We start from the raw sequence: 72089 nt of genomic DNA, 5'->3' as shown, positions 1-72089 counted from the left end.
TTCCTCTTTTCCAAACGCTCCTCCTCGTTCCTCCCTTCATCTTTCCTCTTCGTGTCCATGCCAGCTCATTGATCTCTGTCAGTATTGAATGTCAGAGACACGTTCAAAGATGCTTTTCGCTCCCCATTAATAATTCACACTGCCTGAATCATCAATAATAATTCTCACAGAGCAATCATCAGCTTTACCACCACCACTCTCTCTCTTTCTCTGTCCCCCATCCCTCTCTTCCTCTCTTTATCCTCTTCCTGCCCTAGGCCATTCTTCCCTTGCACACCTTATTCCCTACTTAAACTCCTTCACCCTGTGATATCTCTTTTTGCTTATTCGGCCCACTTTTCCAGCCCTTTTATGTGTATCATATCTTTATCCTTTTTCCCTTGGCAAGGCACTTTTTGACGAGGTCAATCTGTGCTTTTACATTGATGGATTATCTAAACATGACTGATTCCCACTGTACTCTAATGCAGCAAACAGTTGTGTTGTTTTCCTGTGATATTCCTCATGAAATAAGGCATTAACATTATTACTAGACTCACAGGGCAATCTTACTGCGGTCCTCTTCTTTAATGTGGCTATAACTCAAGCCATGTCAATCACCTGCTCAAAAGTGAATGAGGATGGACTATGTGTCACCACCCAGCCAGTGTATATTTACTTTAATAGATATAGTGGAGAGGAGGAAGAGGTAGAGGAGGATAAATAGAGGCAAAAAGCCTCTCTTAATGTACATGTAAAACTCTCCAGTGGGCCCATGCCAAGTGTAAGTGGTTGAGTGATATTGGCAAAGGGAAAGAGGAGGGGATATAGGGAGAGAAAGTGTCAGATTTAGGCATTTTCCTTAATGCTATAAGAGCTTATTGATATTTTGATTTTCACTGGGGGCCGGCAGGTGCTGAGGCAGCTGCTTTTTGCTCCGTCTCTTTACGGGTGAGAGATGTGGAGTTCATCCCATCCCGCTCACGGAAAACTGTTCGGAAAACTGTCTCCTGGGAATGTCGCCATGATCAGCTAGGGAGAGAGGGGGGTGGGGGGCTGTTTGTTGTTGCAGGCAGCGAAAACATGGGTCATCTGAGGTCCATCGGTTTGACGACTTATGTCATTTAATTCTTCTGATTAGTGGCCCCTCTCACAGAAAGAGATACAGATCTGGGCTTCAAACTGTGATCACCTCATGACATCATAGGGTGAGAGCCAATCAGAATCATTGCCAAACAGAGATGATATTTTATATCACTGTAGTCAGGCCTGAGTCCATTTGTCTGACAAGCTGATCTAAAACTGGTTATCTCAAAAATTATGGTCAGGTTCCTTCAAAATTCTGTATGAATTTTCAGGGGCCTCAGAGGAGGTAATATTTTCACTGACCTTTTCTTTAGTATGGTGTCTACTGGCAACATCTCCATATTTTTTATGTGAACTCCACCAGTGTGGTGTCCTGTTCTTTCCCTTTTTTTAATTTATAAAGCTATGATGTCCCCCTTTCTTGCTTGCGACCCTCTAATATGATGAAGCATGCCTATTATGTTTAACATTTTTAGAGGCATGAAAGGGCAAAAATGATGCAGTATATCACAATAAAAATCAGGGTGATGGAAACATGCAGGAGAATGTGCCCAGGAATTACTTATTTGCTCCACTGGAAAATCTGATCTGAACTGCAATCATGACATTAAGTATCTATTAGCTGCGGATACACTATATTATATTTTATAAATATCTGTTTTATTTTCTGTGCAGCATTAAGTTTAAATATGAATATATACAGTATATTAATATCTCAGGTGGGATCTGGTTGTCATGTACGTGTACATGTAACGTTGGAAACCACCGGGACATACAAGATTAAACTTTTTCTTATCAGAGAATAAAACTTTCTTCACCTTTCAATTTGCTCTCTTGCAAAGTCCAAATGCTAAGTTCTGTGGCATTCAAGGAGACGAGGCCTTTGAAGATGTGTTTTGCTTTTAATTTTGGTTGAGGACCGTCCAGTATCTTGACAGACAGCCAATTGGATCCTCCGGCTCAGTGCTGCTGAAACTAAGTACCTGACTGTAAATGACAATGAATCCAAATTTTTGCACAGATTTGGCCTTTTAAAGGCATGTCATCCTAAACAGCCTGTTTCAGTTTAAGCATTGTTTTCAATAAATTGCATTCTCAAAAAATGCTTTGTCTCACTCCCATTTCTTCTTGCTGCATGTTGAAGCTCTACTTGGAACCTTGTTAAGATCCAGCCATGCAAAACATGATTTTTTTTGGTTGCCATTTTTCAAGTGGTCTTAAACTTTTGATCGGGCCTGTATTATAAAAGAATGCCACAATAACTGGACTGAAAATCAGTGAGTAGCTACAGCCATCTGTGAATGGTGGAAGCTATGTCATGAAACAAAATGCAGCCAGCAACCAACAAAGAGCTTCAAGGATCTTGGAGCATTATTCCAGTGGTCTTTAAGGCTACTTAAAGACCACTGGAATAATGCTCCAAGATCCTTGAAGCTCTTTGTTGGTTGCTGGCTGCAACCAACAAAGATAATTTAGATAATTTACTGGATCTAGTAAATTATTTTGAGCATTTAGCTTTTGAGTATATATAATATCAACAATTCCTTTTCTGACACAATTGTGTCGTGCTTTAGTCGTTCATTGCTGCAAGCAACTCAGTCATGAGAGTGAACAGACTTTAAGACTACTTAAAGACCACTAAACGAATGTACCAGAAACCAAGTGAGTTTAGGCTGTGTTGAAGAATAAAGGGGCCAAATTATTGACCATAATGGACTGCTGGAACTTTGCTGGACAAGTGCAAACTAAAATGAATGTACACAGTATAAAAAGTTTGTCTTAATCTTATTCTTTTAAATTTACAGAAATTCTACACATTTAATATGGACTGGAATGCAATTTAATTTAGAAAAAATATATTAATGTTTTAAAAAATCTGGATCTAGTAAATTATTTTGAGCATTTAGCTTTTGAGTATATATAATATCAACAATTCCTTTTCTGACACAATTGTGTCGTGCTTTAGTCGTTCATTGCTGCAAGCAACTCAGTCATGAGAATGAACAACAATGCATCATCATTGGATGTGAGTTGAATCCAGATGTATTCATCTAAATTCATGAGTGATATATAATTAAGGTATTCCAAATGATTGCAATTTGCTGCTTGACTCATCATTTAGTGTTATAGAAGAAAGCACGAAGAAAATGAAAAATAATCATAAGGATGAATAAAGCTGTACTGAATGTATTAGAGTGGACGGGTTTCTCTGGCTGTGGTCACTAAGTGCTATTCTCTGAACCACTGCTGATTTGCACATTTACAAAGCAGTTATATGACACCACTGAATGGAGGCAAATGGGATGGGGCTGCTTGCTTAATTACACTTTCCCCTCTGTAAACTGTAACTTGATAAATCACGTCCTTTTTTATTAATCAGATACCTCTTTTAACATTTCTTAATAAAAAAAAATGTTATTACTAAATTATGACATTGTTTAATCAAACAATATTTACATGTCTCTAAAATTCAGCACAGATTTATGAAAAAGATATTGTTGAAAACTGAACAACTTGAAAAATATAAAAAGAATATAACTTAGCACAATGTAAGAAACAGTACAACTTCACAAAATACTTAACTGTAGGCAACAACTAGCAGTTTTAGAAGAAAGTAAAGAGGACCTTTAGTGTATTATTTAAAAAGTAGATATAATGATGCTATTTAAAGGTACAGTTATTTTAGTTTATTAAATAGAAAAAAATATCTTTTTACATAAACACCTATTAGTTAGGGGTGCAACAATACACAAAATTCACGGTTCGGTTCGGTTCGATACTTTGGTGTCACGGTTCGATATTTTTTCGATACAAAAAAAATGTTCATGCCTTTTTAATTTGTCATTTATTAAAATTATAAATATATATTTTAACTCAAAAGTACAGTTTTTAAATTTAACCCTAACCCTTGTGCGTGTTTTTTATTTTGACAGCGAATGCGCACCTGCGGACCACTTATGTGCAGCCCTGGTTATTTAGCTCATCATGTTGCAGCCACAGAAATTCTTTTGTCCATGAAACCATAAAGCTGCACTTTCTTTTTGTCTTATAGTCTGATTTGTCATAACTTCTCCGTTTTGTGGTAAGCTTTTCTTTGGCTGTCACTTCTTCACCCTGACCTGTCTTATTTGGCTCAGCAGAACTAAAATATATATCTGTCTGTGAAGGTTCTCAGTCATCCAGGTCATCGTAGTCAAATATAAATCCTGCTGCTTTTACACACGCACTCACATAAGCTCAGCGATTCTCTGCGCGATCAACCTCTCACATGTTTAAGCTGCGGGAGATTTCACTTGTCATGTTTCCATAGTAAGCTAACGATTAATAAGACGATGTCAGAGGAATTGGTGCGCAAATTATCATCACTCACAGATAAGTGCTGTCGCTCTCTATACACAGTTCGCGCGATTGCAAAGTGAAAGCAAAAAAACACAAGCGCAAATACAAACGCGATTTCAATATGTCACATATTGACAGTGGCTCACCGATGCCAATGACATAATTACCCAGCTACATTTCCGAAAGAATGCAAAAGCATTGACATATATTTTTCCTTCCTACAATAGCCCGACGGGCAGGGCAGAGATAGATTTTGGTACCCCGACTGAAAAAATCGCTAGCCCCGGGACGTTGGGCCAGCGATATTGCGAGCCCTGTATCTGATTGAGGAATCACTCATCTTTGGAAAAGAGAGTTTATTACAGAGAAATGCCTCTTTCCAAAATAAAAGCTATACTATCCGCTTCTTCTGGGCTATATTCTCAGCAGCTGTCTAAATGACTCGGCTAAAGTTAGTAGCATGCTTGTTGTTTTTGTCTTTGCACTAGGATGATGTCGGCGTAAATGTGCAGTCATATTCGTTGTGTTCCCACTAGTGCTTTCAGGTTAATCTCGTTGAAATGACCTTAACGCCACAACACGGCAAATCTCCGTTAACGAGCTACCGCCGATCGCCCCGTGCATGGGGCTAGACGGCCAACACGTTAACGAGCTAACTGCGCTAACACACTAGTTCCCACCCATGTAATTGAGCATTGCATGGCACATCCAACATACTGTTTTACTTTAGTCCATGACTGGCTTACCTTCAGGGTCATACGTCACATGAAAACCAAAATAATTCCAAACGCCAGATCTGAATGAGAGTGGGGGAGGTCCATGTTGCAAGGAGAGCTTAACTTCTGTCTCGCTAGCTTGCCCTGCGCTCTTCCTTCTGACTATGCTGTCTGTGTTGAGCACTCAGTGGATCTGCGCTCGACAGTGCAGCCTAGGCGGAGTAGTCGAACACAGATTCACTGAGCGCTCAACACAGACAGCATCGTCAGAAGGAAAGTTGATAAAATAAATTACAAATGTTGTATTGTTCGATACATATGCGTACCGAACCGAAAGCACTGTATCGAACAGTTCAATATCGATACGAATATCGTTGCACCCCTACTATTAGTGTGTAATTATGTCTTCCAACAAACTGATGCATTCACATCAACTTAGAATAATCACATTAAAAATACATCGGAGCAGGCGCTGGTTTGTGGAAGCTTCTATGTTCCATATTACACACTTTTCCTTTGATTAACAGTTTAATTGCACATTGCATGAAAAATCTCTCAGTCCTACAATGTAAGATCAACTTTGAAGAAAGCTTCACTAACTCTAACTAACAGCAGCTGATGCCAGCTAACAGTAGCTAACATCAGGGGTTACTGATAGAGAAGTTCATGCTGTCTTCGACGAGTCAACAGAGTATGGCTGTAAACAGCTGAGGTAAACAGCAGACTGACAGCCTACACTCATTAGACATGAACAGTGGCCAGTTCTGTTTGTCCTACTGCAGCCACCATAACCCGAATTATGCACTTGAATTGGCAAGTTTAGGAGAACTGAATTCAACTGAATGCAATCTGCAATCTATTGACATCTAGCAGTGAGATTTTACAAACTGTAATTTTAATTAATGAATACCCTTGGAGAATTTTAAATGCAAAGAGATACAAATATTGTATATCTAATGAATAGCTCTGTGGTATTTTAGAGACAAAGATAAATAATACTTCCTCTTCACACACTGCAAGAAGGGAAAGCATTGCAGGTTGTGATTATTTCCAAAGTGAGAAGTTTTTGTGTATCATTCACCAGAGACAAGCCTGAAGGCACGCTCACAAGTTCTATGTAGTTCTGGCGTGGCTGGCAGTTGTTCCATTTTCACAGTACTTACCTCACTTCAGGACCATTGTTCTTTGACTTACTAAGTAAAGGTGAAATATTGTCAGTGATGATCAGTTAATAGAAAATCTTTCACACCTGTTTAAAAACAAAACAGTACAAACAGTCAAAAAACAACAAGGACTAAATAAAATAAAATAAAATAAAATAAAATAAAATATAAAAACACCACTGACTTGTGAACTGTTGTCTGACTGATATTTAACACCTGTAGAGATCATAGCAGGCTTCCCTCAGCTGCCTGGACTTCATTTCTGAGAAAAGCCCAGCATGCCATTAGACCTGGGCATGCAGAAATAATCTTCTGCAATAAAGTTTGATAACTACTCACTTTCATAATCTGGGAGAGAATTTGCATTCATGATTAGAGCTCAGAAATTTTGACAGAAATTCTAGAATTAAATTTTTTCTAACATTTAGATCACTAATAAAAGCAGACCCTCACATCTTTAGTCATTAATTGCTATAACTTGTTTATATATACTTTTAACTAACTCCTGATAGTATCATATTTGAGCAAGTAAGAAGCAGACAAATTAATAATAATAATTATTAATTAGATTAGAAAGTACATAATGTAACATGATTTTAATAAATGGTAAAATGGCCTGTATTTATATAGCGCTTTACTAGTCCCTAAGGACCCCAAAGCGCTTTACATATCCTGTCATCCACCCATTCACACACACATTCACACACTGGTGATGGCAAGCTACATTGTAGCCACAGCCACCCTGGGGCGCACTGACAGAGGCGAGGCTGCCGGACACTGGCGCCACCGGGCCCTCTGACCACCACCAGTAGGCAACGGGTGAAGTGTCTTGCCCAAGGACACAACGACCGAGACTGTCCAAGCCGGGGCTCGAACCGGCAACATTCCGATTACAAGGCGAACTCCCAACTCTTGAGCCACGATCGCCAGTAATAAAGTAATAAAGACACTTTAAAACAGAAAATATGTAAGATGCCCTTGTGAATGATCTATTTCTTGGTGTTTGTATCCTGTGTGTTTGTGTTTGTGTGTGTGTGTGTGTGTGTGTGTGTGTGTGTGTGTGTGTGTGTGTGTGTGTGTGTGTGTGTGTGTGTGTGTGTGTGTGTGTGGAGGGGGGGGGCAGAGTGATTGGTGGTAAGGGATATCTAACACCTAAGAGGACAGACTCACCTGAAGCTGGTGCCAGTTTTCACTTCCTGTACTTATCGACACCTGCTTCCTGTTGCAGGAGGAAGTGGCCACGCAGCACGCAGCCTTAGTGAAACTGGAGAGAGTGTTTGCGCTTCTACATTGGGATTGTGTCGGCAAAAAAATCAGCCTCCGGATAAATTATGGATGAGAGTGATGGAAGGGATAAGAAGGAGAAGAGCAGGAGGAGGGGGAGACAGAAGGAGGAGGTCTGATGTTATAGTGTTATCTTCTGTTTTACTGAAACAGCTGGAGAGGCGAGAGGGAGAGAGGTGACACACACCCACACAGTGTCAGGGTTACACAGTGCAACAGCCTGTTATCCCACCTCATCCTGTCACTGTAATGAAGAGCGAACAGGTATTATTACCAGAGAAGAAACTTCATAACTTAAGTTTTGCATTGAGGTAAAAGTTCAAGTTAGAATTTTTGTCCTTTTCATGTTCCTGAGTGAGTTAAAAGAGGGAAAAAGGAATAAAAAGAAAGGTTAAAAAAGGGAAAAAATTAAGGAGACCGGAGAAAACATCAAAAATAAGATGAAAACAGTAGAAAGGAAAGGAGCAATAACTGAAGGGACATAAGAAAAAGAAAATAAGAGGAAAGAAATAAAGGAGGAAAGAAAAGGAGGAAAGGAGGAAAGAAAGAAAAAGAAAAAAGAGAACGTATTCATTAAATGAAGAAGGATGGAAAGAATTAATAGAGGAAGTAAATAAGACACATTTCCCAAGAGACCAAAAGAAGGGGAGGAAAAAATAATATAGAAAAAAATGGAGAGAAAATAAAACAATGGATGCAATTAATAGGTTTAAGAATAGGGTGAAAACATAAGGTGCACTGGATTAAGGATGGAAAACACAAGAATAGTTAGAGATAAAGAAAACAGCATGTAAAACAAAAATAAAAGTGAGAGAAGAGAAAATGGAGGAACTGGTTTAGGGAAAAAGTTAAATATGAAAAAGGTGGTGAAGGTGGACTAAAAAATGAGAAAACCTCAATAAAGACAGAAGTGACAGACACCAAAGACAGACGGTCGTGAAGAAGAGAGCTTGTGTTATTTAGGCTAAATATAGAATTTGAGAACAAACTTAACAGCAAATGTAAAAAAAAACAAGTATTCTTAAAGTGCCCTTTACTAAATACTTGAGTAACTGTAACTAGTTACTTAAGCAGGGTGTCGCTGACCCTGAGTATATTTTCCGGGACCTGGTGATCGCCCTGACTGTGATGATTCCACGCAGGAGGAGACATGCAGGACAGACTGAGTGAAGGGAAACAGCAGTGAGTTAAAGACAAGCCCTCATTTGATCCATAATTGATCGCCTTTATGTGAGATGGCTGGTGAGTGGAGTCTGATCTAGATAACAAGCGCACCTACCTGCGCTGTGACGGCTGTACGTGACCGCAAGTTAGAGAGAGGCGAGCGGGAGAGTGCCTCGCTTCCATCTCCTGATGTTTTTTCCCCCTCTTTTCTCTTTTAATGAGTGTCAGAATGCAGGTTTCTTTTCTGAGGTGGAGGGGGTGGCAGGGGAAGGATTGAGGGAGGGAGAAAAACAAAACAACAAGAAAGCAGAAAAAGACCAAAAGAACAAGCGTTTCTGATAAAGTGCTTACGGAGCGTTTATCGCAAGTTCTGCAGACATGCAGTTGAGCACTGATGTAGGGCACAAGCCCACAAGTCATGAGGGGGTTTATATCAATGATTAGAAGCACACGGCGGGAACAGAGAGCAGGAAACACAGATACGACTGGGCATAAAATGCTAATACAATGATTTTCACTAATGGTATGTTCACTAAAGTGATGGCCACTCTTTAAAAGCCTCCTTTTAATCATTCTTTCACATTTTTGTGATTTTATTGTGCCAGGCCAGACTCCATGTACAGTTTCAAACTGCATGCACCATTCATAACTGGTGACCTGTTGAGACTTCAAAGGGTCACCAATGTCACAATGGAAAGCCAGTTCGCCGTTCATGAGGCGCACTGTTCAGACTGTTACATTCTTCAATCTTTTTGTTTTGGCTTCAAAGACCTTAAAATTGGAAGTCTGTGATTAGAAGGCTGTATATAAAAGACGGCTGTCACTGTGACATCACTCATCCATTTTGAACTGAGCATTTTCACAATTTTAGAAATTTTCAAAAGGCGACATCACAGTGAGGGTATGAATGTTTGCTGAGGTCGTGAATCAAGGAAGCCAAGGGTTGTTTACCCACATAATTGTATCCAAACAAACCAGAGGAGTCGCTCCCTGCTGGATATTTGAAAGAATTTTGGTTTAAGGGACCTCAAAGGGACCAAAATCAGAAGCTATATCCACCAGGCCTGTCCAAAAAATGATATTTAGATATTAATTGATAACAAAATAAAGCACCTTGAGGCAACTGTTGCTGTGATTAGGCTCTATATAAATAAAACTGAATTGAACTAAATAGAATTTAACATAACGACTAGCGGACTATGGGTGGGGATGAAATATTGAGCTGTAACAGAGCAGATTATGGACACACGGTGAACTAAGTTTGTCGCTGGCTGTACAGAGCAGTGGGGTAATGGTAGCTGAACTGAACAGAGAGCCCACAGTGTGAAATAACTAATTAGAGCTAATAAAGAGTGCCTGATTAGTTAGATTTCAGGCCTGGAAAGCACATCTGATGATGTAAAGAGCAGTGTGAATGCTGGATGAGAAAGGCTGCAGCCAGATGTGGACAAGACAAGGAACTTTAAGTCTTCTAATTTCACAATAAATTATTAACACTTATTTTGTCATAGCCAGCATTGTTGTCATTTTTTAAAATCCAGGCTGCGAAATGATCTAAAGAATGTGCAAAATGAATAGTGTGAGCTCAGACACTGATGTTGGATGAGAAGCCCTGGCTCACAGTCTCCCAAAGTGTTCCCACAAAGCTGGGAGCATGAAATTGTCCAAAACGTTTTGATGTTCTGAAGCATTAAGAGTTCTTTTCAGTGGAACAAAGGGTCTGAGTCCAACTCCTGAAGAACAACCCCACATCATAATCCCTATAAATGCTTGTAGAACCTGTCTCCATGCCTAGGTGCTTGATTTTACACACCTGTGTCCGTGGAACACCCGAATTCAATGATTTTTATGGGTGAGCGGATACTTTGGGCAATATAGTGTATGAATTCTTCACCATTACTTCTGCCATGGTGGGATGAGGTCAGATCCTCCCCAGACTATTCAATGTGATCTCAAGGAACAAGTTTGAAATTCTAGTATTGTGGCAACACTAATGTCCACATAGTCTGCAGCTGCAAACCAGAGCTGTGCAGTCTAAAAGATACCGACGTTCACCTGAAGAAAAGAGTGTTGCATTAACAGTTGAGGAATTACAACCAATTTTATACAAAATTGCCCATTTTCAGAAGCTTAAAAATAATTGGACAAATCAAAATAAATTTTAAATATTTAAAGTGGATGAAAATCTTTTGCAGTCGGCGATGGCTGGATAACTAGTATAAATTAATATCAAATGCTGTGTTTCTCTTGAGATGCTCTCCCAGGCCTTTGCTGCGGGTATCTTCAGTTGCTGCTTGATTCTTGTTTTCTTCATGCTCTTGAGTTTAATCACTTTGCTGGGCAGATGTTGTTAAGCAGTTTTACTAAACAAAGTAAGAATCTGCAATCATCCAAGTTTATTGTCTTCTCTGGTCTTTTAGGCCTCTTTGGTGTTGCTTGGTTTTGGCAGTCTATTCTAAAAATGCATCAGCTTGTTGTATCAGCTGGCTATGCCTAATGTTTTTGCTATCTGAACAGGTTACTTTGGTTTTTAAGCCCAATGATGCCCTACTTCACTTGCACTGGCATCTCTTTGGACCTCAATTCTAAGTTAAACAATTGGAGCGAACTTGAGAACTCCAGATTTGTCTGCCTAATTTTCAATAAAATAACAAAGGTATAGGCCCTTCTGGCCATGAAAGTACCTGTCTGTCAATTGTACATATGACAAAAGGGGGGTTGTGTATAAAAAAGGCTTTAATTCTTAAACAGTGAATGTAATACTACTGTTAAACCCCTTGAATTAATGCTGAAAGTCTGCACTTCAGTCACTTATTAATTGTTTCATTTATAATCCAGCACAGTGGTGTGCACATGCAAAATTAGAAACGCTATAATACTGTCCAAATATTTATGGACAGCAGTTGGGAACACCTGAAACAGATAGCTATATAAAAACTATATGTAGCTTGCCATCACCAGTGTGTGAATGTGTGTGTGAATGGGTGGATGACTGAATGTGTAAAGCGCTTTGGGGTCCTTAGAGACTAGTAAAGCACTATACAAATACAGGACATTTACCATTTTATATGTAAAATGTTGGAGTGGCCGGAGCATTGTGGTACTTGAGTTTTATTTACAGTTACCTGTGTAGTACTTGACACATTTCAAATGAAAATTTGGCATTACAGCATTATAGTTATGATGGAAAATAAGTAAAAATCTTCTTCGATAACTGGGAAGTTTTCATCCATCCATTAAACAGCTTCTGTCCCTCACTTCCTCGTCTATGACTACAGGCAGGAGAATTTGTTTACTTCTGCCATCACAAAATGTAGAAAAAGACAAAAGAGACTGGAGACAAAAGGGTAATGGCCCATCCAATAGAAGAGATGTTTGTCTTCTTTAAAGCCATGAGTTTTATTAATAAAACAACAGTGGCTGTCACAGTGTGTGCTTCGTTCTCGACAGGACAGCAGCAGGAAGGCTAATGTGATCACAGCATCGAGCCCCACGAAGCACAAGAGATACAATCGCTTTTCTAAACAAATAGAGTGAATGATGAATACTGCAACAACAAAATGCCAATAAAAAGCGAAAGGGTTTTAATGACTCTGCTCAGTAAGCGAGAGGCCCTCTGTCTCCTTCATCTCCCCACTCTCCCCCACCTGTCCTCTCCTCTTTCCTCTCGTCTCTCTCCCTCTCCTCCACCTGTCTGTTCTCGCAGACTGCCGCTGACTGCCGGAGACGTTGCTGTGCAATCAGCTCTGACTGTGAGCTCGGCTGGTTTGGGACGCTGGGCTGATGTGACAAGCGCTGTCCTGGTCCTGCCTGGCCCCGTCTCCAGTGTGACACAGAGTTTGTGGTGAGTGGCTATCTCCATGGTGACAGGGTTGTCGCAGGATGTCGGGCAAGTAAGAAAATAAGACCACCTGTCTATTACTTAACAGGTGTGGGAAAGAGTTGAGAATATATGCTGCATTAAAGGGAACCTGGGAAGTCGGATAATGGAAAGTTATGACATTATACATAAGTGTACTGTGTTTTTTGCAGTGTTTAAATAGCAGAAGTACTCAAACAATAAATGCACAAGACCATCACAGTTTAGATTAGCAAAAATGACCAAAAACAACCCAAACAAATAGGGCAAATCACCAGAAGATATAAAGAAAAGTAAAGAAATTAAGATTGGAAAAAAACGACACTAACCCGTAGCAAACCCATACTGTCATAAAGGATGTTAAAATTCTCCACAATGTTTGTGTTATTTTGTTACAACATGTGTTAAATGAAGTTGCCCACTGTGACAAGTAGTGGATGATGAGACACTGATCAAAGCAGTCAATGTCACTTCAGTTATTAAAAAAAAAAACCACCCCACTCAGAAGGGGGAAACTATTCTTTTTTTTTTTTTTTGGACCAAGCTTTAAACACGCTTTTTTTTAATGGTTTGAAGTTGGGGATTGACTTTGTTGTGGTGCATTTCTGAGCTTGCAGCCAACTCCAGAGGTTGCTCCCTTGTTAAATATTTCAAACTCTAAGTTCAGCACATGTACAAGTAACCAATGTGAGCCCATAAGAGCCTGTGAGTTTCATGTATTTTTCTACTCTTGGTTCTGGTGAGAAGAGAAGCGATTTGTCACAGAAACAAATATACATTAAGCAGTGCTTTTCAACAACATCGTGTGGGAAAATTGATAGTTTAGCTTGTAGGAGTACTCTGCAACTTCTTAGACTGAAAAGAAAATGTTTGCCAGTCTAAGAGTTAGACTGGCAAACATTTAGTTAATACAGCTCAAGCCGGATCTTTTGGTTTGGATAGTGCTAAAACAAGGGGCTGATTTTTCACAATGTTGAGGAGGTCTAACTGCAAAATCTAACATTATATTACTAAAGCTATTTAATTCAACCAGATTATTTGTTACAAGAGTGTGAAGAAATGAGGCTACAGTCCCACACACCAAAACAAATTCCTATCCCAATGAGGACACACATACTATCTCTCTTTTAGTGTTTACGTATGAATACAAAGCCAACAACAAAGAGTGAAGCCTGAGTACTTCACACTGTCTTTGCTAACTGTTAAAGATCAGGCTATTGCTGCTGGGCTGGGGTCAGAGGTCTTCGCTAGCTTTGTATTAGCTTTTTTTGTGTTTGCAGATGCTTGCAAAAAGCCAAAATTGTAGCAGTATTTTCTGTCAGCTTGCTCTTTACCATGGCACTCTTGTTTAGATACATTTGTTTGATGGCATTTTCCCTTCTATCTACCCGGCGTGCAGAGAACCTCTGTTGTGGTGTCATTACTGAATTTAGTAATGTAACTGTAACTGCGTTACTGAAAAATGTAATGTGGTTACACCCAACATTGATTGCAGCTAAACTGCTTTTCTAATTAATAATCAGGTAATAAGCAGAATATGTGCTGTTAGTAGGCACTCTGCTGTAATCTATTCTAAGGGGTTTTTTGTTTGTTTTTGTCCAATTCAAGATAATGGAGTCTTTCCCAGCTGTCAGGGAACTGAATATCCCTTCAGCTTGATTTTTCAATAATCCATCATCTGAAACAAACATAGGCGCTTTGCAGGACTTGTCAGAAGAAGCTTGTTGTCGATGGGTGTTTACCTGTGGTAAATGGAGACTCTGCTGTGCAGGTGTGAACTTGCTGAAAATGTCTGTCAGTGGAATGCAACTGGATATTAATTACAAATATAAATGTGCAATTTTTACACATCTGACTTTGTCTCCAATGCAGAAATTCTCCCACCTGCTCCTGTTCAGCTTCACATTGTCTCACAGCTGGAAACAGCCATCCAGTGTTTATAACACTCATTCAGCTGATATTCTATACAGAACTGAAAGAGGCAAAACGACAGTAAATTCAGCCTGATTGAGCACCAAAAAAAATAAAAAGTGTCACCACGCTGCCACCAGAGTACCATTAGATAAATGCAAAATAAAACCTTAAGTGCCATAATCACCAGGGTGCAATTAAATATGAAATAAAAATGTCAGAGGAATAGACATCAAATGACCATAACTGCTGTCCCATATCAGCATCACCAGGCCACAGCCGTAAAGCTTGTGTTTGTTTGCTCTTCTCCATTTTACTGGTGTGTTTTTATGGTCAGGCCTCAATCATATACAGTATCTTAATGATGATGGTAATTAGACAGTGGGCTGCAGGGATGATTTAGCCACACCAAAATGTAGTGGAGGAGAGAGGTGGGATGTATGAAGCCAGAGGAAAACAGGACGAAAGCAGGGAAAAAGCAAACGAGTGGGGCAATTGATCTGCGGGTCATAAACAGCTTGGGGTCAGAATCATGAGCTTCTCTTTGCTTAATACAATTAGTCAGACTTTACTCTGCAGCTTCATACGCATAAAAACACCTCCTGTGTTCTTTTATTAATACACTGGGGGATATCAATGATAAATAAAGAGTGTGTGTACGTGTGAACAAGCAGGTGGAGTAATGATTAGATTTCCATTAGTAAAAGGGTTAAAAGGGGTAATGAATGTGTGTGTGTGTGTGTGTGTGTGTGTGTGTGTGTGTGTGTGTGTGTGTGTGTGTGTGTGTGTGTGTGTGTGTGTGTGTGTGTGTGTGTGGACATACAGCACTGTTAATGTCTGTGTGTGTGGAGTAAGAGGTGAATTAAAAGTGCATTGACTATGTGGCAACACATGCTATATATTAAGGCCGGGCAAAGCTGCCTCAAGCCAGAGGACCTATTCATCTTGCGCAGAAGCCCACCCCTCCAACCTCGATAAAACCACAACCCCCACACGCCCACATCCAACTCCACCTAACCATAGACCCCTCCCCTCTGAGTGCATAATCAAATTAATTAACAGGCTTTAGATCCCACGCTCATTAATCTAACCACAGTGGTCAGCGAAAAGAGAGCCAGTAGGGAATAAGTTTGACCGTGGCAGTGATCTAATGAGTCAAAGGCAAATTTTTATTTTGGTTTGTTTACTTTTGTAGTTGTTGCAGTCTGAAGTTAGCATAAAGAGATCAGATGTGGTTACAACTTGTCATTCATAGCGTTGCTGATCTTTACTCAGGGACTGAACTGTTAATCAGGCATGTTTGTTTTTTTTGTAGCACAACGTATAAAGATAACTAATATTTTTACTGCTAGCAACTGTTGCTAGCAGCTGATAATTGAGGTAGTCCTGCTTTATGATGCATATCATATGTGGATGGACATCTGTCTTATAAAGCTGCACTATTCAGAAAAATCTACGGTACTCTGTGTTTACAACGCCACACGTCATCAGCAGCAGTGCACCAGTTTCTCACAGGTGAGCTGAGAGCATGGAGGAAGCTAACAGCCAAAGGTCAGCAGTTTGGAGGTATTTCACGCCTGCCAAATAAACAGTGTTTCTCGGTATGTTTGCAATAGCTTGTGGCCTAACTGTGAACTGTGGTCTAGTGAGTTGAGACTGTGAAACATTTCCAACAACAACAATGCTTTCCTTCTTGACTTGTCACTTGCTTGCTAGTTTTCACTTGTGTTATATTCAGAGTAACACTCGCTATGAACTTTTTATTGCAATTACATTAATATAATGTGTCATCATCAACATGACTAATATTTTGCTTTGATTGTCTGTTATCAGCTCCAAGCTGACACATATCTTGCTATGAAGTGCCACAGTGAGAGAAAGGAAAAACTAGCATGACCTTAAATAAGATGACAGATGAAATAAGTAAAAGTTAATATGAACAATGTCAAACTTGTCCTTGTATTCATTTAGGCCCTTTTGTTATTTATTATATAGTTAATGGTCATTAAAAATGTGTACTGATCAAAATCATGAGGCACTGCTCTTCTCTGCACTACCTTTATAGTGTAGACCACTACCTTTACAAATTTAAAGTATTGGTACTTGACTTATATTCGTAACTTGCCCAGTGTTTATAACTTTCCTTATGTACACCACCACTAGATGTTAAATTAATAACACAAAAACCAATAATCCATAAATCAGAATCAGAATCAGAATCAGAATACTTTATTGATCCCTGGGGGAAATTATTTTTTGTTACAGTGCTCCATTTTAAACCAACATTAAGACAAGACAGACAATACGCTAACTAAGAATAGTACAATAGTTATGAATACATTTGTTATGAATAGGCTATATATTTGAGAGTTATACTCCAAAACTGGTAAATATGGATACTGCCACAGTAGTAAGTTGGTCTTGCAGCAGTATGTCTCATTTTACAAAAGCTGATTTGATTGATTTAGAAGTATACTTGTGCTGTTCAAAAACTGAAAAGACCCAACAAAAACCTGAGCTGAGTGTTTCTGGGGGACCTACTGTATCAGATAAATGTTTGGAGGCAGTCCAGGTCCCAGTGACACCAGAAGAACTCATTCCAGTGGTTTTCATAAGGACTTTGATGTCAGACAAAACTTGAGACTTTTTAACTAAATTTGATGAAAAGGGCACAGATACAATTTTTTTTACAGCATGGCGCAGAGGCTAGAGAGGAGCTTGATCGTCACAAAGCCTTGATGTAACACTGTGTAACACTGTGTAACACTGTGTAACACAGATAAGGCCTCAGAGAGCAGTTTTTGCACTTGGCTCTCTTGATAGTGTTTATTATTAAGTTAAGAAGGCAGTTGTGAAAACACGTGATTGCCTCCAGAAGCATGCAAGAAAATATTTAGAAACTGAAAGAAGGGAGGAAGAATAGATTTGTGTTATATTTGATCAGGATTTCTTTTTTTCACACACTGGTGCACTGCTCTAAAGGACAACAATGTGACAATCTGTGTAATATGATGATCTTAGAATAGTTTAAGTCTACTCTGCCTTCTCACCTTAATATTCATGGGTGGATACCATTCTGAAGAATCATAGTTGGCATAAAAGTTTGGAAGGATGCTCTTCAGGTAGTGGTGCTCTAAAAGTTTAGTGTCCTTGTGTTGAGGGCATCACATAAAAGCATTGCACATCAGGGGTAAAGGAAAAATGGAAAGTTCAATAGGCATAAAAAGCCAGCTCCATTGTATTTTAGTAGTGGAGACGCAATTCAAAGATCTGATTCTGGATTGTGTGGCTCCGTTGCTAAAGAGTAAGGCTGGGAATAACTACATGTTGGCTGATGGGTAAAAGTACTTGGTATCCTGCAGTGTTTCCCTCGCTCTTCATTAAATCTCAGGGACTTTAAAAGTTTTCACCACTTTCATATCAAGTTTTGATGTTCCAAACATGGTGCAAACTGACCTTAGGAGTAATTTACCACATATTCTGTTTCTGTACCACTGTTGTTTTGCACCATGACACTGTGACAAATTCCTCGTTTGTTTACAAACATGGCACTATGAGGCAAAATGAAACTACTTTCTGATAGGAAAGCTGAAGGCTGAATTCTGAACCAGGGGATCAGGTTTTGGCCCAGCTGCCCATGATAGGCTCAGAATTCAGAGACATTGTTGTTGTTATTTCAGCTTCATACACTGGATGTGTAAGGGTTGGGCTGAGGTACAAACACCTGGTCTCGGTTTTATGGAGGGATGATCCCGGTCAGTATTCGTTGTTGGGATTGCTTTCTCCAGGTCCTAAATAACAGCGCATTTGTGTTGTACCTCGTCAATCTCTAGCTGTGAAAGCAGTTCCTTCTTCTGAATGTTGGAACACTTTAGCTACTAGTTGTTTCCCCATCTGGATGCTTGGTATTGAAGACTCCATAGGTCCCACATCCTCTTCTGCTACGATTACTTGCATATATATAAATTCTCCTCGCGTCCCCGCAGGTGGTCTTTCATCCTTCAAGCTCGGGTTGGCCGGGGAGCTTGTATTTTTTATTTTTTATTTTGGATCAACAATTTCAATTAAGCTGAAAATCTGAACTTCAGTTGCATCTTAATTGTTTCCTTTCAGACTGCTGCTTTTCTTGTGCGCAGCTGAAATTGTGAAAACTGTATCATTACCAACATATATGAAGAACTATCTCTATATCAGTGGAAAGTTATTATTAGTCTTGCTAGACCTTCTTCTGTGGTAAAAGCATTGCTAACCCCACTGACACAATCTGGTTTTTGAAACCTGCCCTGTCTGTTTTGTCAATCCACTCCAGCTGTGGAGTTTATTTTTGATCATAACTCTGTCTCACCTTTTTAAATTAATTAATAGATGATACCACAAGGATGCAGGCGCTGTACCTGCTAATGAATTCACTAGAGTGAGCTGTAGGAGATTGATTAATTCATGACAGGTAGCTGTTTCCCTTGGCCTTGGGGCTCTCTTGTGACCTAATCCCACCTCCCCCTGCCTCTTTCTAGACCGGTAACCTCCTCTCCTCCTCTTTCTGTGCTTGCTCCCTCTCACTCCTCTAGGACTCCTTGTGACACAAACGGAAACTGGCGTATTAATTAAAACTTCTGAGAATTAACTGCTGTATTTTTCATTGTGCTGCTTTTCTCCCCTCCCATTTGGTTTGTTCTCTCCTGTTCAACAGACCAGCCTGGGCCTTTGATTTGAAAATTACATTTGGAATGGTCAAGGGAATAAGGCGAAAGAACAATAATGTGGAAAACAGGTAGGAAAGTGAAAAAAGAAAAAGAAATCAAGTTGGATGACGGAGTTTTTCCAACTCTACTGCCGTGGAGTCTCAGCCAGAGAAGAGAGTGGTTTTATTGATCCTTCTCCCCTCCTCTAACAAGAGAAGATTTGAGCAGATTTGTCCTCCATGTCTGGAGGAATACATTTCTTTCAACCCCTCACTTCTCCTGTTTATCTCTCCGCTCTTCTGAAGAGCAACTCCAATCCCTCCACCCCACCCCCAAAGCCTGCAAGACAGGGAAACCCTGTTTGTGAATGCTGCAGTAAGCCTCCCAGTGTACACACACACACACACACACACACACACACACACACACACACACACACACCTTTGAGTACATATTTTCTGTTCTTCAACTCATGATTTGAACCTTGGGTAACACAGCCTTGGGTAACACTTTATACAGCTTGTCAATAATGGCGTAAATCGAATTATATGAAATTACATTGTAATTATATTTAAATACACACACTTAAAGTTAGGTAGACTAGAATAAGGTGGGAACAAGTCAGGTTTTTACAGAAAGAATGAATGAACGATAAAAGGTAATTTTAAGTCACTCCATAATACACCCTGTGTAAGTACAGCATATTTACAATGTGAGATGGGGAAATGTTGGTTTGTTTTCTTTTTGTTTGTTTGTTTGTTTGTTTGTTGGTTGGTTGGTTGGTTATTGGGGCAGGGTTCTTTGCAAAATTACACAGTACTTAAAATGACTTACCCATGAGGGAAATCTGCAAACACAATATGGTTTTCATTGCAAGTGGCTTCATAATTTAAACAGCAAACCTTTAGGCAGTCATTTATTTGTCCAGGGTCACCAAAGTATGGGTGTTCCTTTAATTCCAGTGCACATGTATGGGAAGTTAAAAAGCTGTCAGCATAATCTTTAAGTATTATTTCTAAAGACTGCTATTCAACGTGTTAGTCTTGACATTGGGTTAGGTAGTTAAAGGGTTAGGTTTCGGGGTTAGTTAGGATGTTTTTTGAACATGCTGACCATCGTATATAAGTGAAAACACAAAAATCATAGAAAAGAAAAAGAGAAAAATGTTCTTAAACTTAAAAGCATAAAAGCATTTCCACAAAAATTGTATTCTTATTAGAGATGGCATGCAATATCATAAATTTGGATATCGGCCAATACCGATATGAATCCGGTATAGTGTGTTTTTTTAACCATCCATCCATTCGCTTCCGCTTATCCTTTTTCAGGGTCGCGGGGGGCGCTGGAGCCTATCCCAGCTGTCATAGGGCGAGAGGCGGGGTACACCCTGGACAGGTCGCCAGTCTGTCGCAGGGCCAACATACAGGGACAGACAACCATTCGCACTCACTTTCATTCGCACATTCACACCTAGTGACAATTTGGGTTATCCAATTAACCTATCCCCACTAAGTGCATGTCTTTGGACGGTGGGAGGAAGCCGGAGTACCCGGAGGGAACCCACGCAAACACGGGGAGAACATGCAAACTCCACACAGAAAGACCCCGGCCTGATGTTGGAATTGAACTCAGGACCTTCTTGCTGTGCGGCAACAGTGCTAACCACTCCATTACATGGAGAAACCTTTGGAATGCAAGCATGCTGATCCACACAGGTATGCACACATGGGTATTCACAGACGCGGACTAAAGCTTTCTTGGCTGCTGCCTCAAAGCACACTGTGCGCTGTCTATCTTGCGTGCTGCACAATATCGTTTATTATTTAGTAAATATTGATATCTATGACTAGCTAGTTTATTGTGATGGTGCTTTGTTTTCTCTATTATTATGTTACTCTTTGTTGTTTGCTGTCTCCTCTGTTTGTTTTTTTTGTTTGTTTTTATTTTTTTTCTCCATACAGGTGACCCAGGAGTTCTTTTTTTTTTTTCTCTCTCTTCCCCCCCCTTCTCACAGTCTCTTCTCCCCTTTGGTTTTCTTTCTTTCTCTCCCCCTCTTTCTCTCATTCATTCCCCCTGTCCTATTTAAAAAAAAAAAAAAAAAAAAAAAAAAAAAAAAAAAACAGTGCTAACCACCGTGCCACCGTGCTGCCATTGTTTTTTTAACCAATAAAACTGTTTTGTTTTTTTTAATATCTTGCTGCTTTTTGTATAAGTTCATACTTAAGTAAAAAAAAAACCCCAAAAAACACTAAAGCTATTCTGTTATACCTGTATGCAAAAAATGCACTGCCCCCAAAATATTTCATAATTCAGCGAAACCCATCAATCTAATAAACTTAAACCTACTCCATCCTCCCTATTCTGGTATTTTAAAGAGCAAGCAACCTAACTAATAGGGCTCTAAAACTCCCAGCAAAAAATAAATAAATAAATAAATAAAAAATAGGGAACCACCCTCCACCTCATGATGCTTAATTGACATAATCAACTTTAATTTGATGCAGTGTGAAAAAAAATGCCCAGAAATAAATTATTTTTCAAGAATAATTAAATAGATTCAACATCTTTCTTCAACAGAACTGCAGACTGCACAGATGGTACCTTCCCAAAGGAAAAAGTACTATAGCTTACTAGGGTATATTAGACTTAATAGTTACTATATACAGTAATGGACTTCTATTCATTTTACATCAGATTAAAACTTTGGGTGTAAGATTCAGATAATTATTTAATAAAAGCTACACATTTTAAATGAGAATAAGAAAGAAAAGTATGTCTTTGTGCCCCCTTCTCCCTGTTCATGCCCTATCGGCCCCCCTGGCTAAACTTTGCTAGATCCGCCCCTGCACAGTTACCAGCGTCAGCTACGTAGAAAAAGATCCTGGTGTAGAAAGTAATATTAAATAAATTCTAACAACAGTTTATCAAGCTTAAACGTGCTGCTGTTGTTCAGCTGCTGGTTTCCTCTTTCTGGTGCGAAGTGGGCCAAAAACAAACAAGAGAGACGGAGTCGCGACAGAAAAGCCGATCAGCTGATCACTGATCAGTTTCATGATTGACGTAGCAGCAGGAGACGGAGGGGGAGAGAAGAGGCAGTCGCTCCATATATCGGTTGTCAAGCTTAACGCTTGAATGCTTTACAAACATTCAGAGATGAACTTACACACTTGCTTTACTTCTCTCTGGGATAACATCCTACCAGATGAAATGCTGGTTTGGTAGCGAGGCTCCAAATACACACAGCCGCTCTATCACGTGAGCACACTGCTCCGACGTGCTACGGTTATGAGGAGAGTTACGCCGTGTCGCAAGTTTTGTGAGGTACTTTTTTGATATTTAATGGATCGGATTACATTTTTTGTTTCTCTCCGATATCCGATCCAGTAATTTACGTCAGTATCAGACCGATACGATACATAATATCGGATCGGTCCATCTCTAAATCTTATGCTTAAAAAAATGTTGCCACTTTGCAGAATCTATTCCAGAAAAAATGTCCCAAAAATGTTGCAGAAAGTTTGTCACAAAAGAATCACAAGGCCTAATCTGAAATAAAAAACAAGTCCTTTAAATAGCTGAGATATCCTCATTTTGCCTTTTCCAGTACTATCCTGACTCCAAAGTTACACAGCCGTCCTCTTGTTCCAACATCTCTTTAAGAGTGCAGGACACAGCATTTTGTTTCAAATATGCCCGTATTTCATAACCTTCACATAGTTTTTAACTGACATAACTGATGCTATTAACTATTTTAATCAGTTTAATTCAGCATTACTTTTCTGCATTTGTTTTATAGTTCATAATTGATTTGCATACATTTGAGTTTAATTTTCACTTAGTTTTATCTTCTGTTGTGTTGTGTTCTGTTTGTCTTTTTTTGTTTGTTTTTTTGTTTGTTTTTAATTAATTTAATTAATTCTAGGTAATTAGGTAATTCTTTTTGTCCATCTAAAATACACCTTGTGTATACATCCACCTCTAAATGAATGTGAATGCATTGCATATGTACGCAGTCACACTCTTGACTGCTGCTGTTTAAAAATCTGTAAAGGTTCCCAAATAAACTACAGAATAAAAATAGAATGGAGCACACACACACACACACACACACACACACACACACACACACACACACACACACACACACACACACACACACACACACAGAGTCAATGTGATTTAACTGAAGGCTGCTAATATCCTTTTCCTGTTTGTCGTCTCCATTAATGTGCAATCAATTTTGGTCTGTTTCCAATATATTTGACTATGTGGTCACTGCAGCTGGACCTTGCGTTACTGAGGATACTTATGTGTGTGCGCGCATGTGTGTGTGTATGCATTGCATAGGGGGTTAGGAGACGTGTCTGTGGGATCAAGCTCCCTTCACAAGGGGACAGCTTTCTGTCCCCGACTCCCCTCCCCCTCCACACCAGCCTCCCGGAGAGGCAGTGGAGTCATTTGCTCAGTCTTATGATGTCGTCACGGTGTGTTACTGGCAAGTCGTGAAGCCCTCACGCCAATCCGCTCCTCTCTATGCCCCCCACCCCCTCTCCACTTTTTTCTGTCCCCCTGCCATTCATTACCTCCTCCCCTGGCTCGCTGACCCACACCACCAACAACAACACCAGCACCCTCCACCACACAAGCCCTCTCAATGCTTCTCTCCTACCACAACTGCTCATCCCTCAGTGGTCAGTGCAGGGGGAAGAGCTGCTGACGCAGGCCAGCAGAGGTAACAAGCTTACCTGCGGATAATCTCCTAAGAGAAATTTCAAGGAAAGAAATAAGAGAGAGAGAGAGAGAGAGAGAGAGAGAGGGAGAGAGAGAGAGAAATGAAGGCAAGAAGGATGGATGGAGAAAAACTTAGCAAAGTTTTTAGTCCCTGAGTTGCTGTGCCAAGCATTTCCTATTCGCCAAGCCAACTTCCCCTCTGTGGTCAAGCACTGTTCTCACATTGCCCTCACTAAAGAGAGGGGAGAGGCGGGGACAAGGAGAGGAAGCAAGGAAAAAGTATGGACTGACATCTAATCTTATATTGAATAAACCATAAACCCAGACTATCAAATGCAATACCTGATATTTGTGCCAATATCTGTTGTCAGTTGTCACAGAAACCCAATTTGTGTATTTTATTTCATTTTATTTTATTTTATTTTATTTTATTTTAAATGCACATCTTTTGGATCTAGCTGGCTCTGCCAGCACCACATCAGAATTAATCTGCTGAACAATGTGTTTTTATGTAGACATATCAGGTAATGGGCCTCATCCTGGTTTTGATGGTCATAGAAGTTTACTGTAAATAGAGGTTTGTGTTGGGGGGTTTAAAGCATGGGGAGGGGGATCAACAATTGATGCCAACCTCCAAGTTCATGAGTTGCTTTTACAAATGCTGGTATTTTTTTCTATCCATTGCACAGTGTAAACTCATAGCAGTGGAGATTTCATACATTTGAGTCACCAACTCATTCTCAGGGACTTCCACTAGTATCTGTTTGGCCCTGCTTGACTTGACTCTTTTTTTAGGGATTTTCATTAGGTGATAGTACCTGGTACCAGGTACCTTGTAATACCTGCTCGCCCGGGGTTTCAAGTGACCCAAGTCGCTTTGAAAATGTGACGTCAGCAGATTGCATGCCACCGATTGGCCAGTCAGTGGCGTCACTCAAATCATGAAAGCAACTCCTTCACAAAAATCAAAACCATAATTTTTGAACAACAGAAACAACAACAGAAATGCATCCACACAAACCAGCACTGTTATCTAAAAAACAAAAAGTCACAGATCGAGCAGCAGGTATACCGTCACCTCGACGTCCTCCATTGTCATGTTTTGTTTGTGTTGCATACAATTGACATCACTGGACTTCGTTCAGTGACCCCACACACATTGAAGTGGTACTCAGTTGTAATGGAAAACGACCGAAATCGAGTCAAATAGAACGGAGTTGAGTCGAAGCAAGGCAAGTGGAAACGAGACAAAAGTGTCTTGTTCTTTGTTTCTTGAAACAACATTATTGGTTGCTGAGAGATAGTGGTCACATTTCTGAAAAGGAAGTTGGAAGGATGGGGCATACGTCACAGGCATCTGATTCTCTGTAGTTCTTTAAATATCAGCAATATTCAGATTATTTTCTAAGGCTTGATATTTATGCAGCATATTGCCTTATGTTCCTCCTCACTTAATAAGTTCTTTATTTATTCCACATGCTGTATGCAATGTCGAAATTTCAAAATAATGAGAGTAGACATTTGCATTAAGAGTTGTGTCCTCTGAAGTGAAAACTGAGGCAAAACAATGCTAAACCGCTGTAAAAGTTAAAAAATTAAAAATGCCATGAGTCAGTGGACCAAGGGTGTGTGTGTGTGTGTGTGTGTGTGTGTGTGTGTGTGTGTGTGTGTGTGTGTGTGTGTGTGTGTGTGTGTGTGTGTGTGTGTGTGTGTGTGTTTGGGGTATTGTTTGGATCTCCCTTTTAATCGAGCCCAACTTTAATGAACTGTCTTTGTGCATCACTTTCATTAGCACATTTACTCAATCAATACGCACTGTGTGTTCAAGCAATTCAATGAAAACTGTAATGTGATGTTAAATTAGAAAGAAAGGAGTGCTGCATTTGTTTGTGGGTTTCAAAGTGCACATGCACAAGCACTTTTGTGTGGTGTGTGTGTGAATATTTATTTGCAAATGCTCTGTGTGATTACGTGTGTGAAGCTGTCTTAAATTCCTAAACTTTCAGATGCCTCCATGCCTATCTTTGTCATTCCAATTCATCCAGAATCGTCAATAGCAATATCCGTCACTCAGTCTCTATTCATCCCTACTTCTTTCCCATCATGCAGCAGTTCAGCTGCAGAATGCACTGATTAGCCCTCTGACCATTTAATTAATTAGGCCCGGCACTTAATTATGACAAACTGCATTACTGCAGCGGCACGCCAGGGCTCAGGCAGGTTATGTTTGGTAACAATTTGATTTGAGTGAAAATGGGGAGCACTGATGGAGGAGGGGGGGTTTATTGAGCGGAAAAAGACATATGATGAGATTAACAATAATCAGAGCAGTGGGAATAGCCCATGACCAGCCGGGGAGGGGGGGAGGGAGGGCAGGCAGGGTGAGTGAAGGGCTGAGATGGATCAAATTAGGTTTTTCTCTTCTCATTAGGATCTGGAGAGCAAAGTGATACTGAGGTTATACGCATGTGTCTGCGTGGTCTGTTGGATCGGGAATTAAAATGCTCAGAGCGTCTGTATATTTTTACTGAAGCTGAGATAATAATCTAATCCACATTTTTGCTGCACTCTCCATTGGTTTAACAATGAAAGATGATAATTTATTCAGTGGAGTTTATTTTCCCTCGAAAGCTTGAAAACAGTTGAAAATTGTCTCCAAAATGTGAATTTAGTATTTCCCAGGATGGTGTAAAGTAAAGAATGACCTATATGACCTAAAAAACTTAATGCAAATTAAATTTTAAAACTTCATAAATTGAAATTTTGTCAGTAACAGTTACACGATTGTAAGGCCAAAATGAAGAACCTCGACCTCCATAGTTAAGAGACACTGGAGAGAATTTTAAAGTGCAAGTCTCTCCGTCCATCGATATGAAACCAGAGCGTCTTGAACATGTCACGAGCAGCTGCTTGCTACTTACTATGCTGTCAGTTAGCAGTCTGTCTAGCTGATTAAAAACAAGTCCTGTAAGGGAAAAGGCTCGTTTTCTCCACTTTGGTCTCATCTGTCCAAAGAACAAACCTAAGCTGTGCTATCATGTTCTTTTTAGAGAGAAGAAGCTTGACCCTGCTAATGCTTCCAGATAAACTATACTTGTTCAGTGTTTTTTTAATAGTATTGTCATGAACTCTAACTTTTCACATGCTATTTGAGGCCTGTAGAGTCTGAAATGTAGCTCTTTGGCTTTTTGCAAATTCTCTCCACATTGCACGGTGTGACCCTGGGGGGAATTTGCTGAAAAATGATCGCTGTGGCCATAAAACCCTTTCCAGAGTGATGGGGAGCAACAATTTCTTCTTTAAGATCATTGCTTATCTTGCCTGATAACATTATGTTTAATGCATTACGTTACAATAGACCTGAATTCTCCATATCAGCAAACAAAAATTCTGCCTTTATAGTTGTTGTTGCTGATGATTAACTAATCAAGTGCATCTTATCATCAGTCTTTTTTCTTAAATAAATAATGACATGTAATATTTCAAATTTAATATACTGAAGAATTACTGAAATGACCTTTATTGTACAGTACAATTTATTTTTGCCGCTTACAATTTCATACGTGTCATGTGATTCTTCAAAGTTCCATATTGGTACAAAGGATGCTCTCGCTGGCTAACCCTCTAGGAATAGAGGGGCAGCATATTATAGGATCAGAAATATACTTTACATATCCTTAGCTGATTTGGTTTATTGTTGTCCATACCTAAATTTCCCCAACAAAAAACTGTCTTGTTGTAAAGCTTTGAAAAGCTCTTGGAGGAGGGAATTTAGAGGGATGAACTCTCATCCAGATACACTGCGCATTTTTACATTAGTCCTCTGTGCTGTGTACCCTGCAGCCACACCACAATATGATAATGCCCATGTGAATAGCGAGGGGAGTGGGTATGGTAAAATGATGAATTATGATAAATAAGGCCATAGCATAGGCATGAAGGAGGGGAAATCACCAGTCTAATGCACCATGGTGACTATGTTCCTGGGCTGTGAAGTGCCTCCCTACATCATAGCCCAGGAACACTGACAAAAAGAAACAGACTGGATAGAGAGTGAGGGGTGTGCCTGGAGGGAGGGCGAGATGGGGAGAATGAGAGAGAAATGGGGGAGAGGAGGGGGATGAAAAGACTGTCTCCCAGACACATATATTAACCCCCTGACTCCCCCCGACACCATGAGTCTGATTCCGTCTGCTTGCTCTGCACAGATTTAACTGAGCAGGACCTCCTAACGGGAAAGAGTATTGGCTTGATGCTGCCACAGAGCAGTAGCATCCTCACAACATTACACCAACTCTGACACAATGTCAACCTCGTGTGGAGGTGGCTTTTCAGCTGGAAAATAAATTTGTTTTTAGTTTCATGATCCAGAAAGGAAAGAAAAAGAAACAAATCCAAACCAAAAAAAATAAAATAAAAAATGGCTCACTCTGCTGCTGTGTTGTAACTAACGTGAATACAGCTTTAGAAGAATGGAGATATTACCCACACACTCTGGGAGTCGCTATGGCAATCAACAATAAATCGATCAATCCCATTGGACACGCTGATGCTCGAGCTAATGCTTCATGTCCCCATAGACCAGCTCACACCACACAGATCCTTCAGCCCTCAACCCTCATCCTAGAGTTGGAGAACAACAGCTGTTTGTAAAAGCACTGTTTTTTTTTGCCCACAATCCAAAATGGGTGCACAAACCACCGCCTGTGTAATTGCACCAAAACGGCATGGCTTTCTGAGTGAGAACTGCACAGTACATGTGCCAAATGTCTGCACATCCTGGGAAAAAGCAATTTGAAACAAAAGTGTCACAAAAAAGGAAAGTGGTGTACCTTAAAAAAAGAATTGTATATTTACATATTTGACATTTTTAACTGTGTAAAACTCTTCACTTTTTTATATCATGTGGAATACACACTATGATCCAAAAGCAGTCACAATCTTGTAAATTCAAATTTTCTAATGTTAAAGGTTTGCTTTCACTACTTGTTGACTTTGTAATACTGTAACTTCACTGACAGCTGTAATTGCACTTTACTTCACATCAGCTTTTTATTGCACAATTATGTGGGTGTATGAAATCATAAATATGTTATTGTGATATCTAGCTAAAAATGACTACAGACAACTACAACTTTTATTTCAGTATCGTATGACATATATGTACGATTTGTTCAGTAATTGGGATGTGGTTGAATTAACTGACATGGACATTAAATTAAAAGACAGAGTTTTTTTTAAAAAAAAAACGTTTACTAATTATCAGTGAAATTTCTGCATAATTTTATTTAATGATACTCAAAATACTAGATATAATAGAAATACAAGACAAATTACACAATCAGTGACAATATCATAAGTGCTGTTATTACATGCTGTCACAATTTTATTTATTTATTTTTTAAATATAATGGCCATTGTCAGCATACTTCAATAATTCTCATTAAATCCTCTTGATTATGCTTTTGCCTTTAGAGTGAAAGTTTCACTTATATGTTTGGGATTTCATCACCTATTGTGCATTATATTGTGTCACTGTTTATTATAAAGTCAAGTACATGGGAAGCTAACAAATATCACAACACTGAAGTAAAATGAATATCACATCAGTAATTTATACCGGTTTAGGGAAAAAATACTATTTGTACGTAGTAAAGATTATTGAAATGAAAACATGTGTTTCTTTTGTTTAACACAACAAAAGGAAAAAGAAACAGTTACAACAAAAAAATATAAAGCAGAGTCAAATATTTCATCCAGGCCGCATTCCAGTTTTATTTCTGCTGTAAAATGAAGACACCTTTGTAGCAGTGAACACACCTGGCTGATTGTTTAGGAGAGTCCATAGGTGCCGTTTAGAGATGGAGCTAATGATTAATTATTGATTAATTAATTCATGATTAATTTGTTTTATTTTTTTGATTATGTCATCCAGCTTATACAATGTCTAAAAGGAAAAAAGTTCCATTCCAGACACTGAATATTATTACAGGGTCTTTAACTATTGTTTGGAACGTTTCTTCAAAAAGGTAATTATATAATTGATGGATATTGCATTTTTAAAAACTAATGCACTTTATTGTAACAAAAGCATTAATCAAGTGGTTTTAAAGTGATGTTTATCTGTTGCCTGTTTCCCTGTTCATCTTTGTCTGTCACCTGCACACATTCATACAGCAGTGTAAATATACACGCGTTTGCAGCTCTGAACAACCGACAGATATCACATCTGTCACTCACATACACTGCTGTGATGACAGCTAGTCCATTACTGGTATAGTGAAGTGATGTGTTTGGTGCGGGTGTAATTTTTGTGGCTCCATGCGGTGAGCCCCCCTCACAACCCCTCCTCACACTGTGGTTTGGCTCCCTCCCTCTGGAGCAGAGTTCAGACACATAATCCACCCTGCTAATTGGCCCCTGATGCCTCTGTAGTGACTCAGGTACACAGAAATACACACACGCACACCTACAGACACACACACCACGACAGATGAATGATCACCCAGGCCAGCTTAAACTAACAGCAGAAGAAAGGAAGGAAGAAGAAATGTAAGCTGCATGTACAACTCAAACCAGAGCGGAAGGTGTGTCAACAGGATCAGCCTGCCTTTTTTGTCAGTGATTGAAATATCACACCTGAAGTTGTCAAATAGATACATTTTTACTGCATGTCGCAATATTCTGATCTCAGATTCTCAAATTTGTGTCTTGTCTTTAGTAGAACTTTTGTGATTTTAGACTGTATTTATTACATGAGATTTTTTTTTGTAAAGCAAACTGAAATGGAACTTATTTGTAACTTATTGTCCTGGCTCTTTGACTCTGCATTCTGAATTATTGACTTTTAAAGTCTATTTGTTATGATTTTCTATCCACTTTTGGTTTGTTTATTGCTTATAGTGTATTAATTTCTGTGTTCTTAATGACATTCCCGGTTCAGTTTTTCCATATTTATATCCTCTGGTTTTCTTAGTTTTACCACCATTTGTAATCTAATTACCTAGGAGATTATGTTTTGTTAGTGTTTGCATGCATTAAATTATTCTGTCTGTAAACATGACAGCTTGAAAAGCTACAAAGTAATAGAGCTTTGTAGAGTGAACAAACTTTGTAACTTTGTAACAAATTTATTAAGCAATAAGTTAATGCTATACATGTAATAAAGCCATAATATAGCCAAAAAATAATAAAATAGAATAACAAATGTACTCAAAGTGTAATACACTTGACACTTCTTTTTATTGCACTGCAAACTTCTTATAGTACATTTAAAAAGGACAAAGAAAAGGAATATATAGTAAATACAAGACTATTCCCTTAAAAGTAAATACTGCTCAGAGAGTGAGCTGCCTTGACAGAGGTTTGAGCACTCAGAATGCTTCTTGGTTTTTTTGTAGATACTGTCTGTTTTTTTTGTTTTTCTTTCTCGCACGTCCATGATCTCATTCTTTGTGTGTGGTGTTGTCATGTTTGTGCTATTTCCTTTTTCTTTTTGTTAATCGCCTGCTTTGTGTGCATGATATTTCGTTTTGTTCCCCTGCCCTCATTGTCTTTGATTAGTTTGAGCTGTGTCTCATCACCCTCCTGTGTCCACTTCCCTTAATTGCTGCATGTGTCTATTTAAAGGATCAGTTTGGTTTTGTTCTCTGTTGTACCATGTTGAATTTCTACTCTCATCCCTGTACTATTTTTCTGTTTGGTTGCTCTGTACTTTATTTTTTGCTGTTGTGTTGGATTACGTGTTTTGCCTGAATAAAATGTCTATTTGTTTCCTGAGATCGTTTTACAGTACGAGGTTTAGGTCATTTATTGTTTATATTCACCTGTTTGTGTCTGTCATTTTCCTTGTCTTCTTTTGTGTTCCCTTCCTGTTTTGTTTTAGGTTTGTTTCCCTTGTGCGTCTCTTGTTGCTTTACCTCTAGTCTGTGTTTCTTTACCCCTTCTTAACCCCCGTCTTATCTCTCCTTTTAAGGTGTCAGTTATGCTCCTTTGTGGTATCATTCTGTGTTTTAATAGTAAAGGTTCAATCATGTTTGTTTTCTAGCTAAATCCAAGGAACAACCACAAGATTAAAATATATTATTTTGAATTTAAATATATTGTTTTAAATTAAGCTGTTAGACATATTTTCATCTGGGCTTTTGTTCATGTTAAATTGTTTTCTGATTCAGCATTTGGCTTTGAAGTGGGTAGAAATGGGCACAAGTCAAGTTGTGTAGATGGAAGTTTACCTTCTAAACATGTCGTTTTCAGGCCCTCTGCCTCTGAAAGCAGACACTACAAATACTCCTATTGTATATGTTCCTTTGGCAGTCACTCTCGGTTAGCATACTCTGTTCTGTAAACAAAAGTATATTCGTTGTCATCTGGTTTACCCAGTTCAGTTCAATTCAATTTTATTTATACAGCGCCAAATCACAACAATAGTCGCCTCAAGGCGCTTTATATTGTAGGGTAAACCCTACAATAATACATACAGAGAAAACCCAACAATCAAATGACCCCCTATGAGCAAGCACTTTGGCGACAGTGGGAAGAAAAACTCTCTTTTAACAGGAAGAAATATCCTGCAGAACCAGGTTCAGAGAAGGACGGCCATCTGCTGCAACCAGTTGGGGAGAGAGAAGGAAGACAGGATAGAAGACATGCTGTGGAGGAGAGACAGAGATTAATAACAAGTACGATTCAATGCATGGTCAGGGGACCGACAGCGAGGAATGGTTAACAGCAACATAACTAAGGGAGGATTCAGGGTCACCTGGTCCAGCCCTAACTATATGTTTTAGCAAAAAGGAAAGTTTTAAGCCTAATCTTAAAAGTAGAGATAGCATCTGTCTCCTGAATCCAAACTGGAAGCTGGTTCCATAAAAAAGGGGCCTGAAAACTGAAGGCTCTCCCTCCCATTCTACCTTTAAATACTGTAGGAACAACAAGTAAGCCTGCAGTGCGAGAGCAAAGTGCTCTAATAGGGTGATATGGTACTACAAGGTCATTAAGATAAGATGGTGCCTGATTATTTGTTGACCTTGTTTTATTATGGGTAATTTTTTTGCTAATAATTAAAAATTTATTTGTTATGAAGTTCAAGAATTCATTATTAGTTAACGTTAAAGGGATGGTTGGCTCAACGGTGCTCTGACTTTTTGTCAGCCTGGCTACAGTGCTGAAGAGAAACCTAGGGTTGTTCTAATTTTCTTCAATCAGTGACGAATAGTAAGATGTGGAGTGCTGGTATAAAAAAGACCTCCTTTGTGGACGAAAAGCAAGAATGGTTCTTCCCTCTACACCCTCCAACTGGAAACTGCACTTTGACCTGCAGGAGAGGAAAGGAGGCAGCCAATAATTGTGTGAGTGAAGCTGCAGGGGGCTGATGTGTTGGTAGCTGCTGCTAGGACACAAGTCAGAGGTTAATCAACATCAGCTCACTTAGGTGAAGGTGCCTAAAACACCTGAAACACTCAATAACCCCAGCAACATCACTGAAGATGCATCCCAGTGAGACCATCTAGAGGATATATCTTATAGGCAGGACCTGCTATATTTCGGCAATCGTCGCTCTCAGACCCGATAATCAGCTGGGGGAAAGAGAGGCTGAGTGATGCTTCAAGCCCCTGTTCCACTCCGCATACATTTCAGCGTCACCTATACCTCTCCCAGAGTCTATTCCCGTGGGAAGCTGCTCTCCGTCTCCACCACTGGAACCCATGCACCATGCAGATCGGCAGGTCACAGCTCTCGCCAGAGGAACGAGAATACTGTGTTGAGGCCAGGGAGTGCCTGTACTGTGGGAAACTAGGTCACCGCATCGCGAGCTGTCCAGTTAGCCCAAAAGACCCCGCGACCCTTAACAATCGGGTATTCGCAGCACCAGTAAAGCTAATCGCATCCAGTAATCACAATGAAGCATTCTCCTTTTTCACATTTCCCTCCCCTGACACTCTTCTCATCCTTGGGTTTCCCTGGTTACAAAAGCACACCCCTCACACTGACTGGGCTAGGAAAAAGATCGCTAGCTGCAGTTCATTTTGTCTTGCAAATTGTCCACCTGGGCTGTCCTTCGTGCCCAACGCCGCTCGGGGAGCAGTCAGCCACTGAGCCTACGCCGCACAGTTCTTGTGCCACCCAAACGTGAGTAGAACTATCACCTTGCTCAGACGTCATTTTTGGTGGAGGTTGCTACATAAAGATGTAAAGGAATATGTGTCTACCTGCTCCACCTTTGCTTGCAAAAAGTCCTCCACTAAGCATCCGTCAGGTCTCCTTCATCCACTCACTACACCACACCAGCCCTGGTCTCATATTACATTAGATTTTGTTACTGGTCTCCCTAGTTCCTCCGGGAAAAGTGTCATCCTCACAATAGCAGACAGATTCTCAAAAGCTGCCCACTTCATTGCTCTAGAAAAATTACCTACCACTTCTGAAACAGCCCAGAATCTGGTCGACAACGTATTCAGACTCCATGGAATTCCCCTCGAGACCCTCTGACCAGGGACCCCAGTTCACCTCACAAGTATGGAGGACTTTTTGTCCTGCCCTCGGTGCCAAAGTTAATCTAAGCTCTGGTTTCCACCTGCAGACTAATGGACTGACAGAGAGACTAAACCAGAAGCTGGAGTCAGCACTCCACTGCACGGTCTCCCAGAATCCCACCTCTTGGGTCACTAAGCTACCATGGATTGAATATGCACATAACTCCCTTACCTTGAAAGCTCCCTCGGTTACCAGCCCCCCCTTTTCCCAGAAAGTGAACTCAGCCTTGCTGTCCCCTCCGTACAGTGACATCTTCAGTGCTGCCAATCCACATGGTGCAAGATACATCAAGCCCTTATCAGGACCAGGGAGCGTCACCAGCTTTTCACAAACCGCCACAGCATTCTGGCCCCCCGAGTATCGACCAGGGCAAAAGGTTTGGCTGTCAGCCCGAGACATTCCATGGCATAGTGTTGCAAAGACCTTGTCATAGCTTTCCTTGCTCAAAATCCCTTCCACTCTACAAATCTCCCATTTTACCACCTTCAAAACACCCTCACACCATCATGGTGCCTCCACCATGCTTGACTGATGCTGTTAAGTCATGTTCTTGCATCTTTTTTTTGTGCATCTCAGAAAAGTTCTGTTTGATCCCAAGATCTCAAACTTGATCTCATCTGTCCACAGCACCTTTTTCCAGTCTTCCAATGTCTCTGCTCTTTTGCCCATCTCGGTCATTCTTTTTATTGGCCACTCTGTGACATATTGCTTTTTCTTGGCAATAATGCCATGAAGATCAGCAGCTGAAATCATCTCTTCACTGTTGATGCTGACACTGGTTAGTGCTGAGTACTACTTTTTTGTCTTAAACCTGTTTGTCTTAAACTACACACTGAGATATTTGTCTTTTTGCACAGTTCTGCACTGGGGCCTCTCACTCCTTTTTATGTGTTTGTTAGAGCCAGTTTGTACTGCCCTCTGAAGGGGGTAGTTAACAGCATGTTAGGGATTGTGTCCTTACAATCTCTCACACTGAATACCCTATCTTTCTAAGCACAACATGGGTCTCTGATGGGGCTCTAAAATAGTTCCTTGTAACTAGCCATGTCAGCTATGCAACACAATAGTAAAAGGTTTTCCATTAATCAGTTCTACTAAGCACTTCGCTCTCAGACTGGAGACTTACTTTCCCCTGATTTGGCGTATAAATAAAACTGAATTGAATTCAAACCTTTTGTTTATAAAAGGCAGCCAATTAAAAAAAGAGAGGGGTAGGTAGACTAAAACTCCCTATTTTAGCAAGGAACCATCTGGCAGCAAGGCCAGATATATAAATAAGGATAATTCTGCACCCGCGTCACGTGATGTGTCCGTGTTAGCATAGTTGTACTTTTTTTCCTACTCTACTGCATGTTTAAACTAATGACCTTCTTTAAAAATGGCTTGGAACTGAATAAAGTGACCCAATTCAGCTCTGATCAAGTCTGTTAAGTCATATTGTTGTTTCTTTTAAACCTAATAGAAGTGTGAGGGTCCTTGGCCCAGATAGAAAGCATTAACATATTATGTATTTAGATGGCAGGGGAAACCAAAAAGGCTGGAAAAGAGCCACATTACATACAGGCAAACACCACAGAAGGGCACTACTTTTGAACCTGGATCCCTGTTGCTGTGAAGCAGCAGTTCTAACAACTGTACCACAGTGCAGTAGCTGCCTTATCTTTGACGTCTTCCCTTATTTTTGATGTGTAATTTATGGCGAAATCACAAATTGTTTCCCACATTCTGAAGTAAATCACAGAATCATGTTCATGCAGTCATTTTTTTTCTAACACGCTACATTCATAGCAATTTGATTACCATGAGTTTGATGGAATCATAATGTTGGTCTACTGCATAATGAGGATTTGCACTATAATATCCCAGGTGTTGCTGTTCCAGCTCCTGTCACCTCCTATCCTCCTCCCTCCTCCCAAATGGGGGTCAGCATGCTGAGGGCAGCAGTTTCAAGATGTCCTGTGAGCGCATGGGTAAACCTGGCTCCATATATATGCAAATCCCATTCATTCCACTTCCAGAGCGTAATTGACAATCTATGAGGGTTATTGATCTACACGAGAATGTCTCTATATACATCTGACTGTGAGGACATGGCATGTTTGTTTATGCATGTCTACAGATGGACTTTGGATTAAATTAAAGATGAGGGACAAAGACCCTGAGTTCAGTGTGTGGCACAACTGTTAACTGTGTGATAGCAGCCTTGAGGCCTCAGGCAATGGTTATTGAGGTTATAGGCAACACAAAACACAGGCAGAAGGCAAAAGGGAGGGACTCTCTGTACAGTCTGTTCAAATCAACAAGTCCCTCGACGAATGAAGACTCCTCAGCCTTTTATACTATCAGGTAACTGCAGTCAGCTGTGTCACTTGTCCGTCGTACTCCAGGCTCCTGCGGCAGCCAATGGTGTGCGTAGTCTGACAGGCTCGGATCCGCATGAAGTTGGGGCGGGCATATGTCCGGGCCAGCCAATCCCCCGTGAGTCCTGGAGCACGGTAGCTTCCATGGAGGAAGGCGGGGCCACCTGAGGCCAGCGGCCGTAACACCCCTCCCCTTAAAATACCAACTATGTTGGGCTGAAGCCAACGTTACAGAGCATAAACAACAACAAAAGACAAAAGCAGTAAAACATGTTTACAAACGGGACAGACCGTCAGCTAAAACATTTTCAGTCCCTTTTTTTTTGTGGTGGATACTTAAGTTGTATTCCTGCAACAACAGAGCCCAGCGCATAAGGCGCTGGTTGTGATTAAACATACGCGCCAGGAACACAAGTGGGTTGTGGTCTGTGTACACAACAAGAGGTAACATGCTGGACCCCAGGTACACGTCATTGTGACCCCGTCTGAGCGTGGGTGTGAGTGAGTTAATAAATTGTCTTTGACTTGCTCTAGTTTGAGTCCTGCATTTGAATCTCACCAGACCTATTGTCCAGACCATTAGTACTACCAGTATTGAGTATTTGTATTGAGGTGGACTGCAGTTCTGCATGTGGTTCTGTGAATATTCTGTGAATAAGTAGAATTTGTGCAGTTCATGAATTTTACAGGATTATCATGCATCAGGTTTCTGCAAACAGCTGTCGAACTTCTGACTGTGCATTCACCAATTCAACATGCTTGAACACATGTAATGAATTGGTTATTGAATGGTTTTGCAGACACACAACCACTAACCATGTTATATTAAGTTGTCAACCATTTTGGATATGTGACAATGTAGGATCAAGCAAATAGAGCCTCAGACTGGTCCACGACCATCTGGTAACCATCAATCGTGAAGGAAAAGTTTGTATTCCCTGACTTGTAGTTTGAATGGAAATGATGGAGTAGTCTCCAAACACTGGCCAGCTATTCTTAAAGCTGTAGTGAATTGTGAAAAGTGTAACATTGAACAGAAATGGCAGTCATTTCCCTTTTAAAGTAAAAGTTGTATCTTTGGAAACATGTTGGTATTGTTTTTGTTTTGTTTTTTGTGTTCGATTCACCTTGTGAAAGCAAGTAACCCACAGGAACTACTGTCAACCAGTCAGAGACTACACTTTTTTTTTTCCAACCAACCAGTGGTCATATCACATCCAATATGGTAAATATGATGCATGACATCACGCCATCATCATCATTAATGCAGAAGAACGCATACTTCTGCTGCCTAAAATATATCTGCTGGTCTGACTATTTCCATTGCATTGTGAAGATGGCATCCACTCAGTGTCACGCCGCTCTGCAACACATGCACTCTTTGCAGTGCCAATGCAACAATGTTCAGGTGTTGTCTGGTTTTAATTGCGGATTGACTACACCTGGTTAGGTGTGGTTAAAGACATGTGTGAAATTAGTTTTGGGGGACATCCCTTCTTGCTTTTAGTCTTTTTTGGGTTGCTCCTGTTTTAGCTTATTGAGGAAAATTAAAATAAAACCAATGTTTGTTTTGTTTTGATTTTAAAACAGGTGTCATTGTCTACATTTACGTTGTGGTTTTTGAGCAAGTCCAGAAATTATTTGAAATACAGCATAGGAACAGACTAGCAGTAATGTGATGACCAGAACCCATGGGTTGTCAGTGAGATTCGTTTAAGAGTGGAAAAACCATAAGTGAGTGTTTCGTTAATTAAAATTTTTATTCTGTCAACTGACAAATGAATGGTGGTAAATGCACTAAAGTAGGGGTGTTAACAAAAGGTCCTATCTGGCCCACAGGTTCGGTTTGCAAAGTAAGAAAGTCATAAAGACAGAGGATTCAATTTTTGGATTTTTCTTTATACGAGAAAGCACTGTGTTACATGTTGTTAAGAACGGATCATGTCATTAGAGTGCTGCCTGATAAGTTTTCCTTTTAAGCCAGAAGTCAAAATTATTGAACAACAAGAAAAGTTTTAAAAAGCTGCTAATGCAAGGAGATATGCTCAATGTTTCCTTATTTTACCACTGTGTCCCCTTGTAATGACAGTTGAGTAACTGAAAGTGGGAAAATCGACATATTTCCAAAACTGTTCTTATTTTTTAAAAGATCTCCGGTTGTTCATTATTGATTGTTTAAATCAATGTGTCATTAAATGATTTCATGATGGGATGTATTTGGTCCATGAACCAAAATGAGTCTGACGCCCCTCCATTGCTAGAATGTCTACTCTTGACTATCAGCTACATGATGGTGTGCAATAGGCAGACTTGTGTATATGTAGAGGTGGTTTTAGGGGCAGGGATAGCTCAGTAGGTAAAGTGGTCGCCCCATGATCGGAAGGTCGGCGGTTCGAATCCACTTAACGGCTACCCTGAGGTACCCCTGAGCAAGGTACCGTCCCTACACACTGCTCCCCGGGCGCCTGCTTAGTGGGCTGCCCACTGCTTCACTGAGTGAATGGGTCAAATGCAGAGAAAAACAAGTAATTTCCCCATGGGGATCAATAAAGTATCCATTATTATTATTATTATTATTATAATTGCAGTTTAACCAACGATAGCTCCTCTCATTAAACGATACTCCTTTGGCTGTCATTATGTGCCTTGATCTTCCTTGTTTTTGCCGTAAAGATAACAGCCATTAAAATGCCCATACAGTAACATATGCAGTATGTGAGTGTGTTTGCACATCTATGCATTTACCACTCATCTTGCAGACCTGCCTCGTCAGCAAGAGCAGCTTCCTCATGTAGAACTGGGAAAGTAGATATTCATGCACACAAACAAAACTCTGTGTGTGCGTGTGTGTTCCCATGTGTGTGATCACATGTGTGTGATCACATGAAGAAGTATTTACCAGCTGACCAGTGTCTCACTGACAGATTGAGATTGGTACGTGTTCGGCATACACAGGATTTATGGGTGCTTTGACACTGCTTTCCTCTTAAATCACAGCCGTGCTAGCAACGATGAGATGGCCTGGGAATCAGGTCCAATGGTCTGAGGCTCCCTTGGGGTTACAGTCACTGATTCTACCCTCTGCACTCCATTTCATACCCCCAACCAGCCTCGCATCCTCTTTTTCAGCTCAGAGAGAAGAAAGAGAAAACAATCCAAGAAAAAAAAAAAAAAAAAAAAAAAAAAAAAAAAAAAAAAATATATATATATATATATATATATATATATATCTCAGTGGCAAGGGAACAATAATAATAAGAAAGCAGCACCACCAAGGCTGGAGACGGAGCAATACTGGAAGAGCATATGGGAGAAGGACGCAACCCATAACGGCAATGCTCAGTGGCTAGTGGATCTGAGGGCAGACCACAGCGACCTCCCTGAACAGGGTCCAGTAACCATCACAGTGGCAGATATCCAAGAAAGGGTCTCCAGTATGAAGAGTTGGACAGCACCAGGGCCCAACATGGTTCACGCCTACTAGCTGAAGAAGCTGACTGCACTCCACGAGCGTCTGGCAGCACAAATGAACCAGCTGCTAGTTAACGAGAGACACCCGGAATGGCTAACCGAAGGTCGGACGGTCCTGATCCCCAAGGACCCCAAGAAGGGACCGGTCCCATCCAACTACCGACCAATAACCTGCCTCAGTACTACATGGAAGCTCCTGTCCGGCATCATATCGGCTAAGATGAACAGGCACATGGGTCAATACATGAGCGGGACACAGAAAGGAATTGGCAAGAATACCAGAGGCGCAAAACACCAGCTACTGGTAGACAGAACAGTCAGCCGAGACTGCAAGACCAGACTGACCAACCTGTGCACTGCCTGGATTGATTACAAGAAGGCCTATGACTCAATGCCCCACAGATGGATACTGGAATGCCTAGAATTGTACAAGATCAACAGGACCCTAAGAGCCTTCATCAGGAACTCAATAGGGTTGTGGCGTACAACACTAGAGGCCAACTCCAAGCCCATAGCACAAGTCACCATCATGTGCGGGATCTACCAAGGAGATGCTCTGTCCCCACTGCTGTTCTGCATAGGCCTGAACCCCCTCAGTGAGATCATTAACAAGACTGGCTACGGATACCGACTACGGAACGGAGCAGTTGTCAGCCACCTCCTGTACATGGATGACATCAAGCTGTATGCCAAGAGTGAACGAGACATCGATTCACTGATACACACTACCAGGCTATACAGCAATAACATTGGAATGTCGTTCGGACTGGAGAAGTGTAGTCGAATGGTAACAAAGAGAGGGAAGGTAGTCAGAACTGAGGGGATTGAACTACCAGAAGGCAACATTGCAGACATAGAGGACAGGTACAAGTACCTGGGGATCCCGCAGGCAAATGGGAACCATGAAGAGGCCGCTAGAAAGGCTGCAACCACCAAGTACCTGCAGAGGGTCAGGCAAGTCCTGAGGAGTCAGCTGAATGGTAAGAACAAGATCCGGGCCATCAACACGTACGCCCTGCCCGTGATCAGGTACCCTGCTGGGGTAATAGGCTGGCCAAAGGAGGAGATAGAAGCCACTGACATAAAGACAAGAAAGCTCCTTACCATGCATGGAGGGTTTCACCCCAAGTCCAGCACCCTGAGGCTGTACGCTAAGCGGAAGGAAGGGGGCCGGGGACTGGTGAGTGTCAGCACCACAGTCCAGGATGAGGCAACGAACATCCAAGAATACATTGGGAAGATGGCCCCAACTGACCGAGTGCTCACTGAATACCTCAGGAAGCAGAAACCCAAGAAAGAGGAGGGAGACGAGGAACCATCATGGAAGGACAGGCCCCTGCACGGTATGTACCACCGGCAGATAGAGGAGGTGGCTGATATCCAGAAATCCTACCAGTGGCTGGACAAAGCTGGACTGAAAGACAGCACAGAGGCACTAATCATGGCAGCACAAGAACAAGCTCTGAGCACAAGATCCATAGAGGCTGGGGTCTATCACACCAGGCAAGACCCCAGGTGCAGGCTGTGTAAAGATGCCCCAGAGACAATCCAGCACATAACAGCAGGGTGCAAGATGCTAGCAGGCAAGGCATACATGGAACGCCATAACCAAGTGGCCGGCATAGTGTCCCGAGGTCAAAATGGGAGATGCCCCCAAGGGTGGTGGAGAATGACCGAGCTAAGATCCTGTGGGACTTCCAGATACAGACGGACAAAATGGTGGTGGCTAACCAACCGGACATAGTGGTGGTAGACAAACAGAAGAAGACGGCCGTAGTGATCGATGTAGCGGTTCCGAATGACAGCAATATCAGGAAGAAGGAACACAAGAAGCTGGAGAAATACCAAGGGCTCAGAGAAGAGCTCGAGAGGATGTGGAGGGTGAAGGTAACGGTGGTCCCCGTGGTAATCGGAGCACTAGGTGCGGTGACTCCCAAGCTAGGCGAGTGGCTCCAGCAGATCCCGGGAACAACATCGGAGATCTCTGTCCAGAAGAGCGCAGTCCTGGGAACAGCTAAGATACTGCGCAGGACCCTCAAGCTCCCAGGCCTCTGGTAGAGGACCCGAGCTTGAAGGATAAACCGCCCGCAGGGGCGTTTATATATATATATATATATATATAACACCCAGCACGCCCCTGCGGAATAGAATATATATATATATATATATATATATATATATATATATATATATATATATATATATATATATATATATATATATATATATATATTCTTTTAATTATATGTTCCATATGAAAAGAGGTCTGAATCAGTCAGCATTCATTTATTAAACCAAGGTACCAATTTCCTTTTGTCTGGAATTTCCATTATGACCAACTGAGATTTATGTGTCTGTGATTATTATCATAATTTTTAAAGGTTTTCCTCCTGCTGCTCTCTTTCTATTTAGGTTTGATCTTCTCCCCCTTGATGGGCTGAAGATTGGCCACCTACATTTATTTCACACCCTCTGATAAAGAGAAGAAAAACAATCCGGTGGTCCACTTTTGTATGTTCAGTGTCTGTGAACACAAATGGCACTGGGGTAGATGAGGAGGATTTAGTAGCACAATGAAAAAGGGTGCAGTTAAATTATGCAGTCTTATGTAAATGCTTTGCATATGAAGCACAGACACAGTAATTCATTGTTCAAAGGTTAAACTGTTCTGGTCAATTATATGATTTCATTTGGTTAAGTGGTATTAGCATATATATCTAGTTATATGTGTCTATAAGAGTAGACAAAGTGTCTTTGCAGTTACTTCTTTGAAAACAAATCAAGATTAATTCAGCTTACATGTGGAAAACATACAAAGGAGCAAAAATTCTTCATGGGTCCTTTTCTTTTTAAATCAAATGCACATCAACATCAAATCAAAATTTATTTCTATAGCACATAATAATACAACAAAGTTGACCAAAGTGCTTCACAGTCTGTCAGAGCAATAGTATAAGACAGCTAGAATAAAAACTGTTAAAAGGAGGGCGGGAAACAATATGAGTAAACAGCACAACTAGCCACGAAATAACCAACTGGTTTGAATCAAAAGCCAGACTAAAATAATAAGTTTTAAGGCACAGTTTAAAAGACTGGATGGACTCAGAGGAACGAATATAAGGAGGGAAATTATTCCAGAGTCTGGGTGCTACAATAGCAAAGGCCCGATCAACTCTAGACTTCAGACGAGACCTCGTTGCGTCAGGAGCATCTGATTGGAAGATCTTAGTCCTCTATTAGGATTATACAAATGGAAGGGTTCAGATAGATAGCTGGGAGCCACATTTTTTACAATTTTAAAGGTAAGCAAGAGAATTTCGCAATTGATACGATATTCAACAGGGAACCAATGTAGATTTGTTAAAACTTGTGTGATGTGATCATAATTTCTCAGGTAGGTTACGCCAAAATTAAATTCAGACTAATGGAGTCTTTATAGTTGCCATCCTTTGTCTTATCATAGCGCACTTGCCTTCAACATGAATTGAGATCAGGAAAAAAACAAAAAACAAAACCAAACATCACTGTTTTTGGATTTCCAGCTGAGAAGTTAAACTATTATGTCACTCACATTTTGGATATGCCAACAAAACTAATATGAGCATACTCACTCCAAACTCCAACAACCACTCCACACTGACTGAGACGTGATTAGCAAACTCTTCTTAGCATGTTTTAACGCAAGTAGTTAAAATATTTAGTGCTGTTTTCCGATGTAAACTAAAACAACATGTTCCAAAATGAATATTAGGTGGGTTTAGGGGTAGTGGATCGCACCTCAGCAGTACCACATGCTGACTGCCATCAAATCGCATTTGTGCTGATGCAGGCATTTGTACTCAAGGAGCCACAACCAAGCATTGAGTGTCTAAATGAACATACTTTTCAGAACCTGAAACTTTTTAAAATTGATCTGAGGAAATATTCTTTGAAAAACTGGATTTCTCATTTTTTATGAGCATCAAACCATAATCATCAAATTCACGATATTCAATTTTTTAGATGCATTCCTTTGCATTTATTCCTTTAATTTCCTTAACTTACAGTATGAAAAGAAATGGCCTTAAGAAAAACAAAGAATTAAAGCTGTGGTGAAGGGATGCAGAGAAATGTAAGGTGACACAGAGGTTAGATGTGGAGGGGTGAACCAAGAAAGTGTGTGTGTGTGTGTGTTTATTTGTGTGTGTGTGTGTGTGTGTGTGTGTGTGTGTGTGTGTGTGTGTGTGTGTGTGTGTGTGTGTGTGTGTGTGTTCAGGAGGAAAGCAGGTTGTTTATGGTGATCTTGTCACGTTTCGTCTCTCTGGGACAATCAGGACATTAAGTGTTGAGGAGTGGCTAGAGAGCGGCTGCAGTCACATGCCATTACTCACTCTCTGCATCACAATTAGTGCAAATAGCGCATTACAGAGAAATTATCATCAATATGATATTAACAGACGCTGGCTAAACCAATCAGGAGTAAAGTGCTTATCCACTGTTAACCAAAGATGACTCTGAAGCCGCGGCGGCATAGAGGTGACACTCACATGGCCTCTGAGCTCTGGGATATTTGGTCTGACAGATTGATCGAGAATGTAAAAAAAACAACAAAAGGGAAGAATGAGAAGGAAGCATAGATGCTGTGCGATCAGCTAACAGCTGTAATCAGCAATGTTTTTTCAGCCTGCAGTTGGATTTCCATCTGTATCAGAATACATAAAGTGATACACAGTCGTACTGCTAATGATGTCAATGACTGGGAAAATGTTCCAGTTTTGAAAACTGTTCATGTTTTGTAGTTAAATGTTCAAAACTTAGTAAATTTAACATTTAATTTGAAGATACAGTCAGTATATTTTTAGGTTACTTAACATATAAGAAATTATGTTGTAATCATAAATATACAGTGTGTAATTATGTCTTTGAACAAACTCATGCATTCTCATAAACATTAAAATAAAACATTCAAAATACATAGGAGTGGGTGCTGGTTTTTGAAAGTTTCCATCCTCCCTCACAATATTTGCATACAATGGGAGACATCTCCCTACAAACTAATCACGTTTTATGCATGTGGCTAGAGACCAGCCACGTATGTATTATGCCAAAGATGGAGGTGAAGAGAAGTTGTAGGTGTTTGTGTACCATGGAGGAACATTTAAATTCATGCTTGCACTTTCAGATTAATGAAGGCTCATATTTATTTTATTGTAGGAGATGGGGTTCTCTTCACTAAAGAAGTGAAAACGCAAAGGAAAGCGACAGTGCCGCCAGCATCTTGATAAAATGTTATCCTCTTCCTCGTCACCTGAAACTTTTTTTCCTAAACAGAAGTTGGGGCTCGGCTGCAATGTTCGATCTTACGACCGGCACGGGAATAAGTTTCGATTGTCTTTTTATGCTTTCCCAACCTGGAAGCAACATGAAGGAGCTCATGTATCGGATATTACCAAACGAAGGCGTCTAGCCTGGATAGAAGCCGTGAGACGAGCTGATATCAAGTTCTGTTACGTCTCCAGATATATCAGCTGGTGTGCTCAAGACATTTTCATTCCGGTAAGTTCTAAATATGTTCACATCACACTTTATAGCTGAATAATATCATCGTTGGTGGTCTCGGAAGTTATAGAAATTGCGATCAAACATAGAATGGAGTGACTTGATTGGTTGATGTAAAGACAATAAATGAAATGAGACAGGAAGGACACAAATTGGCGTTAATAATTTACCCGATTATCAATGTGTTAATTTGCATGTACTTTACAATTATGGGTATATAATATGATAACGATATTTTAGCAGTTCAATGATAAATGTGTAACATTAATTATGGTGGGGGGTGGAAAATGGCTATTTCACTCGATGCACTCCAGCTGACTTACTTTGACGACGTACTCAGAGTTTGGCGGCTTGAAAATAGCCAAATCTTGCGCCCAGCCATTTGTAAATTGGATGTGCGCCTCCAGTGACTTGTAATTACGAAACTGGTTCGCTGTGTAAGCGCTTACTCCACAAACAAGATACGTGAAGATATCGGGGTAGGACAGTGGCGGTAAGTCGTCTGGGTCTTTACTCCACTGCCGTATTTCATATGGGTCCAGATTTGCGATGCACTCTATTTTTTTTCCAAGTACCGCTGCTTCGCCTCTGGACGCAATCGGTCTCTATACCGTCCGTTTTCTTTTGAGCTGCTTTTAAGCATGTTTCTTGTCGTCGTTGTTCCAACACAGTGTGTTTGTTTTGATTCAGAGACCCCGAAAATGGAGCTGCGCTCCCACAATGCATTGCGGCGTGACGTCAACTCCAAAGCCCTATTGCAGTTCAATGCACTGAAAAAAATAACTAACCAGTCAGAATAGTAGTAAATGTGTTTAATGATGTTTAAGATGTGTTTTCATAGTATTGCAGTGTTGTGACAGTTTTGTTTATTATGAGTGTCTAGTGTTTTTACTTTCTTGGGCCTGCTAGTTCAGCCGTGGCCAGCTAAGTGGTTATGCGCAGTTCACGTGCAATAGCTGTGCTGTTACTGTAACTGCGGGTGATGCACAGTAATACCGGTGTATTTACTTTTAATGTGTCACAAGATGCAAATTTATTTTAATATTTCAAAAGAACCAAGGACATTAGGAACAAGGACATTTAAGGAATGTGGACATCTAACGTTCTGCGTATTTGTGTGCAGACTGGTTTTTTTTTGAGGTACAGTTCCATGGGTGCCGAGTGAGGAGCTGGTATCGTGGGTCTAAGACACTGTTGCTGCTGTGGAGGCCTTCTCTGTGTCAGGACGCCGACACGTTGATGCCTGCCGTACCAGGAGGGCGGTAGGAAAAAAAACAAAAGGAAGCCCACCTGAGAGATACCTTATCATTTTCTTTTGCTGCTTTTTCCCCGCCTGAGATTCAGGTCGTTTTCAGTTCTTAACCCAGGACAGTGGGTAACTGAATAAACTGACACCATAAGGAACTGGACACTCACATGCTATTTTCTTTTCTTTTTCCTTTTCTTTGGGGTGTTGAAATATTGTTTTTCTTGTCTTACATCTATTTTGATTGTTTCAATTATTTTTGTGATGCATTTGAGATGGTTACTGCATTTGAAGGTATCCCTACATTGAGGATGAGCAAAGGGAACTGATCCAAAGGAAAAATATATAAAGCAAACTTTGTTTCACAAACCTGTGGTCGTGCGTGTTATGTGGGTTGGAAGTCTTATTGCTCTTACAGAGTTGCTACCGCCAATCTCCTTCCCAAACCTAGATTCGGATATTGTAGACATTGCACTTGGGCGAGCAGTATAGATCATCTCTTATAGATAGAGGGACACACGTCCAGGTTACACTAACTCAGGTATACACTTGGTGTAGATTTCTGTGCTGAAAACAGCCTGCTAATAGCACTGATTAGAGTTTTGAAAGATAACTGGAACACCAAGGCTGCAGACAGGGAAAGCCAAGCAAGTTGAAAGACGCTAAAACACTCCACAGAGTTTTAAAGTTTTGAGTAAAAATTGTCTTGAATATCAAAACTGAAACATGTTTTGGAGTTGTAGCACCCTGTTCAGGCAAAACTCAACATGCTGGATATGCATTTTTAACAATCAAGATTTACTTACATAATATGTCGAAGAGTTAAAACAGTTAAACCCACAAACTTTTTGCCCTCTAGTGACAGTATCACAGGGATGCAAATGCTCCACATCATCGCATTCCTGTTTTCCTCAGAATCCAGCAAATGGACATATTAACAAAGAAGAAACTACATTCATTAAAAATTCCTATGTTGCCACATCTCCTTTTTACATGCTATTTATTACTCATTTTACAAAGAGAGGGGTAGAATGGAATATTAATAAAAGCATTCTTTGTTTAGCAATCAATCACTGGATCCTACTTGTTATGCATGTTGACTTTACTGTCACGCTAGTCAGCATACCTAATGCTGAAAGGCAAATACAGAGGCAGAAACAGAAGTCACAGGTTAGTGTTTGTTTGTTTTTTGTGTATTTTTAGCTCACTTTTATTCTGTGCCCTTCTGTGGAAGGACAGTTCTTCTAGTTGCCACTGGAAAGTTGCCAAAAGCAAGTTAATCCCCAGTATACGAATGCAGCTTGCTAATTAAGCTAGCTAGCTTGATTAACTAGCTCAGTTTATTTTAGGTTAACTGGTAGGGGTGGGGGAAAAAATCGATACTGTGTAGTATCGTGATATTTTGTTTGCTAATAATGTATTGATACAGGGACAGCAGAAATCGATATTTTGTTACAAAAATGTTTTTTGTGCTCAGAGCATGTTGATCCTTTTTCTGAGCAAGAATCCTGACATTCCTTCACTGTCCAAATGTGTTTAACTTTTTTTTGGCAGCAATAAACATGACAGTTTACTTATTTTAATTTAAGACATGTTTTATTTTAATTAAGTTTAAAACTTTTTTATTTAATGTAAATTTATATTTTGTTTTAATTTACTTTCAAATTCTTCAGTTGCTGAAGGGGCTGCATAGTGTTCATAAATTGCTTAGTTCAGAATAGCTATAATTGTACCAGATGGTTGCATTCAGTTAAGTTGGACTAGACTGTAATACAAACCGTTCAGTTTGTCAACAATAAAACTGACTGAAATGAGAGAAAGACTGAGTGTGAGACTTTGATATTAGATAAAATGAATATTGATAAAGTTTAACTTTATGTACAGAATCTGAATATTGCAAAATATATTTTTTAAAAATCGCAATAATATCGTATCGTGCGTTAAGTATTGTGATAATATCGTATCGTGGGATGTATGGTGATTCCCACCTCTATTAACTGGTAAGGTTGTAAGGTGTAAAGCCAAGTGTATCAATGAATAATAATTGGATTCTTTCATCCAAAAGGTTATCAAGAGTACAGCAGCAGTAGTGGCAAGTTGTTGTTCCCCAAAAGTCACAATAAGATGATTTTGTGACAGCGTGTTATTAGCATTCATGAGCTCTGCCTTTGAATAACTTCCTTTTGTTCCTGTTTCAGTTTAAAAGGTTAACAAGCATCGTGTTAATTACTAACAAATCAGCCAGACTACGTTCTACATGAACTCATTACAGCAGCAGAGGCAGATTTCACATTTGGACTTTTGTCAAAATGTTCGTCATGATGACTTCCTTCAGTTCAGGACACCATTTCACACTTTCTGATGAAATACTGTTGCAACCAAGTATTATCATTGTCAGAATTAACCTGCATATTTCCGATCTCGGGAAAGATGAGCCGCAGTGAAAGAAGATTTTGAAAGCCAAACCCTTGGGAAAACTTGTCCCACTCATCTGTCCCGTTCTTGACAAAAGTAGTGTCAGATAGCTTTTTGGGGTTTTTTATATGACGAAATGTACAGCAACTCCACACGCCAGTCAGGGTAGAAAAAAAACAACCTGTGGCAATGTTGTTTTGGCATCTGATGGATGGATGGAATTTACAGGAGACCAATTTAGAGACACAAAGATGTACGAATTAAATATGACTGCAGGAAATGTCAGTGTTTTCCTTCTCCTGATAAGGCAGGTAAGAATAAACTGCTTGCTTAGCTTTTTTAGGTGAATCACCTTTGCTCTGCTTATGTTTTAGAAGACGACTGCAAATCGTACAGTTCTAATATGAGCTGTAATTCTCCACTCCTACGCTCATTCTCCTCTCTCCCCGCTGTTCCTCTCTCCTTCATTACTTCTCCATATGTAGATAGCCACACATTATTATTTCCCTGCCTTATTTTGCTGACACAACGCTAGCCAAATGAAGTGAGATATACGGCAGGGCTTATTGGTGGAGATGGCCAATCCCTTCTGGCCAAACCATTAACAAAATGGTCCACACTTTGTTTCCTGGTAGTTTTTTTTTTTTATATATATTTCTCTATTGAGGGGCTATTTTTAGAGCTTAATCACATGTAGAGAATAACAAACAACAAATCAAGACAACTTTCTGCTAAGGTAACCTCTTAAAGGATATACAACTGAAAATTAAATCCCAATCTATAGACTAACATATATTATATTCTGGTACAAAATTGTGGTAGTATACTTAGATTCATAAGTATTTTGGTGATAATATATATATTTTTAAATTTGGACTTTGTACACTACTACAGTGGACCATACCACATTTGAATTTAAAATCAAAAGATCAAGATGCAATGCATGTAGAATTAAAGCTTTAATTTAAGGGATTTATTTTGCAAAAAACTTTAATTCCTTCTAAGTAAAGGCAGGAATGTGGAGGCGAGAGTAGGGACTGGTAAGGTGGGAGAGTTGGCTGATATGATGGAGAGACATTACGTAGATACTGTATATTGTTTATGTAGGAGACCAGGTGAAAGGAAGCAGGTCATGAGCTTGGGAGGTGGATTCAAGAATTGGGGGGAACACGTGGTGATGTTTGTAAGAATGAAGGAAGATGCATACACATGGAATATGTCTTAAGTAGAAGATGCAATCTGAAAGAGATAGGAGACCGCAGTGGTGTCAGTTGAGAAACTAGGCAGCATTGCATGATAGAATAGTTTGTAGAATCACTCTGAAAATCAATACAGTGAAATGAGTGAAAAGCAGGGAAGGATTAAATAGGGCATGTTAAAGAAGGAAGAATGTTGCACAGAGTTCACAAAGGTGTTGAGACAGGCTCTTGGTGGTAGGGAAGAATTACTACATAATTGGGAAACTACACATGTAGTGTTGAAGGAGACTGCCAAGAAAGGATTGGTTGTATCCTCTGGACAGAAGAAAGAACACAAGGAAATTTTGTAGTGGAATGAGGAAGTACAGAAAGGTTTTCAATGAAAAAAGCTGGCAAAAAAGTGGAATAGTCAGAGAGAAAAAGAAAGTAGACAACAGTACTGGGAATCTGTGTTCAACAAAGAGAGAGTGGGCAACACATATGTAAAGGCTTATAGTGAGTTGTATGTGAGACTCGATCCTGTGGAAGCAGAAAAAGACTGATTGGTGATTGGCTAGGCAGAGAGACCCAGCTGAAAACAATATGGTTAGGGTTATTAAAAGTTATTATTACGGTGATTAGAGATGAAAAAATGGGAGTGAAAAGTTTACTGGTTTTCAAGAACAAAGTGATCTGGAGAGCTGTAGTAAGTACAGCAGAAATAAAGATAATGAGCCACATCATAAAATTATGGGACAGACTAGTTGAAGCTAGGCTAGCTTAAGAAGAGAGTCCATGGTCAGCGAGCAGCAGTATAAGTTTATGCTAAGAAAAACCACTACAAATGTGATGTTTGCGTTCGAAGTGTTGGTGGAGAACGATTATAGAGAAGGTCAAAAGTTGCACTTGTTTTCATTATATCCAGAAAGACAGTGTACCCAGACAGGAACTGTCATACTGCATGAAGAAGTCAGGAGTAGTATGTTAGGGTGGTGCAGGACATGGGTGAGGACAGAGAGACACCGATTATGTGCGGTAGAAGTGACAGATGGGTTCAGTGTGGAGATGGGATTACAGGGGTCAGCACAGAGCCTCTTCTTTTTTGCAGTGGTGATGGTGGTTGACAGATGAAGATAGGCAGGAGCCTCATTGGATCATTATGTTTGCAGATGACATTGTGGTCTACAGTGAGAGTTGAGTGTAAGTGAAAGAGATCATGGAGAGGTGGAAGTATGCTTCGGAGAGAAGAGAACTGAAAGTCAGTAGAAGCATGACAGAATATATTTGTGTGAATGAGGGGGAGACAGGTTGAAGGTGAACATGAGTAGGAGTCGAGATAGTGACAGTAGTTTAAATGCCTGGAAAAACCATCCAAAGCAGTGGAAAGTGCAAAATAGAGGTGAGAAAGAGAACTCACACAGGGTGGAGTGGGTGGAGATGAGTGCCAGGGTGATTTGTGACAAAAGGATAGCAGCAAAGGTGAAAGGAACGGTGTAGAAGATGGTAGTGAGACTTGCTTTGATGTATGATTTGGAGACAGTACTGACTAATCGACAGGATGGCGAGCTGGATGTGGGAAAGCTGAAGATGTTCAAATTTTCATTGGAAATAATCAGAATGGACATGAAGAAATGAGCATGCCAGAGGGATAGCTAAGGTCAAGTACTTTTGAGCTTTGGAAAAATGGGGGTTAATACAAAGTCTTTGTATAACCCTTTGAATTAAAGCTGAAATTCTGAATTTCAAATAGTATTTGCTTGATATATAAATCACTGTGGTGGTGTACAGAGTCAATGCTAACAGATTTGGCAAGTAAGCTGTATCTACAAACTGGACTTGTGCAATGCAGAGGCACACATTCGTATTAAATAGAGCTAAAAAACAGAATAATGAAATACTAGTTTCACTCACCGAACTTGCTTGAGATGTCAGTTCATTGGCTCAAATGAAAAAAGTAAAGACTTAGCAACCATTTGCAGGAACCCATGTCAATCAAAGCATTCATGACCTTTACTGCAGTACCTGGATGGATGGGTTTAACTTTAGAACAGAGTAAAATATGTTAATTTTATTAAAGTTTTTGTTTTCACTGTGTGTTGATCTATTTTGCTTAATTCAGATAAATTGTATTTATATAGCACCAACTCACAGCAACAGTTGCCGTCTTTATATTGTAAAGTGAAAACACTACAATAATGCAGAGAAAACCCCAGTAATCTACTTTTAAATAGAACCACATATAAGCCCAAAGTGTGAGAGTGAAGTGCTCTGTGAAGGTTTTAAGATAAGATTGGGCCTGATTATTTAAGATCTTGTATGTGAGCAGAAGGATTTTAAATTCAATTCTGGATTTAACAGGGAGCCAATGAAGAGAAGCCAATATGCAGAAATATGTTCCTTCTTTGTAGTTCTTGTCAAAAAAGGTATTTACTGACTCTCTGCAATCATAAATTGTCGCGTTTCAAAAATGAGACAGAACGCAGTCTTCTTTTACTAAATACTAGGGACACACTGATGAAAAATGTTTCTTACCTTCTTTTTATCCTTACTCTGTCTTTTTTATTAGTTTGCTAAGAGACACTAATTTAGGAAATACATTTTTTGATCTATTTATTTAGCAGCATTTATTTTACAGAGTTTTGAGAGCAATATTTCTGTTGAGCGGAATATTCATAAAGAATGAATTTCAGTCTTTTCATCACCCTGAATTTATTGTTCTAAAACTGGTTTTAGATTGGATCCCTGCTTGAAATCAGAGTATCACTTCGTGCAATAATTTTTGTCTATAAAAATCTTTAATTTGTTATTGTTTTATTTTAATTCATGCAACTATCCTTGAACAAAAACCTTAGAACCCATGACATATCAAGGTAGTGTCCAGAAATCATAGCCACTTTTAGTCATGTAAAACTGACAGAAAGTGGGCATGACTGTATTTTGATGCAGTTCCAGATTAAAGAAAAATCTAAACAGTCTTTCACTGAATAACCCATTCAAAGGATTGTGCAGTATTGGTGGAGGTATGTGCTCTCAGGGGTTTGGAATTAGACTTTGCTCTGAGTGTGTGTGTGTGTGTGTGTGTGTGTGTGTGTGTGTGTGTGTGTGTGTGTGTGTGTGTGTGTGTGTGTGTGTGTGTGTGTGTGTGCGTGCGTGTGTGTGTGTGTGTGTGCAGGCAGGTATAGTATAAATGGTCTGGCAAGTGTGTGTGTCTGTGTGTGTGTGTGAGAAAGAGTGTGAGAGAGAGAGAGAAAGGAAGGAAGAACGAGAGACGGCCAGAGTGGGTCTAGGTGTGGTGCGTACGGCCCGGCTCATTTCACAGCTGTATAGGGATTAGGTGGTGGAGTGCGGTGGGGTAAGCTGTCTCTTTTATCTCATTCAAACATGTTGCTAATTCAGCAGAGAGCGGCTGCCGCGGGAGCCTGTGCCACTAAGCGCTGTATCATTCTGCCTGCCGTGAATAAACTGCTAGTCCTAATCCCCAATCAGCCGCCGTGACATGGATTATCACCCGCGACAAGCGCGGCGACCCAGCAGAGAGGAGAGGAGAACCGAGAGGAGAAGGAGTGGAGGGAAGAGGAAAGAAGGGACAAGGGAGATGAGGGGGAAGGAAAAACAAAATAGAAAAGACAAATATAATGGAAAAGAGACAAAAGAGGGGGGTTAGTGAATCAATATGAGGAAGAAGAGGAAAAAGGAAAAACAGAGATGATAAAATGATCAGATAAAGAGAGTGATAGCAGAAGAACGTGGGAAGAAAGACAAGGAGCAAGGAAGAATAACAGAGAAATAGGACATGAATGAACGAGTGAGGAAAAGGAGAAAGAGTTGGATGGGATAGAAATGAGAGGGTAGAAGAAGGTCTGAGGAAAAGACATAAGAGAGAAGGAATGACAAATAGAAGGAAAGGAGGGAAGGAAAAGGACAGTGAGAATGTAAGAAGTGACAGAGCAGAGTAGTGAAAAACAGCAGAGAAAACACAGGAGAGGAGAACAATAAAAGAGATGAAGAGTAAAAGAGAAAGTGGAACAGTGACATAAGAAGATACATTAGAGGAGGAGAAAACAGTGTTTGTAAGAAACGAGACAGAAGAGTTAAAACTCAAAAATCAAGATGAAATAAGAAGAGAGTAAATGAAATAAAGGGGAGGAAACTGATATGGAAAGAATATAATAAGTTTGGAAAAGTGAAAAAAGAAAGGAGCAAAAAAAACATGGGAAAATGGTGAAGGCAGAAAAGAAAGGAAGATAAAGAAAAATATGAGGACAAGGGAGAAAATCAAAGAAAGGAGGAGACAACATGAAAAGATGATGAGATTAAGAAATGCTCTGCAAGAAAAGAGAAAAAAATGATGTCTGAACAGTGAAATGAGAGAAAAAGAGGAGACAAAACATAAAGTGGGCAGGAGAGAAAAAGCAGAATAAAGAAAACTGCAGAAAAGGAAGATGAGAAGAAAAGCGTTACAGTTTAAGAGATGGGAGGCGATAGCAGGAGGGTGATCAACTGAGAAGAGGAAGACAAGGTTAAAGGTTAAAAAATGGAGAGAGAGAGATAGAGAGAGAGATGAGTGGAAGGAAGGAGAGAAAAAGAAACTGTAATAGGAAAAGATGGTATGGGAAAAGATTATTGGACAAAGGTTTAAGAAAGGGAGAGAAGAGAGGAGAAACAGCCAAACATATGACAAAGAAAAAAACTGAATATGGCCAACTTCAAAACTGAACCCAAACTCTGTTTAGTGTTTAGCATACGAGGGGGAAATGCACTTTTCTAAATAAACTATATGAATGAAAATACTGAGTCACCGACACTTTGCACCTACAGGAGCTGCTCAGCTATGGAAACCCACGCCATGAAGCTTCCAGTACAGTTTTTTGTGCTGATGTTCAGGCCAGTAGCAATTTGGAGTGCTGTAGTTGCTGAGTGTTAACATCTTTTATGTACTATGTGCCTCACCAGTCAGCAACCCCACTCTAATTTTACAGCTGCACTTTTTGACTGAGTTGCTGTTGTCCCTAAATCCTTCCACTTTGCAACAATACAACTTAGAGTTGACCATGGGATATCCAGTATCTGACTGTTGCAGCAGTGATAGAGTGTCACCAGAAACCACTGTCAGCTCAATTCAGCGAGCTCTTTAGAACAACTCATGTTCTTTAACAAATGTTTAGAATATTTTATTCACCTGTGGGAATGGTTATGTGACCTTGAGAGGTCAAATGCTTTATTCCACTTCTGTTGTCTTTTGTGTCCTTTTGATGCATTTTTCTGTTTGCGGGTGTGTTGCAGTGCATTTGGCTTCTCAGGACACAATAGGACTGTAAACCGCACTTCAAACATTAAGAGGTGTGGCTCTATGCTTTTGTCCATACACTGTACGTCCCCTCATTGCCCCACACTGACACTGTCACCCTCGGCACCACATGTTGGTTTGTTAAGCCTCAATATAAGGATTTTAGTCACCTCCATGTTGGAGGTCAGCATATTTAGATGAGAGACTTGAGTGCTAAGTTAGTCGCTGATGCTAGCAATCTTAATCTGTACATATGTATCTCAGTGACACAGATTTATGCTAAGTGCAAAATAACAATAGTACTGGTTAGTGAAATGTGAGTATTTTACTTAACTGTTTGTAGCATCATATTTTTTTATAATATGGGTTGTTTTGTTTCACATGTTGATAGTTCTGATAGTTTGTGACAGTAGTTCCAGAAGGGTTGAAGGGTTAAATTGCATTATGGAGTATTAAATCGGCTATAGTGACCAAGACTATTTATCGCACCAGGTCTAGTTCAATGGCAAACTATCTAGTGATTCCTAGCAGACAACTGTCAGCTACAGTAACCTGTGTCAGCTTCCACCTGTCAGTCAAAGTAGTCAAACTATTAAGACTTAATGAAGTTTAAAAGGGTTGGGTTTTTAAAAAAGTTTTTAACATGAGAATCTTTGACATTTATTCATTTATAGAACCAGCCTCAAGTGACATCTAGAGGAACTACGGATACTGGATCTTTCACATTAGGGTCATTTTCAGATCCTGAAGTTGACACTATATGAAGAATGGAACAAAAAAGAATGGAAAAAAAAATAGTAGAAGAGTGGATGAGAAGAAATCAGAAAGCCATTTTCTTTAAAGACAAATTACCTGACTACCTTAACCAAGGTTTCCCATATGTATTTGTATATATATGTCTATATATGTTTGTTTGTTTGTTTTCGGTGTTCCTACCCTTGGATGTTTGTGTGTTGATGTCTTGGAGCTGTAGATTGAATCCTGCCCACAGGGCTACAACGTGTACATGTGGGACACCGAGGTTCAAACAAGACCCCAGAGAGAACCTGGCCCTTTTACATCTGCTAACATCTCTCTCTCAAACACACTGCATCTCTCTACCTTTGTGTGTGTTTACTCCAGAACTAATTGAGATCTAATTGCTGTAACACGGTGTAAAGCCCAAGCTCAACTGTCACCAGGGAAATATTGCTAACAGCCAGCTTTTCCCACAGGGTATTGTGGGTACCAGAGATGTCACATCTACTTAATCTCAAAACGGAGCCCGTGAAAACAAACTTTTGCCCTTTGCAGATTCAATAATTGACCACACAAATAGATGATGCCATAAAGGTAAATCCAGGTAAACTATACTGAAATTCATCAGCTTCTATCTGCGATATCTATAGTGCTCTGCAGAATCCATCCAACTCCTCTGGTAACTGCAAACTTTTTATTTTTTCCACTACGTTACCACTCATCATTTTATGATGAGTGGTATTGTCTTAATAAAGCAAAGCAGCAGATTTCAATCAGGTATTGAAATAAGCAGAGCTAAGTGCATGTCTTTGCCTCAGAGGCGGATGTTGCCTCAGAGGAGAGATAATCATCAATGGCATGAAAAAGAGATGAGCTATTGATATAGTTATGAAACCAATGTTACAAAATATGCCATATCATCAGTAAAGGAAGATGAGATATTAAATATACATCTTCCCTTCACAGTAATTATAGAATTACAGAGAGATGGAAGTGAAACTATTAAATGAGCCTGATTGAGTGAAGATGTTTTCCTCGTAGCACAGTTGACTGTTCCTAACAGGATTGTGCTGTTGCATTTGTACGATGTGGGGATGAACAAAAGTATTTTACCAGCACAATATAATCTGCGGTGTGATCATTGCTTTTAACAATGTAAGAGATAGCTTTAAGATGGCCTTAAGATGTTTATGCATACTGTTATCATATTAAAGGAATTGCAATACATGCTTACAAAACACTTATATTGTATTAAGCTTTTAGTAGAGGTTCTTGATTAAAACATTTATTTAGTAGATGACATATACATAGTTTCAGTTCAGGTTGTTACATATATGAGAGTGGCTTCTGTCTCTCTGTCTGGTGAGAGGTCAGGAGCTAGTCGGCGAGGTGAAATAGGGTGCAATTGTGGTTAGCACACACACACACACACACACACACACACACACACACACACACACACACACACACACACACACACAGACTTAGTTAAAGAGAATCATTTATAGGTGGAAGTTTAATCATGTTTTGCTCGGGGTTGCAAAAGAGCAGTTTGTCGCAGAACTGCTGCTGATGTGTCAAGATGATAAGCGAGCATTCGGCAGTGACAGGAAGTACCTGCCATGAAGATAGAAGACAATGTTCTTTTTAAACTGTGTTAAAAGTCATTGTGGTTTTGATTTGACGTATGCATATATTGTATCTGATGACGCATGAGATGCAAGCCCTGATGGTATAAAATATCTGTTTATGCTTTGATTAAGTCGGAGATCGGCCCTGTCTGCGAGCGGAGCTGGTCTTCCCACGCGTGTATTTCATTAAAATCAATTGTTTGACCAAGTTCTGGACCATGGTTGTTTGTACTCTCCTTCCCCAATATTTGAACCTTAACATTTGGGGGCTCGTCCGGGATTTGAACCCGGGACCTCTCGCTTTAATGGTTTTATAAGTAAAACTTTAAAAGAAGTTACCACAACTAATTTTGGCAGGCCTATACAAATAGAGATACAAATTTTGGTGACAGTTAAGTCATATACAGGCGATGTATGTTGAATGTGACAGATGAAACAAACACAAACTGTAAAAGTTACATCGTATTTGCAGCGGGATGATGCAATTCTAACATAATCCATCCATCCATCCATCTTCATCCGCTTTATCCGAGGCCGGGTCGCGGGGGCAGCAGCCTAACATAATATATGGGAAAATCAAAACAATTGTATAACAGAATTAAATCCAAGATTTTCAGAGTGCTACCAGACCAGCATCAGCTAAAGGCTATAGACTGTAAATAAAAAATGGACATAGTCACTGTGATATCGTGGACTCCAATTCTAACATGTGTCTAACTTTACTGTAATGTTTGTTTTCAATGCACAAAAAAGTGGTACGTTTGTTTAATTGAGGATTGTTTATGACTTCTGTCTCATTGATTTTGGATTATTTCAGCTAAACAAAGTAAACATTTAATTCCATCAAGTTACCAGAGATCAATCCTTGGGATCATTTTGGAAGAGTAAAGCATGACCCCGTGAAGTTAGCATGTAACACCTGTAGACAAATTCCTGCCTATCGTAGAATACTAGTAAACATTTCTCCACTGCAGGTCTTTTCATTAAATCTAGTCATGTTTTAAAACATAGTTCAGAAATAACAGTTGATTTCACAAATGTTTCTTCATTGGTTCAAATTAGATATTCAACATAGTCCAGACCTCATTAGATTTTCGTGAATTATTTTCTACTGTGCCAATATTGATTAGAATAAAATCAAAAAAACAACATTAAATATTGTTAGACAGAATGAGTAAAAAAAAAAGCTCAACCCAAAGTCTCAAACACACTACCCCATACACCATACAACCCCCTACTTAGCCTACTGAGATAAATAGCGTAATGTTAAACAAGGAGTGTTCCTAACTCTATGGTGCTGATGTCATAGACAGGGAGGGGAAAGGGATGGAAGTTACAGTTTTTGCCCACTGCTTGAACACATTTTGCAAAACCCCGCTCGCTGTGCCAAAACTGTACACACAAGTACACATGACACAACACTGGGAAATATACCATTCACATCTGTGCCAAATTGGAACTCTACTCCCAAAACCTAAACTCTGCTGTCAAAACCTAACATTCCTTTGTCAAAATGTAACTCTGTTGACAAAATGACACATACCTGCACCATATGCAAACACTCACAGATCAGGGGGAACACACTAGTCTGCTGTACATAAAACACTGCAGTCCTTGATTCCCATTGTTTATTCAGAAGGCACATTTACAGGAGACACATTTCCAAACAACCATAAACGCAAATAGACCTACTCAATACTGTACATTGCAGTACCATGAATACAGGTAAAGCAAATAAAACAACAACAACACAATAGTACTGCAATAGAAAAAACACTATACTGTGAACACAAAAAACCATGACAATTGTGCATAAGTGGGCTCATGGATCGCGCCGTCTGTTGGGGTCTGGCCACAGGACCTCATCAACATCGCAAGCAATGTCCTCTCCCGCTAGGCACCGGGCTAAATATCCTCTTGCTCTCCCTCCATCCATGCTTGCAAAGTTCTTGGAATGGCTACGCTGAGGGCTTTTTGTAGTTGGCTAATTGGTGTTCGGTTTTGCAAGTAGGTGCCTTCAGGTGTGTATTTGAGTGGTTGCAATTACCCGATGTGTTTTGTATTTTGGATACATGTGTTTTCCGAATGGCACCCTGAGATTTCATTTTGTGAGCGAAGTGTCTTATGTATGAAATAGAGTGTAGCATGCAGGACCATGTGTGTTGCATGAGGGAGTAGGTGTGTTGCATGATTGGTACTGGGGTGCAAAGCAGCGCTTTTGTTTAAGGTAGGGGTACATGTGTTTGAGGTATGGTAACAACAGCTTCACGTTGTGTTACTTTAGTCTAAGCATGGGTTTATAGTGTTCAGGCAACAGGCAAAAACTGTAATAAGAATTTGGTCATTCCGATTCCATTATATCACCTATCGATTTGATTCCTTATCAGTTCTTATTGGTTTCTCATTCGCTCCACTTTGAGAGTCACCACCACAAAGCAGCAGATGAAACATTCTAGCAAATTAATTACATGCTGTGTGGTCACATGTTTGTGCATGTTGGAGGTATTTGCCCTCTTTGTTGTGATCATTGTTGGGGTCATTACTCAAAATAATTAAGGCATTACACATATTACACAGAAAACTTTTCTTATAAGTAATACAGTTGTCACGGTCTGGCTGGCAGACCGTGGGGATGTGGGGAAGGAGGACCCATGGAACGGTGCTCTATGTATAGGCAGTGTTTATTTACAAAGTGAAAAACAACGTAGCAATAAATCCCCGTGTTCTCCCAGACTCCCGTGTCGTGTCTCCCCGTGAATAGTCCGTGTTTCTGTGCTCTCCGCTCCCGTGTCAGCACCCCCCGGTGCTCGCTGCTCCCGTGTCTTCCACGCTCCTCCTGCGGGAAACAAAAGACGCAGCCGTCAGGACACATACAACTTGCGGGCATACACACACTAACTCGGTAACAGGACGACTAACGTGGAGTCTCATGCAATGATCCCGCGTCGGTGGGAGCTCCAAGACTCTCTTAAGTAGCTCCCCCGACGAGGCCTGATCAGCAGCAGGTGTGTGGCTTCGGGTGTGGCCAGTCCCCTTGCAGGGCCACACCCTCCAGGCCTGACGCCGCCTATAAACAAGTGCTCAGCCACCCACACACACACACATATACACAAGCACAGGGAAGGGGGAGCAACGCCAAAATACACAACAATAATAATAATAATAATAATAATAATAATAATAATAATAATAATAATAATAATAATAATAATATAATACATAACTGCTCAGGGACCCTGGGCCGCTCAGTCCCAGGACCCTGACAACAGTATGTTACTTAATTACTCCCAGGAGAAAGTAATTCATTATACTACTGGTTACATTACTTTCACCGTTTCTCTTTAAAATGACCTGAAATGTACCGTCTCATAATTACCATTTAACAATACAAACCAATAGCCCACAGTCCCACACAGCAACACCGTTTCCATTACCGTTGAAGTTCAGGGTCTGGCTGCTGGGCTGGGGTCGGCATTCACTGAGCTTAACATCACGCTAGGGGCAGTGTTGAGCTCAATTTGCAAAATAAATGGCAAGTTTATTGCAAGCACATGGAGTTGGATACTGGCGGATAACACCTGCAAGAATAGAACAACCACGCTTTATAAGAAAGGCAATGTGCAAACTGTTGTCTGTTTGATTTGTTTTTAATTACTATGAACGCAGAGAGAAGCTCAACACTGCCCCTAGTGTCCTGGAGCAACTTCCGTTGTGTTTGTGCGTGTTTTGGAGTTTGTAGGTGCTTCGGAGTCAAAGGAGCTTGCAAAGAAAAGCGTCTGGACTTCTTTAAGTTGCTTGAAGACGTTTCACCTCTCATCCGAGAAGCTTCTTCAGTTCTAAGGTCAAATGGTGGAGAGTCCCAGATATAAACCTAGTGGGAGTATCCCCCACAGAGGGACAAAAGGACCCCCTGATGATCCTCTAATCGCCTGAGCCAAGGTGGGAAACTGGGCGTGGGTCCCAATGATGAGGTCAGATGGCCCAGGATGTGAGTGACTCACATCCTGGGCCATCTGACCTCAGGAATTCGCATGATAAGGTGGGGCCAGGTTTCACAATGAACACACCCGAAACTCTGGCTGATTGGTTTATATCTGGGACTCTCCACCATTTGACCTTAGAACTGAAGAAGCTTCTCGGATGAGAGGTGAAACGTCTTCAAGCAACTTAAAGAAGTCCAGACGCTTTTCTTTGCAAGCTCCTTTGACTACGATGACCTGGATGACTGAGAACCTTCACAGACATAGGTGCTTCGGAGTTTGCGTGTTTTGGAGTTTGTACACGCTTTGTCTCTAGGGGTCTCTAGGGGCCACCTAGAGACTTTTTAAGCTATACAAAAATAGCTTAAAAGTATTGCTTATTTCTTCCAAAAACAGACTTTGCTATTCCAGTGCCAGTGTGTATACATGGTGATGTTTGGAGTTGTCTGTGAGCTGCCACCTGGTGTCCACTTTTGTAAAACCTGACAGGTGAAGACATTCTGAGGATGTCTGCTTACCACCAAGCAGTAACTATATAAGCTGTAATTGTTTTAAAAAAAAAACCAACAAAAAAAATAATTCATTTAATTTGTTCTATGCAATAAATTCATCTATAGTTCTCGCTTTGTCATAAAGAGTGTAACATGACACGGTGGACAACAGTGCTAACCACAATGCCTGAACATGCTTCTGTAAATTGTTAAGGTGGTGTTGGTTCATTTTGGAATACCGTTAATGGATCGTTTGAAAAATAAAATGTTTTTTTGATTGATGTACAAGCCAACTATACGCAAAAGTCTGTGTTCAAGCTTGTTTAAATCAGTGAGTGAAATACTTGCATCATATTCATAATACCGTTGAAAGTCATGTGAAAAGAAAACAAGATAATTATTACTATATTCTATTACATCATTTGTGTTTAAAGGGCTAGAAACACGGGAAAAAAGGCGTATCTTTGTATAAGTCTAAAACCATTAGCATTAGTGTCACTGTCCATTTATAATTAAAAGTCAAGCCAACTGCATGTCAAAAAATGACATCAATGAGATTTTACTAAGCTAACAAAGATGTATAAACCTGCCCTGCTCTCTGCCTCATGCCTGGTATAAGAAACCCACCAGTTACCACTGTCAAAGCTGATAAATCATCCAATCACATGCTTGGATGTGTTTAATCACACATTAGTCTAATGCATATCTCCTGGTGTTCTGGGAACTGTTTTTAATGCTGACACACACTCGCACACAAATAACAGCCCATCGGGGCAATCTTCCGCCCCATCAGTGCGTTAACTTTCTAATTTACTGTGTTCTTGAAGTGGAGGAGCAAATGAGTGTCCCAAAGAGGAGTCAGTCCCCCACACAGCAGGGGCTGGGAGACCCCCTGCAGCCTCAACAAACATTTAGACTGTGTTGTTACTGTGATACACACTGTCAAAACAGTGGTGATGTCAGAGTGGTGGCAGGATTCTGTGTGTGGTATTTATGAAAAAGACTCTCTAGACTTTAAGTTCCTTTTAAAATTATTAGAAACCTTTTTTTCCCATTACATTTAAATTGACTAAGTTACTATTCAGCTGCTCTAAGATCTGATTTTTGTCTAACCCAAGATGCCCACCTGTTATTTAATGTTCTCCATCTTAACATAGCTGCAGTCTGCCTTCACAAATGTTTGTGAAAGAATGGGTGTGTGAAAGAGGCTGTTGGATTCAAGTGTGGTATTGTAATAGGATGCCACTATGGTAACAAGTCAGTTCATTAAATTTCTTCCCTCTTAGATATTTCATAGTTAACTATAGCCATAACTGGAGTTATTGCAAAGTGGAAGCATTTAGAAAAAAACAGTAACTCAGCCACAAAGACAATGTAAAGTTACAGAGCAGGGATGCAGAGGGCTGAGGTGCATAGTGTGTAAAAGTCACTGACACGCTGACTCAACAGCTGCAGACTTCCAAACTTCCTCTGGCATTAACGTTGGTGTGCTGAAAGCTTCTGGAATTCGTTTCCATGTGCAAGCACCTCTTGTGGGTGTAAAGTGTAGATGACCCAGTACTTTGGTACATATAGTGTGTGTCTTCAGACAAATAATTTTGTGACATATGGTGCCATGCAATCTGTACTAAAACCACTAAAATCACTAAAACCTGATTTTGTAATTTTTCTGTAGGCTTAGAAATGTGTCGCTCACAGTGTGGTGCGAATTGTTAAAACTTGAAACTGTGAAACAAAACATGTCTGTATATGTTTCCAATCTTTTACTGTGATATTGACACCTGTCATCAGTTCAGTCCTTTGTCCCATGGATGAACTTTCATAATCTTTGTCAACACATATGCATAGCGTATGTTTGCTCTGTTTGGTGGTTAAAACATCATGAGCAGCAGGCTCATGAGCAGCCAAGCAGCCGTGAAAATCCTCTCTACATCTTCCTCCTCATGCAGGCAGATCCCTATGAAATCAAATCATCTTTTCTTTCTCCACCTCTTTATCTCATCCCATCCTCCTTTAGAGCCCCCATTCTCATCCTCTGGTCAGTCCCTTCTACCCAAACTACCATCTTATTGTGCCACTGTGGAGTACCTTTTTGTCTCTGGTTCCTCTCCAGATGCTTCTCCAGTGGTCTCATTTTCATAAAGCTACAACATTCACAGGGAGAAGAGAGTTAAATAGGTAAGTCACGGAGAGAAGAAAGCAAGCGAGCCAGAGAGATGGAGAGACAAAGGGAAAGATGAAGAGAGAGGGAGTAAAAAACGTTAGTGGTCAGCAACACCGCGGGCATCATAAATCAGATTTCCCACAATCCCCTGCGGAGGGGCCCTTTCCTCGGCCTTGAGCGGACACGCTCAGCGGGGTGCGGAGCATCGATTGGCGTCGCCATGACGATGCTGACTGTGCCGGGTTCGGAGGGCGAGAGGGGCGAAAAGGTGAGGTGTTGGAAGGGAGGGGTGGCTGTGTATGTGTGTTAGTGTAGTGGTGGTGGTGGGGGGGGGGGGGGGGGGGGGGGGGGGCACGAAGAAATCTGCCTCAGCATCAAACTAAAACAGCAAAAACCAAAACCCAGGAAAACGTAAGTGTGTGTTTGTGTGGGTGTTTGTGCAGGAGAATGTGCAGACTCGGGGGTAATTTCCTCCCCAATCAGCACACCCTCGCTCGCTTCAACACTTGCCCCCTTCCACTTCTTCTTCCCCGCTCATCACAATCTTCTGCCCACTCACTCTGGGGCAAAACGGGGGAACAAGATCTTTCTGTTGCCTCCCGTAGGGTTTGTGTAGGGAGGCCGAGATCCAGCTCACACAGCCGCAGGGCTCTGCTCAAACACTGAACCCTGGGCAGAAAACACAAACTGATTAACCAACATGTCAGCTTTATCACTTAGTAGCTTTGGATAGAGTTTATGTTATTTAACTGAAGGAGCCTGAAGGCAGAGCTTTATAAATGCCACCAGCTGCCTCATTTCATTATAGAAACTGTTTTAGTATCATATTGTATCATACTTGACAACAATGAAACCACAAGTACCAAAAAACACATACATTATACATAATGTATAAAGATTAAAGGTAAAAGGTAAAAAGAAAAAAATACTGACTTGACAGTTTTTTCTTCTTTTTTCATGCTGAAGAAAGATATGAAACTCTAACCTTTGTTCTCTTTGAAGAAAAAAGTCTTAGGGTGAGATAATTGCTATAAACAAAGTCCTTCTGGAGGCAAGTCTTACCAGTCAGCAACCATGTTGAAATGCCTTTGGGAGCTTAATTTGGCAGGTATTTTGAAGCATTGTTTAATTTCATGTTTGCTGACTTTCCCTCAGAATATGGTCTAAAAAAGCTTTTTCCCCCATACTCTTTTACTCCCTCTGACAATGGCTATGAGATTTCACTTCAGATTATTTAACTGAAAAGTCCCTGAAGTTGCCGTCCTCGCACCACTGTCAGTTTTTATTATCAGATAACTTTTTTAAATTAAAATGTATCTACTGGTGAGTTTTTCAACCATTTATGTACAAGAGGGAGGGGTAACATTCAAAGGACTGCTGTTCTATGCTCTAATTTTCTTTCTCTCTTTTTGATTTGGTTGGAGGTAGAAGTCTGACTTGCAGGGACACATGAATGCTTTGTCTGCAGTACAAAGAGCTGAAGTTGTACAGTCATTGTGTATTCAAACAAATCTTTGTTGTCATGGTCCGCGGCCCGGCGTCCGAGGTGCTGATGGGATGCCCACGCCCACGGGCGTGGCTGCTAACTCCACACCTGCATCCCATCCCAGGCGATCGCCAGGTGGACTATTTAATCCTGCCGCTCCACGCCAGTCCGTAGTCGTCTCTCAGCGATCTCAACTCGGCGTGTTTTGAGCCACCTGCCTGTCCACCTGCCCGTCTGGAATTTGGATCACGATCAGCACTCGCCGCCTCAACTTTTCTGGACCTCCCCCGCGGACCCTCACCCCTCCCTCCGGCTCCCTCAGCCCCGCTATCATCGTAAGACGCATACTCTACCTCCCCTCGTATGCTGCCATTTCCCCGCACCCCAATAATCCTTTTCCTTTTTCTGTTGCAGCCTCCCACAGTCCCGCTCTCGGCGTTCCTGCGCGACTCACCTCCCAGTCCTTCGGTTTCTCTGGTTCCACTCGCTTTTTCCCTTCTACCCTCCCAGGACACCTTCAGTTATAATAAAGTTTATTTTTTTCTCATACCCCGGTGTGTGTGTGTGCTCTGCTTCTGGGTCCAGCTTGTGCGCGGAACTTCAGTTCATGACATTTGTCCTTTTCAGTTGGCCAAATGTTTAACCCTGTCTCTTAAATATTTCCCCTTACAACTGAAATACAGCTTCAATTATCAGAAAACCTATTTTCTAGAGTAACATATAGCAGCAGTATCTCATTGAGTAAAAACTTTTATAGACATCTAGATAATTTTGAGTTTAATTTTAACATTAAAGGTGAACATTCATCTGAGGATTAGGGCTATTAACATACATAATTGAAAAGAAGCCTATAGAAATAAATATATCCTATATGTGTAAATTTAATTTCACAATGAATATGGTTTGTTTTTCTTTTCTTTTGAACTTTACTGTTCACTCTGAAACAGCAGCACTTTTTGGCTTAATGAAAAGCTGAATTGGAACTGATACCGATCCCCCCATGCCCCCATGTTACATTTTTTGACAGTACAAAAGAAGATGGTTAATGTTTATAATTGACTATAAGCTCCTCTGTGTTCTAGAGTTCTAGAGCCAAATGTGTACTGTCTAGGGGATGACTTTTTTGTATTGATGCATCTCCAATTCCAAGGACTGAGAAGTGGTGAGATATGCTCAGTTTTCACCCAGGAGACTAGGTGATTGTCATTTAGGGCCAAAAAAGAATTGACTTTTTGTTTTCAATTACTGTTTGGTTGGGTTTAGGCAACAAGTTACCTGGTTAGAACAAGGAAAAGGGTAATACTTAAGGTCCAAATAGGAAAGTTCAATGTTAACAATATTAGTTGTTATGTTGGCTGGCACCACCGCCCCATCTATTATATGACTGTTGCCTTTAAGGAGAAATAATATATGAAAGATATGCTTATTTCAAACTTACTTTTTAAACATCACAAGCAGATACAATCTAGGAGAAAATCAATCAGAGGAGAATCTAGGAGAAAATCAATCAGAGCATTCTTGAGAAGTTTAATTGTGAATGTAAATTCACATATAACAGGGCTGGAATTTCACATCACAGCAAAACATAAAACATGTCATGTCAGATTCGAGGTTTTTGGTTTTGTTTTGTTTTTTCTTTTACCTTTCTGTTTTGTTTCTTGTGTCTTGCAGATGAAAATGTACATAAAACACAGGAAGGAAATCCATCTTATGTCATATTAATTAAAACAATCTTTAAGGAACCACATGGTCCTCTCCCTCTCTGATTACTACTTTTTCTATCTCTCTATATGTTCCTCATTCTCCTTCCCTCTCCCTTTCACTCCAAGTCTTTCATAAATTTCATTAACAGAGAAATCCCATTAGCTCTCTCTCTGGCCCTGCCTCTCAGGGTTAACAACTTTGCTTAGCCATGTAAATTCAGAGCTTAGTCAGGCCGATTCTCTACACAGCCACCGCCGCATGCACGCTGTCATCGCCACATTAAACTCTATCTTTGGATACGTTCACGCGTGTAAAAATGTGTGTATGTAGACTTGGTGAAGGAAGTGAGGTCTGTGTAAACCTTTTCCGGCAGATAACCTGGATAGTGTGTGTGTGCGTGTGTGTGTGCGTGCGTGTGTGTGTGTGTGTGTGTGTTTCTCCATATCATATACATACTGTACATATTCTCAGTGTCTGGCGTATGAGGTTGAGGGGGATGGAGACTTATCTCCTGTGGGCAGGACAGAGGCATCTTACTGCTGGCCCCACACAGCCCTCCTCCTCTTCCTCACTCTTCCTCCAAGCTCCTTCTTCCCTCTCTAAAGCTTTAACACACAAACCCAAGAAGATTTACTCCACATTGGCACCACCATTGGCTCGCTGGCTCCCAAACAAAGTGAAGCAGCTTAAAGTGATATTTCACATCAGGGAAGTATTTATTTCTCTCTTTTACAACACAGGTATGTCCAGAAATATGTGGGTGCCTTTCTCCATTTCACAGATAATTCTAGCCTAAAACTGTGGGCTATAAACTGAAAAATATAGTAAATGCAGATCACTTATTGTGGATCACATGGCTTTTACTTTCACTTCACTTTTTCTTTCCTTCCTCACTCAAATCCATTGGTACAGTCAGGACTCTAACAAAAGCATACCAACATATTTATCCACCTACTCGTTTTCTTAACACTTAGCCAAGTCACAGCCAGCCTATCTCAAAGCAAGGTGAGTTGTGGGGTACACCGTGGACAGGTTGCCAGTCAATCACAGGGCGTACTTCTAGCATATAAAGTTTGCAGTTTGAATGCATCAAAACTGTTAGGCATTCTCCTTCAGGTCCATCACAGTTTTAAAAAAAGAGGAAAAGGAACCATCACTGGTTATGACTTAAATCTCACAGAATTACCTGAATCCCAATCTGGAGTATTATGTGTTTTATAAAGACATATGCATATACACTTGGTTATACTCTCTCTGTGGTAGAGTATCACTTCCTGTTCCAACACGCAGTGGTGTTTTTGTGTAGCTTATCTGTGTAACAATTTCATTAAAAACTTTTAGTTAACTTCTTTTTTTCATAGTGTAATCTTCATATGCTTTATCTGAAGCACACTCTGTGTACTCACTTGCCAATTTATAGCCAAAGTATTCATTCACTGTGTCTTTAATGTTTCATTAGCTTAGCTTAGCTCGGAGCCGAGTCGCTAGAAGCACGGCCTCTTCACATGTCCACCCCGCTGCTTGACTCCCTGGTATAATTCTCAAACACGTAGTTTAAAGCAGATAACTCATAAGCTGGAGGGCATGTCACAAATTTATAAGATCAGAATTCTCTTGTTAATGTGTTGCTTCCGTAACTGGATACCCAGCAAGATTGCCAGTCTTCTAGCTTGCTTACTTGCCACAAGTGCACTGTGCCACCTACCAATAGAAAGGAAAAAATAATGTGCACATTTCCACGAGAGAAATCCCACGCCTGATTCTATCCTAGCCTGCTTTTTACATCCAACACAAAAACTGCAGTCGTGGTGCTTTCGATTGTACTCAGAACTCGGAAATTCTGCCTTCTGAATAGGAAGATGTAGGTAACACCAGACTGCAGATGAGCTGCATACAGAGCTGGACTGGGACAAAAAAATCGTCCCGGGCATTTTGACTAGAGACCGGCCCACCATTATAGGAAAAATCATAAAGCCTTTGAATGAAAATAAACGCTGTTGTGACAGTGATGTACACTGTTCTGATGGGATATATGTATCAATCTATCAATCGTTTGTTGTAAGACTCAGATAATTATTTTTTTAAAAGTGAGACATTTTAAATGAGAATAAGTGTCACGGTCGGACGGCCCTTTCCGGACGACCCTGCTTGTGTTTATGTTTTCTGTATATGTGTTTGCTTCTCCCTCCCTGGCCCTCGGGGTTGTTTACGGAAGTGCGCGCCGTGGGAGAGGCGTGTCCTGGCGACTGTCGTCATTGGGAGTCCCTCTTCGCTGTTGCCGGCCCACCTGCAGCTGATTACCTGACCAGTGGTTGGTAATCATTCCTCCAGGCTAGAAAGGGGTATTTAACCTGGACTCACGGCGACAGTCGACGTGGGATTATTACTCCGAACTGGTATAGTCTGTGCGAGCAGTGTGAGTGTGTTATTCGGCTAGCGTGTGGCTAACGCTGGATTTTCCTTCTTCCTCCAGGAGGGGCGAGCGGAGAAGCGAGTTGGGGAGCACACACACTAAGGGAGTTACTACACGGAACGCACTGGGAGCAAGGGACGAGCACGATTGGAAAATTGCACTTTTGAATGGATTGTTGGACTTGTCTGTTTCACTGTAAATAAATGCACTGTGTTTCTGTGAGCAAGAACCGCGCCTGGGTCCCTCTTTTCCGTGACAATAAGAAAGTATTTCCTTGTGCCCCCCTTTCCCTTTTAATTCCCTACTTGGACCCCTGGCAACACTTTGCTAGACCCGCCCCTGCACAGTTACCAGCTGTCAGCTACTTAGAAAAGGATCCTGGTGTTATTTGTCTCTCAAAAACAGTTCATAACTTCTCTTCAACTCATTCATGTCACCTAAAAGGTAAACCTGTTTCTCCATCACAGCTCTGATGATTCAGTAAGGACATCTCCTGGTTTCATCTTCATGTTTCCCTCTCACCACATAACCAAACCGATATCATGACCAGCAGGTTTACAGCTGTGGCTCCCGCCAACATCAGCTGATACTAGAAATTAATATTAAATAAATTCTAACAACAGCTGATCAAGCTTAAAAGTGCTGCTGTTGTTTACCGCGACATCCGCTGGTTTCCTCTTTCTGGCGCAAAGTGGGTGATAAATAAACAAGAGAGAAAAGCCGATCAGCTGATCATTGATCAGTTTCATGATTGAAGTAGAAACAGGAGAGGGAGGGTGAGAGGATGAGAGAAGAAGAGGCAGCTGTGCAGCGTAAACACAGAATAACTCCAGCTTTGTGTCTTTTTCATTGTAGCTGAAACACAAACTGTTCCTTTTCACCTCAATACGAAACGCATGATATTTTCTCTGAATACGAGACGATTCCGTTTTTTACAGGACGTTGGCAACTCTAATAATTAACCTTATGAACAAAATAAAGTTCAACATCAGTAACATAGCACCCACCCAGCTGTATAGAAACCCCGTCATGCTAGCTAGCACGCAGTACGAAAAAGTCAGCATAACGAAAATAAACTCCACCTAAACTTGGTTCATATCTGACCCAGATGGACTGCAGGTTATAACTTCTTACCTGAAGTTCAGTTCACCTGACACTCTCGGACCAGCGGCCGCTTCGGGTCTCTCCTCCTGCCTCCCTTTTTCTTCATCCACCTGCTGGCCTCCACCACTTGCTAATGTTATTGAATCTGTGGAAGCTCCGCGATAGCCACCACACGAAGTAACGAATAACGAGCCTATCTAAATCCCAGTAACGAGTAACGCGTTCCTGGTTTTGGCATAATAACTAGTTACCGTGCTCGTTACCACAATAATAACGTAGTTACTGTAAAGCGTTACTTAATAACGCGTTAGTCCTAACACTGGTAATAAACGAGGAGTGTTAATCGAGAGCTCTCGTGTCGTCTGAGTTTACCTCCACAATGGTGACCCCTGACTCGAACATGCTGCAGCCCAATGGTGGCACCGGCTCCGCT

The sequence above is a fragment of the Rhamphochromis sp. 'chilingali' genome (assembly GCF_963969265.1).
Source record: "Rhamphochromis sp. 'chilingali' genome assembly, chromosome: 7".
Lineage (NCBI taxonomy): Eukaryota > Metazoa > Chordata > Actinopteri > Cichliformes > Cichlidae > Rhamphochromis > Rhamphochromis sp. 'chilingali'.
The sequence above is the reverse complement of the archived record's forward strand: the minus strand, read 5'-3'. Positions refer to the sequence as shown.